The sequence below is a fragment of the Pinus tabuliformis genome, chromosome 5_1, assembly GCF_031772625.1.
Source record: "Pinus tabuliformis cultivar Carrire ecotype Pingquan chromosome 5_1, CPIR1, whole genome shotgun sequence".
NCBI classification, from domain to species: Eukaryota; Viridiplantae; Streptophyta; class Pinopsida; order Pinales; family Pinaceae; genus Pinus; species Pinus tabuliformis.
In genome coordinates this window covers 996,551,895-996,623,983 of record NC_142305.1, presented here as the reverse complement: position 1 = coordinate 996,623,983, position 72,089 = coordinate 996,551,895, and positions in this window count along the sequence as shown.

The window sequence follows — 72,089 nt, the reverse complement described above, 5'->3', positions numbered from 1 at the left end:
GGAGAAAAGGTTGCTACATTGTATTTATGCAATAGTATTTCTAATTCTGTTAATGCTTTAACATCCACAAGAGAAGATAAGACACTCTGGAATCATAATCTCGGGAACATAAGTGAGAAGGGGATGCAAATTCTTCACCCAAGAAATTTCTTGCCAGGTTTGAAGCATGTTAATTTGGATTTCTGTGAAAATTGTGTTTATGGAAAGTAGAAGAGACTCGGATTTCTCAAAGTTAGGAAAGGAAAAAAGAGAGAAAAATTAGAGCATGTGCATACAAATGTATAGGGAACTACTTAGGTACCATCTCTCGGTGCCTCTCGCTATTATGTTACTTTTATTGATTATGCAAATACGAAAACTTGGATTTATTGTATTCGAAATAAATTCGATGTATTTGATACTTTCAAGAAATGGAAAGCTTTGGTTGAGAATGATATAAGAAATGTTATCACCAGAAAATGATCACTTAGCTATTTCTAACCAGGTGGATCGAAATACACCATGTAGATTTATTTTTACCATAGAAAAATCACTTTCACTATGGAAAATAATTTAGTAAATCATTTTTATTAAATTATTTTTTGATTTAAGTCCAAAAACCCCATGAGAATAATTAGATAAATAATTATTTATTTAATTTTCTCCAGGAATAATTATTAAATCATTACATTACCTCGGGGATCCCAGTCTGGTACATCGCTCCCCCCACAAACACTCCATCCAACCAACTCAACTCCAAGATGTTGTTCCTACCCTTGCCTTTGCTTCTGTTCCACAACAACCTCAACAGGAGTCGACTCTAGTTGCGAAAGCATCTGGTGAGGAGGGAAAGGCCGAGAAACAATGAACTAAGGACAAGGCACCCCCAACAACTCCAGCTCCTCCTAAACTGCCAAATCCTACTCCTCATGATTTGTGTGATATTGTTAGTCATGCCACCAATATTTGCATGAACTCCCTCATGTTAAAGATGTGGTCATTCATACCTTCCATGATTCTAAAATTGCTGAGGTCCATGTCACCTTACTTGAGTGAGCCAAGAATAACATATCTTTATGCACAAATCACCCCTGTGATTTGTGTGATAATTATGGGCACTATTCTCATTGCTATCCCCGTCTCAAAGATTTTCATGATACAGTTCAAGTGCTTCACGAATTAGAGTTCGCTCATAGTGATTCCGCCTCTCCTCTACCTGCAGATTTTTGTCCCACTCCTGCACTGGCACAAGATATTTCTCAAACACCCATTTACATCCCCCCCTAATGTTGAGATGAAAGATAGTACTATTCCTATTATCTACCTGTCATGATATATCAGATCAATGCCTTAATACTCCCTTAATGTATCCTATTGTGATCATGTTGAACCTCCTTCAATGAACACCGTAGTCTCAACATTGGTAATATTCCATCTACTTGTCATATATCTCCCAACCTTGATGCATATGTGAACCTTGTCACTCATGAAGATGCTTCAAGTAGCTCTTCTCCATCATGTGGTCCCTCTTCCTCTAGTTCGCCCATCTTCAATTCTGATGAAGATATCATGGAAGATATGGCCACCCCTTATTATCCTTGGGTTGATATGCACCATCATGCGTACTTCCTTCCACAACAACCCCATGACCAATATGTTGTGGATTCCAAACACTTCATTCATGGTGAAGTCACTTGGTTCAATAAACCCTTACTTCGAACCCAGGAGTTCGAAAAACATCCACCACGATGGCCCTTACATTACCACTCAATGTTTGGGTAAGGGGTCATCCATTTTTTAGAGTCCGGGAGAAGCAATTCTTCCCAACCCTCTTAGTGCATCTAGTAGTATTGACTTTAGTACCATTATTATTCCCTATTTAGAAGAACCTCTAGAGTATCATATCACTTCAGATCACTGTGAGGATAATCCACTTAATCATTCCTCCATCTTACATCAACCAACTAGTACCTTTGACATTGTTTTTTTTCAACCACCGTGTTTTCTAGGTGACCATCAAATCATTATGTCAGAAGCCACTCTTTGATATAGCAACACCATGTATGTGAACCCAGAAATTCAGTCTGTTTGATTAATATATGCAATACCAAATGAGTTTTGTAACCCACCATTTCCATTCTCTAATTATATATATCCATTATTTCCATAAGAATCCATCCATAACATAAACAAATGGTGAACCACATCATCAAAATGTGTTTGGAGTCCACTCCTCTAAATACATCTGGTATTCCCATAACATGTTTCATCCATCCATATATGAATTAGGGGCACATATGGCACTACATTTCCTCATCATCCTTTGGAGGATCTCGTGCTAGTTGAGCTGAGATGTTTGAATCCCTTATTTAAGAACTTGGAACACGATGGCCCTCCACAAGCTCATCTAGCTAGGGGAATCATTCCTTCTTGATCAGCCTAGACCCCAATGATCTAGGTATGGTCTATTATCCATTCATTCCTTGGATAGTTTGTCCTACCGGCCTCTCTGGTGAGCCATATCCACATTTCATATCTTAGATGCTTGATACCATATATTCAAACATTCTACTCTATTCCAAATGTTTGACTTGGTGGGAGGGGATAATTCTAGACCTTCTCTAGTAGTTCATTCATGTATCCCTTTCTTACCTTGATTCTTCACCAGGAACCATTCTTCCATGAAGCATTAAGGCGATTTCTAGACAGATAAGGCCACCAAACTGAAAGTTGTAGATCCAGATTCTGATGGTCGATTTCTTTTCTATGATCTCCACAAGATTTAGGGCCTTCTCTTCATCTCCAAATTCTCCACAACTCACTATGAAAATGAATTGGATTTGGAGGAAAAATTCCCTTTTATAATAAAAACCCTAGTTTTTTTGTGGCCCATTGCGACCAAAACATAGCTTGGTTTAACAAACCATCAGCACTATTGGAAAGCTTTCACTTGGTTCTATAATGGATTTATATTTCTTTGGTAATTTGGCACTTCACCAAGAAGTGATTTTTTCCATAAGGTCTCACTTTTCCTCCTATTAAAACCAAATATCTTCCTTTAAGCCACCCATACTCTGGTACCACTTTACCTTTGCATTGGTTGACTCACGCGTTGATTTTTGTCATGAGTAACCATCATTTACTCATGTTTTCATGGTCCCCTCAGGGCCTCTCCCATGTGGCAGCATCATCGAATCACCCTTGTTCAGAGCATTAGAGATGAGTCACCCTTATATTTATGGAGTCTGTTACGTGTTCCCTAATGTCCCTTTATCGTGTTTCATACATCGTTGTGTCACATGCCTCCCATTTTGCTCGTATTTGGCCTACGGTTGTATTGCTCCATCTTTTTCGAACCCTCGTTCGTCATTGACCATCCCCTCTAGAATCGAGTCAGTTGCTGCTATGTCAACCATCGTTATTATGCTCTGAAAATGGAATTCTTCATTCCACTTCTCATCTTATTTCATTCCATTATCATCCTTGGTGTCAGTCCGTCATTCACTCTACTATGATCCCTCCTGCCTTTTTTGAGGATTCTTTATTGCCTTAACTCTAGTGGGCCTTCTTTTGTCGAACTTGGCACATTTACTCTAGAAAAATGATCTTGAGGGTTATGTACCTTGGTTCTAGCTTTAGTCTTTGTCTTGTGCCTCAGATCAAGCAAAGAGACTCATTATTTCCCTCTGACACAGTTGTTTCTCACATGCTCGACATCAACTCCTTTGAGATTCGTACACTTGATGGTTCAGTGATCTAGACGATTGTCCCAGTGATTCTCGGGTGCGTGTGAGATGTTCCAGACCTCATGAGGGGGTGGCCCTTCAAGGAGCCCCCCACATGCCCAAATGACCACAAATGTTGATCCAACCTCAGATACAGTCCCGCAGATATGATGGATTTGATTTCCACTGGTTGTTGTGCCCACAACACACATGTCTCCTTCATACAACCCATTCAGATCTTCATATCCCTTTCAAGTTTAGCAAGGCTTCCTTGGTTGTGACCTCCCTCACCATGTCATCTCAAGGGGCATTATATCTCATGTACTTAGATTTTGTTTTATTCAGGCATGGCCTATGTTTTTTTCTAGGTGCATTATGTATATGGGATCCATTTTATTATTTTATGTCTGATTTATGCCAGAATATCATGTATCATGTATCATGTACTTTGTAGCTCAGTCCCACATTGTTGGGCTCACCATTATTGCTTTTACGTATTTATCTTGGCAGGTATAGGTATTCCTCCCCCACCTCATTTGAGATCATGTACTCCCACATAAAAGGGGACTTATATCATTTTAGTAGGTCTCACCCCCTCCATTATTCATCCATCCTTGCATTGCTTCAGCTCTCTCTCTCTCTCTCTCTCTCTCTCTCTTGGACTCCTCTTTGGTGTTTGGTGGAAGTGTAATCTACAACGTATCTCGGTCATACAATTTTCTACTAACACTCATACATTTGGGGGAATCTGTTATCACCAAAAAATGATCAGCTAGCCATTTCTATCCAGTTGGATCGAAATACACCATGTAGATTTAATTTTACCATCGTAAAATCGCTTTCACTGTGGAAAATAATTTAGCAAACCACTTTTATTAATTTATTTTCTGATTTAAATAAAAAACCCCATGAGAATAATTAGATAAGTCATTGTTTATTTAATTTTCTCTATGATTAATTATTTAAATCATTATTTAAATAATTGTTTCTTGCCATATTTTACTAAATCCCTTAGGAATCATTAAATAAATAAATATTTATTTAATTTTCCTTTTTTCTGTTATTGGAATAATTGTTAAATCACTATTTAATAATTATTTCAATTTCACACCATTCTTAATTCTCACGAAATAATTAATAAATCATTTTGTTTGTTAATTATTTATACATAAATATATTTAACCATTTTAAATGTCTTTTCCCTATCCAATAAATATAATAAAGTATTCCAAGTGGTTAGACCTTGGTTTGGTTAATATTATTTTATTATTCTCCATTTTCGAGACTAACTCAATACTTTGATATAAAGACAAGGGTTTTTCATTCATTCTTCACCATGATCATAATTGTCATCACCATTATCTTTTTTTTTACCTCCCATTTGATTTCTCCGTATTTTTTCTGGGTTTTCACATATTAAGAGAGAAGATTAACCATTATCTTTTTTTTTACCTCCCATTTGATTTCTCCATATTTTTTCTAGGTTTTCACATATTAAGAGAGAATATTATTTTCTGAAGCATCAAAGACATCAAACAACCCATCCCATGGAGGGGGACTTACATACCCCTTTTGAAAATATCCTTCACCAGGTGTTTTTAGTAAAGAATTTTTCAATTAAAGTCTTTCCATTTGGGTTATTGGATTCGATTTTTTTATTGCTGCTTTCTATTCTAGATCGTCTATAGTTTTGTCACGGGTTTTCCATTTTTATTGCAGATCTAAATCACAAGAAGCCATCAACTTGTTGTTAGAGTGACCTATCACCTAGTTACTTAAGTGAAGTATTTTTGGTGCACCTTCCAAAAAATTTCATACTAACAGGAAATAAGTTGAAGTGTCTCAGATCAAACAATGAAGGTGAATATTTTAGCAAAGAGTTTGATAACTATTGTTCAAAGCATGGAGTGCGCAGAGAGCAAATAGTTCCATGAACACCATAGGAAAATGGTGTGTCTAAAAGGATGAACAAGGAAATCATGGAGAATGAAAGGTGCATGACATTGCATGCAGGATTTCCCTTACAATTTTGGGCAGATGTTGTAGATATTGTTGCTTATCTAATAAAAAGAGGGCCTTAAAGTTCCTTGGATGGTGGTATTCTAGAGGAGGCATGGACAGATAAATTGGTAAACTATTGATTTTTAAGGACTTTCGGTTGTGAAGCCTTTGTCCACATCAATAAAGAAAATAGAGAAAATAGTGAGGCAAAGTAAAAGAAATGTACCTTTATTGGATATGGTGTAAATGAATGTGGTCATCACTTATATGATTATGAAAATCACAAAATAATTAGGAGCACAAATGTCATATTCAACGAAAAGGTCTTGTATAAGGATCAGATACATGGAAGGAATCAGGACAAAGAAAACAAAGAATACGCAATGGTTGATGAGATCACTGAAAAAGTAAAGGTGCTTGAAAATCATAATTATCAACAACCACAACAACAACAAAACCAAAACAACAATAGGCACCTCAAACACCTAAAAGTGATGTTATAAGATATACTACGATACGTAGACCCCCTGAAAAATACTCTCCTTCATTATATTATGTATTATTGAATGATTCTGGTGGAATGGAAAGATATGAAGAAGAAATGTAGGTAGAAATTAGGAAGAAGTGGGAGTAAGCCATGGAAAAAGAGATGAACTCCTTGATGCATAAGTACACTTGGGACCTAGTCAAGTTACCTACAGGTAAAATAACATTGTGGAAGAATCGGGTTTACAGGTTGAAAGAAGAAGATGGGGGTAAACAGAGGTATAAGGCTAGACTTGTGGTGAAGGGGTTTGCACAAAGGAAAGGAATGGACTTTGATGAAAGTTTTTCTCCGGTTGTTAAAATGACTTCAACCAAAACTATTTTAAGTCTAGTGGCAGTAGAAGATTTACATCTTGAGTTGTTAAATGTAAATACAACCTTTGTCCATGGGGATTTAGAGGAAGAAATATATATCCAACAGCCACAAGGGTTTGAGGTCAAAGGGAGGGAGAAGTTAGTTTGCAAATTGAAGAATAGCTTGTATGGCTTAAAATAGGCTCCAAGGCAGTGGTATCTAAAATTTGATAGGTTTATGTCTAAACAAGGTTATACTAGATGTCACTCTGACCATTTTGTTTATATTAAAAATAAAAATGATGGTGCTTATATTATATTTTTATTGTGTGTAGATGACATGCCTTTTGCAGGGTCTAACATGCAAGAAATAAATGTTCTCAAAAGAAAATTGGCAAATTCATTTACAATGGAGGATTTCGGTGCTGCAAAACAAATCCTTGTTATGAGAATAACTAGAGACAGGAAAATCGCAACTTAACAGTATCTCAGAATGAGTACATAGAAAAGGTGTTGGAAATATTTAATATTCTTAATGAAAAACTATTTAGTACAACTTTGGCTATCCATTTCAACCTAAGTAAGCAGATGTGTCCCAAGACCCAGGAAGAGATAAATTATCTGTAAAGTTCCATAAGCATCAGTAGTTGGAAGCTCAGTGTATGCAGTGTTCTACATAAGGCCTGATATTGTACATATAGTGGGATTTGTAAGCAGGTACATGAAAAATCCAAGAAAAGAGCATTGGATGGAAGTGAATTGGATTCTCAAGTATTTAAGAGGTATCACAAATCAAGAATTATGCTTTGGTGGTTCAAACATTTCTTTACAGGGATATGTTGATGCAAATATGGCAGGTGATAGAGATAATAGGAGGAGCACCATAGGGTATGTGTTTACTGTAGGTGGAACATCTGTCAGTTTGGTTTCAAAGTTGTAAAATATTGTTGCACTTTCCACAATGGAATCAGATATGTTGTTGCTACAGAGGCTAGTAAAGAAATGATTTGGTTACAAAGGTTCATGGATGAGTTGGGAAAGATGCAATAGATAGGAAGGTTATACAGAGACAACCAGAGTGTCATTCATCTTTCAAGGAACTCAACATCTCATTCCAATACTAAACATATATAGCTCAAGTATCATTTCATACAGTTAGTGTTGGATGATGGATAGTTGAAGCTCCAAAATATAAACACTAACAAGAATCTTGTAGACATGTAAACAAAAGTTGTAACGAGGGAGAAACAGAGATTCTTCTTAGCTTCAATTGGTTTTCAAGTATGATGATGAATATGAGAAAAAACCAGGTCCAGAGTGCAATAATTGTCCAGCAAGTGAAGCAAAAGTGGAGTTGCTATAATCAGTCTCCAAGTAGGATATTGTTGGGTGTGGATCCTGATTATCTTCTTGATTGTTCAAAGGTTTTTGTTTTAGTCACATTGGATCATTTTTCCTAATAGGGCAGAAGTGTTGCATGTTTAATCACCATTAAGGGTGGCTGGGGGGAGTGAAAATGACTTTTATGAATCCCCTCCTGGCAGGGGTTCGGGGGCAACACCCCCGAAGCTAAAAATAAATGAAAATTTTCCTTGTAAAATATTATAATTTTGTAGTCAATATGGATTGTTCATTAGGAAGATGATCTGGTAGTAGAAGTTATGTTAATTTAGGGTTTTTTCCCTAGAAGGAAAACCTCATTTTATATGAGGGAGTTGTATTGCGACTGTGTATTATTATTATAAGTGAGAGAGAGAAAGAGGAAATTAAAGTGTATCTATTGTAGGTTGTATCTCTTCATTTTTATGGATAATATAAAAGGAAGGAATGTTTGTTTCACCATGGAAGTAGCCAAAATTGGGTGAACCATGCATATGTGTGTCTCTCTTGTTTTATTTGTTTCAGTATGTAACACCCTCCTCCCACATCCACCCAAGTAACCATTCCAACCGGGGTAAACATGAGACTGATGAGCCTCACAATTAGGTAATTATATGGACCTTAATACACCTCAAATCAACTCTTCTCATAATTTCATACATATTTTGACTATATTTTGTTTAATGAGATGAGTGAAAGTGAGATATTATGCCTAGTGGACTAATGTGCATTCATTGCAGGTTTTTGAGAGAAAATCATGGAAATTTTGGCTAATTAAGGGCTGAAACTCGAATGGGACAAGGAGGAGAGATTTTAGGAGGTACATCCTCCTCATTTACTCCTCACTCATTTGAATATTCTTCCAGCAATCACACTAGATCGGAGTTCGAAGCAGCCAAGTCATGGAGATCAAAAGGCAGCCGAGCAAGTGAAATTTAAAGAGCTAGTTTATCTCGAGTTTGGAAGCCAAGCCTCCCTAGATTTAAGGAATTCTTTGGAGACCTCAGTTTATAAATAAGGAAGCCTAGAGCCTCATTAGGATTCGAATTTTTGCTGTAAAAAAACTAGTCATTTTCAAGTTCAAGACTTGTGGAAGACATTGTTATGTAATTTTCTGATTTGATAATAATAATGAGCATTTCCTTGATCCAGCATTGAGTTGACTAAGAGGGATGAATCTCTTGGGTTATGGACCAACCCTAGCAGCAAAGGCTCCTCTTCTTGTATTTATATGCTTAGTTGATTTCATAGATTAATGGTTGAATTATCCTTACTATTATTTCATTGCAAGTAGTTGTGGATTTGATTAGTTTGCTTCCATTTGTGTTGTACTTTAGTAGTAGATTAGAAGAGATAAATAAACATCAAAAAGATGTCAGTAGGTGTATATGGCCTCAATCCTCCCTTCAGGGATCATGGTTTGAGGAAGGAACTCATATGCAACCCCAAAAAGACAGAATTCTAATTTCTCATGGAATTTAGGGTCTTCTGTTACTTAGGTTATCATTTTGATAGATTTCAAGAATAGGATTTGATTTCCATTTCTTCTATATTCAGTATTACTTTATATCTCATCAAGGTTTCATATTATTCTGCAATTTTTCCCATGCATGAAATAAGCAGCTAGCTCATGAAATTATGTTTTCCTTAGTTAATTGAAATCCTTCCTGTTTACATGATTTATGGATAAATGTCAATGTTTGATGCAGTGCAGGAGTTTCAATAGTACATAGAGATTTCATGATAAGAAACCTCATCGCACCTTCATCCATCCATGGACATCACTTTCTGTCAATAAAACCCTCACCAATTTCATCATTTCACAAGAATACTTATCAAGGCTTGTTGAGAAATTCCAACCATCTCACAACTCTGGTTTTGAGCTCTGCAAGTGTCCTAGGCACTACCTTGCCTCATTCCATCTACCATCCACCTTCCCTAAGCCTTACATCACCTTCAACATCCCTCCTTTCTCTCTCGGCTGTACCCTGTAAGAATACAAGGGATCCTATAGGAATTAAGGACATCCTGTAGAATGCATTAGGACATCTTGTAGGTTTACCTGTAGTGGCCTGTTTCGAGGACGAATTGTGGAAAAATCCCCTAGGAAGCTAGAAAAGGACCCCTACTTTCCTCCCAAGCCTTTTTACCATTCACCATCATCTCTAAGCCACCTGCCACATCACCAAAATATGTTAACTTTCACACTTTCACACAAAAAAGACAAAAAGAAAACCAGAGATATTTTGTTCATTTACATGCACAGTAGTAGAATGTTTTATGTTTCAATTTTCATGCTTAGGATAGTAATATTGCATACATGTTAACTTAGCATTATTTTGAAGCAAAGCCTCTTAGCAATTAGTTAGAAAAATGGTGTGCTTAAGCATTTGATTTCATTCTTTTTCCTTACTGCAATAGACAAGATTTCTTTTAGCGTAGATTTATCATTTCCTCATTGGTAATCAAGCTTCTTCTAAATCAATAGATGTCTGGTTTGAAAAAAATTAGTGGTCTCTTGCCAGCTTAGCAGTGACAAAGAGTAGACCCATCACATTTACTTGTGTATACATCACTGTCACCTCCAAGTTTGTATGAACCCCGAGTTGATAAAGTAAAGTTGGTAGCCCTAGGAGTTGCAGCATTCTTGGTGCAATACTAGTGCTCATCACTTTTTAGCACCATTTTCGGGGACGTATACGAGTAACATGTGATTTCTTCTTTCTTTCTTCCATTCCTTATCTCTGACATTCTGCTATTAGTTTCATTTCTACAAAAGTAATTTATTTTGCTTTCTTTTCCATTCTATAAGTGATATTTCATGCAAGCAGTTAGTTTTCATTGATTCAGATAATTTCCATTCAGTTTGTGATTTCAATTCTGAAATTATTCTCAAAGCTTAAAAAAACATAAAAAAAAAAAACAAAAACACTTCTTTCATGCCTCGTAGGAAAAGGGATATCTTAGGGAAATTTCTGCCAAATACCCCCACCACTTCAAATAGCCAACCTTCCCTCTTCTTTGGTGGCTAGGAATTGGATGAACCCTTAGGTGAACAACCACAGATATTTTAAGAACCTACATGGAGAGAAGAAGAAGAAGAAGAACCCACTCCAACTGACCCAATGGATGAAGATAGAAATGACAGAGGAAATAGAGAAAGATTTGAGAGTGCCTTTCCCATCAGAGAAACTAATGGGGATACGAAGATGAAGAATATAAGCCCCTATGATCTTCCTCATTTCCATGGCCTAACCTCAGAAGATCCAGACACTTTCTTGTTTGAGTTTGTTGTCATATGTTGAACCTATGATTATTCCAATGACGAGCAAAACTTGAAACTATTCCCATCCACTCTCAAGGATGCATCTTTGCAATGGTTCATGGGTTTACCTAGGGATAACATCACAACTTGGGCTCAGATGCAGCAAGACTTCAACAACAAGTATGGAGACTACTTCAAGTCCAAAGACACTAAAGAAGAAATTTTTTGGATGACCTTAGGGCATGATGAATCCCTAGAGGATTATGAAGAAAGATTCCAACTTAGCTACAAAAGGTCCAGATGCACACTTGATCCTGAGACACTGAAGCTAGTATTTCTTAGAGGGGTAATGGAAGATCTTCTAGATGCCCTAAACCTGTTAGTAGGAGGGGACATCTACCATATACCCTATGAAGATATCAAGATTGTCTTTAGGAACCATTCTAGGGAAACTAGGAAAAAGGGCAGGGGTATTCAACCAATAGTAAGTCCATCCTCTTCCAATACATCCATCAAGGGTGAAATTGGAAATATGTTGGAAGATTTCAATAGTGAAATGCTACAAACCCTTGCCCTATAGATGGACACTATGCACATCAAGAGAAAGCAAGAGGAATCAGAGTGAGCCTTAGCCATTTTCTGCCCTAGATGCACAAGGAGGCACCCTAGGAATGAATTTCCACTGAATCTGATTGAAGTCTACTCAGCCTGTGAATAAAACCACTCCATAGACAAGTGCCATTCTCTACTTGGACTAACAGTTGTGTATCAGTGAATTGAAGGGGTGACTGAACAACTCTGCTACACAAATAAAAGGAGACCTCATGGGCCTTTGCCATACCAACAAGGAATGCAAGCGTCATCTCATGCATATCACAACCCTAATCAGACCACATCCATTCCCTCTTGGGGCCCCCCTACTCATCCTTCCTAGTCTACACCATCTCATTGGTCCTTTGCACCTCAGTACCATTCCCAACTGACCAGCCAGTCATTTCAGCCATATGCTCCACCAAAGCCTCTGTGGAATGCACTACCCCAGGGGTGGAGGCTCCCATACAACAGTTCTCCAGATTTATTTCCTTCACCACCTACTCAACCACATCTTTTACACCCTTCTCCACCTAAACAACCCCTGATGCCTACCTAGCCAAATCCGAACGTGAACAATAGACAGGCACAACATGTATACAATGGAGAGACATCATATCCTGCTTATGCTATTGAGATTCGGGAAATCAACTTGAGATCTAGGAGAGTACTCCCAAAAAACAAACCTCCACCTCCACCTAGGGAGAGTGAGAAGGAAAGAGAGGCAAGCATGGCTAAAGTAAATCCACCACCCTTTCCTGAGAGATTAATCCATCCAGTCTGGCCTACCCCAGAAGACAATGAACTTCTGGGAGAATTGAAAAATCCATGTGTCAAAATTCGAATTCTTCAAGCCATAAAGGATGTACCTATTTACAACAAGTTGATTAAGGAGAAGTGCTTCAAACATCCAGGGAGGCGAAAAGAGACACCCCTACCATTAATGTCATTGGACAATTGTTCGACTTAATGTTGGGGTAGGTAATTCGCCCGAAGTATTTGGAGCCTGGAATCCCTGTAGTAGATGTGCACATCAATGGCACCATTTTCCCACACACTTTGATTGATCTTGGGGTTTCCATTAATGTGATGACTAAGGACACCATTCTCAAGCTCAATCTCCAAGGTTCATTGTGAAAGACCACAACAATCTTGCAATTTGCAGACCATTCCACAATGACCCCTAAGCGGATTATGTAGGATGTGACGGTGTCCATTGACTCTTGCAAGTACCCTGTAGATTTCCTAGTTCTCCAGCCTAAGGCCATGCTTACTAGTTACCCTCTCATCCTTGGGAGGCCCTGGTTAGCTGCTGTCGATGCCTACATTTGCTGTAGGGATGGAAATATGTCTATAAAAATGGTCATATGTCCAATCAATTAGTCTTGTACCCTCCTGCTCAACCATATCTAGAAAATGACTTACCTTTATGGCTGGAAGAGGAGGATGAAGATGAAGTCTACTCAACCCAACTCTATACCTTAGAAACATCTATGGGAGGAGGACAGTCGGATGAAGATGATTTGATTAAACACATACTTCAAAGTCCAACTCCCAACACCTTGTCCTTAGAGGAAGTAGTAAAGGAAACCAATAAAAACCATTAGATTGATCTATGCTTAGCTGATTAAAACCCTACCCATGTCAAAACCATAAAATTCAGCCCTGAGAGAACTTTGAAAATCAACCCATCTCTTTCTGTACACCAACAAGAAAAGTTGTGCAACATGCTAAAGGAACATTTGGATGCCTTTGCTTGGATTTACAAGGAATTGAAGGGATTGCACCCCTCGGTGTGTACTCACCACATTTATATCAAAGAAGGTTGCAAACCAGTCTGACAACCCCAAAGGAGAATTAATTCAGCGCTCAAGGATATAGTCAAAGAAGAACTACAAAAGATGCTAGATTTACCCTATCTCGAATAGTGAGTGGGTCTCTCCTTTAGTGTTGGTTCCAAATAAAAATGGGAAGTGGAGGATTTGTGTCAATTACGGAGAGTTAAACAAAGAAAAAAAGAAGGACCATTTCCCTATACCTTTCATTGACCAAGTGCTAGATGGCCTGGCAGGGAAAACGTTTTTCTCTTTCCTAGATGGGTTCAACGAGTAAAATCAAATCCAGATCAGTGTGAAAGACCAGGATAAAACCACCTTCACTTGTCCTTTGGGTAGTTTTGCCTATAGGGTCCTTCCTTCTCACCTATGCAATGCCTCTGCCACTTTCCAGAGAGCAGTCCTGAGTATCTTTGTCGAGCTTGATGCAGTAGAAATTTATATGGATGATTTTACATCCTATGGGTGTGATTTCTAGGAGGCTCTATCCAACTTAGGTAAGGTGCTGAACAAATGCATTGAAATGAACTTGTCTCTAAGTCCCAAAAAAATGAGATTTCTTCATGACTGCAGGGACTGTTCTAGGTCATTAAATATCCCAGCAAGGATTCCAGGTGGACCCAAACAAAATAGCCATCATCCAAAGGGTCCCACCTCTATAAAAATAGAGAGACATTAGAAGTTTTATAGGTTTAGCAAGATACTATAGGAGTTTTATAAAATACTTTAGCAAGTTAGCTTCTACCTTATTTGGGTCGTTGACCAAAGACTCTGAATCTGAATGGTCAAAAAGTTGTCATGAGTACTTGGACACTTTGAAGGACAAGTTGACCACTGCACCTATTCTCTGAGGTCTGAATTGGGCCCTTCCTTTTCATATACATGTTGATGCCTCACATAAAGCCATAGGAGCAGCTCTAGGCTAGATATATGACAAGTTACCTTATGCCATTTACTTCATTAGTAAGAGATTGGGTTCCTCCTTCCTAGGGCTTGTGAACCTTACTAGGATGGACTCATCTAAAGGGTGAACTTATATGGAAAGCATATGTTATCCCCTTCAAGATTGCAATAAAAAACATATGGGGCACTTCCCAGAAATGGTGGGGGAAAATGTGAAAGTGAAACATCTCTTGTATAGGCAGCATGTCACTCTTGAACATGACACTCATTTGTTTCTCGTGTTAGGTTTAGGATATCCTCACTCAGTCACTTGTCCTTTTGGGTTTTGGTGATCCATTTTTCCTCTCATCTGACTATTCCTCTTTGTCGTCATGACCCTTGGTCCTATGTTGAGTCAAATGTTACCACAATCTGGAGTTGTGTCGTCGATATGTTCAAGAGAAGTCCTATTTGCATTTTACTACATATACATTGTTTGACCTTTTACCACAGTCTTGGATCATACTCATTAATTCCACTTTATTCCTTGTTTCATGTCGATGATTAGGGAATCATTATGGCCCTCCTTCGATGGGTCATTTTATGTTGACTTCAAATCATTATCCAGGAAGATGATTTAGAAACTCCCTTTTAGTACCTTAGAGCTTGCATGCCTTAATGGCAAGTTCTTCACATTCCATGACAAGTTTTCATAATTGGCCTTCGATTAGATGATTCCATGAGTGTTCGACTTTAGCCTCATTTTCACATTCATGGATTGTACTATTGTATCTTGGCAGCCATTGTCATTATTGGTTGTTCCTCTCGTTCCTATTAATGGTTCACATCATTGGTCAGTAATCAGGTGGTTTTCTAGCATGTTTGACTTCGACACATTCATTCACATGTTAGAATTCATACTTTGATCAAGTTGCGATCGAGCACAAGACCCTGATTTTTGTCTGATATGACTCAGGCTACGTGGAGTTGTGTATTATTCATGATTTTATACATGTTTCCTCTATATGGATGGCTATGACCATATTGTTGGACCTTATATCTATGATGATGATGATCCTTCTATATCGGGTGACTGCGTCCATACCATGGATCTTAGACTTCCAGATGTTCCTTTTCATTTGGATGGTTGTGCCCATACCATGGATCTTTTCACATGGTCCTTTCTATCTAGATGAATGCGTCCATAACATGGATTGATGTTTTGATATATATGACATAGGTATTAGATATGTCTATGTATATGCATCCTTAATTTGCAGGTATCCTAATGGTGTTTTTTTCTAGTCCTTACACTATCTTGTAAAGCATATCAACCATCACTCCGTGTTCTACATTCATGCTTTATGGGGCATCTATTAAACATTATTTTTTCACACCTCCTGCACTTCCCTGTGTCATACCCTGAAGTGTGAAAGCCCTGACAACTATGCAACTTACGCATCCTGATATGTAGTCTAGATCCCCCTCGAATAACCCTAAATTATGGGTAAGTGCGCCTATGACACTGCCCTCTTGAGCTGATGGAAGGTTGCACCATATGAGCCTTGTGCTGTTAGCGTGGCTTTTTGCTGGCTACTCGCAATAAACCCTAAAACGTAATTTTTCCCAAAGTGGAGTAGAATCTGTGTGATCTAGAGGCTTCCAGAACAACGAGCTCAATGATGTTCGTTGTGGATGTGGTCGAATTCTCCCAATATTATCCTTTGATCTTATCCTGGTGAGCTTCCTCCTTGATAGGAGGACCTTCCCCTATCTTTGGTGAGATCTTAACTCCCTCTCCCTACCTATAAATTCATCCCCCCTCCATTCCCAAATCGTTGGTCTCTAATTATTTGCACCCTTTTGCTGATATAGTGCCTACATGCTATTCACTTTGGTTTGGAGAAGGAGTTCTTGGAAATCTTGAGCTTGGACTTGGAAATTCACTTAATGAGGGATACTAACATCAAGGCATGGGTTTATTCTTCCTCTTTTGTTTATTAATATATAGAACTATTGGTTCACCTTCCATAAATGCTTGTGAAAATGCTTCATCTATCTTAATGCTCCTTGATCTGTTAAGTGGATTACATTTTATTATGCTTGTTTCACTTTTATTATTTCTCGTGTCTTTGGCCTCTTGTGTAGGTATTAAAATTCTATGAGTAGCAAGGATTGAGCCTGAGGAGCAAGTGATCAAGATATTCAACAAAGGAGTGCATTGTAGCATCACAGTGAGGTAGGTGTCAAGCGGAAAGAGTCAATTTTGTGGACAAAACCGACCTCCCTAGAAGCTAAGGCTTTCTAGTGACAAACAAGACAATTAAACACTATCTTTCCCTAAATATGCATTTAGAATACAAGTAATCAGGTGTTTATAACATACCTTTAGTCCAACGCTTTGTAGCGGTCCAGCCTCGCCAATCCGAATGAGCTCCTCCTTCTCTTCGAAATCTGCATTCACTAACAAGAAAACGATTACATAGCACCTGAATAACTCATAAAATAAAACATATTCATCATACAGACCAAGGAGTATATGAAACAAATCATGTATAACAACCTGTTGAGAAAAATGAGCTTAATTGTATTAAGTGGAAACAAAAGAAACCATTACAACCTGTGCCTTGGTGTTGTGCAGGTCCCTCCCAGGGTCCAGCAAGAATTCTCCTTTACTTTGATCAGCTCACCCACTTCCAAATGAAGCTAAGAAAGGATGGGAATCTCTCCTCTCAAGCTCTATAAGGGAGTCCTAATTCCAGCAGCATCTACCCTTAGGAATGTTAAGCTTTCAACCTCCCCTCCCTCTGGCCCAATGCCTGTATTTATAGTGCTTTGGAGGAAGTTAATCAGGTCCACCATCAATGGGATAAGCCCCTCTTTGAATGGGATAGCTCCCCTCTTGATGGGATAAGTTCCTCTTTCATAGGGATACATGAACCATCTGGAGGCACTCAATACACGTCAAACAAACTTCTAGAATGCTCTAGAATCGACCACAAGTAACTTTTTTGAAGTAAAACTCGCGCCTTTTGACCTTTACAGGGGTACGCACCCACCCCTTTACAGAAAGAGCGTACAAGTACGCAGGGAATGTGAACTTTAGGTGCGTACACGCAGGTAAGGCTAAGAGAAACTGCGTACCCAGAGTTATATAGATTTTTGAAGACTTTCTCTCTTTCTTGGAGTTTGACATGAAGAGCAGAGGTATAAGACTTGCCAAGGAGGATAGTATGAGAGTTGATAGAGCCATACTAACTGCAAAGAGTCATGGTGACAAATTTTAGTGTAACAGATTGCCCCCTAAAGTGCGAAGCCTGTAGTAGATTAGGGTTTCATATCATCTAGGAAGGGTGAAGTACTTTATCATTTCAAGGATTATCTTGTGGAGAGCCCAGTCGGAACCTGCAAATATTCAACACAAAATACATATATAAGATCGTATCATCGCTGAGGTAGGCATTCCCATACTCAGATTGAAAACTTTAACTAACAAATTAGCTACTGCTCTGATATAGGAATGATTTCGCAGTACATCATAGTCATAGACTCTTGTAGACATAGTATGGACGCAGCCATCTGTTTATGATTAGTCTACTGTACAATGAATACAAAACTCCTCGCAGCCTGGATGGTGGAAACTAAATCCAGGGTCTTCATTTCTACTTCCCTGAAATGGTACGATTCTATCCATGCGAATAAATGAGTTGATGTCGAACATGGTAGAAACCACTTGATTACCAGTTGATGATGTAAACTGTTAACAAGTGTGAGAGAGATCACCGGTGATGTCAATGGTTCTCAAAGTACCCAGTACAATCCATGAGATGTGAATGAATGAGTTGATGTTGAACATTTCACGGAATCCTTCGATCGAAAGTCAATGATGTAAACCGTCGTCAAAGGCGAGAAACCTGCCATTGATGCATGCAGATTTCAAGGTACTGACAATTTCTAGGTCATCTTTCTAGATAATGTGCTGATGTCGATAGAAAGCGACCCGTTGCAGGCAAGCCCACAACACAAAATCATAGATCAAGTTGAAGAAATGTAGCTGTAAGGACTGACTCAGGGATGGTCAAGATGGATGACGGGTATTTTGCAGATGAATGGTTTATTTGCAGTGACCTCTTGAACACATAATGACACGACAGATGGCTTGGTGACAATTGACCCAAAGTTAATACCCGGAACCGGTTGAAGATTTTCAATGTGGTTTGATCGACTGTTAGGCAAAGGATTTCCCAACCCAGGTGAATGAAAAGTGTCGTGTTCAAGAGTGGTGATAAGGCTTCTTCTGAGACAAAGGATAACAAATAGGCTCATTTTTCTCTCTTTTTCCCCCACCATTTCTGGCAAGTACCTCTTTATTTTTTACAAGCTTGAGGAGGATAACATATGCTTGATTATAAGCTCATCCTTCGGATGAGTCCAACTTAGTTTAGATTCAAACCCTAAGAAGGAGTGGTCTGTTCCTGTTTGTAATCGAACAGGTCCTTTACTGTGAAATTTTAACGAGTCCAGTATAGGAGAAACTCGGCGTTTTTCAATTTTAGAGAGTCTGGAAAACTTAAGAAGACTCCAGGGTTGAACTTTTTCATAAATTTGTGTCTCCCAAGCCCGAAAAAGTATAAAATAATACTTGAGAGAACCGCTTGATCTTTTACGACCAAGGAGTACTTTCATGATTAGTGTCTTTGACCTGAAAAGTAAAAATCGATCAAGGACACGTCGTTTTATTTCCAGTATCGAATTTGAAACGACAAAAATCCGGCAATCTTTTCCTATTTTTACGGTCAGAAAAGGGCTATAAGGGGATCGTCTTTTAATTCTGTTTTAATGAGTGTAAAAGAAACGCTCGACAATCTTTTCATGTTTTAGGAGTCAGAAAAGGGCTTAAAAGATGACTCTGATGTTTTTGTTTGTGGAAAATGACAATTTTCCCTGAAAATCCTTTTATCCTGCACAAAAACCAACACATTACTCATACCTGTTTAAAGATAGATAAAAATACTTTGAAAAATACCTTTTCATGGTGAAACATAAAAAAATTTAGCATTTATTTACCCAAAAAAACCTATAAAAAGGGCTTTTACCATTTCATTTTTACCATTTTACTGTTGAGGAGAGAAAAAGGGCTTTTGGCAAGAAATTTCCCGTGGACATTGCGGAGAATCCGACCGTTGAAACCGAACGTCGTCTCATCAGGTATTCTACAACATCCTCCTCTTCATTTCCATCCGTTTAGAATTTGCTTTTAGGCCCTAGTTTCACTTTTTGGAGGTTTTGGGGTTTCAAGGTCCACTTTTCGGGGTACGCAGGTGCTCCACAGGTGACCCGCGTACCCCGACATTTTTTCAGTTGGGAAAATGCCAGGCGTATGCACCTTGCCTTAAGGGAACCTGCGTACGCACGCCCTGTTCCTAAAGGCGGGGTGCGTACCCCGAAAAACAAATTTTTAAACCCCAATTTCTTCAAAATGGACCAAATTTTTTTTATTTCATTGACTCTAACATATGTTTTTTGGTGTGTAGATTGCCCACCATGCTTGATTGGCGCGAGAGAGAGCACGAAGATGTTGATTTGGCCGCCATTAATCATCAACTATCCATTGATGCTTTAAAGGCATGCGGCCTCTACAAATACTGGGCCATACCTGGCATGAGGGCCTAGGTGCGCTTTCTAGAGTGGCTGGTAGAGAGATGGAACGTCCAGGACCAGTGCTTTTACATTGGAGGGCACCAGCTTGAGATAGAGCCCTCAGATATTTACTTTCTCACTGGTTTTCCCAAGAGGGGCGAACACTTGACTCTGTCCGGGACTAGGCCGGGTGGCCAGTCCATTGCTAGTCTCCGACTAGAGTGGTGCAACACGCAGAACCAGGTGAAGGGGATAGAGATCAAAACTATATCCCGCCCTGAACTTATGGTCATTTCTTTTACAGTTACCAGACTTTGCGGGGCTGTCGCTTTGCACATTGCCACTGGATCCCAGATGCGGATGGCGATTGATTGCTATCAGGGCACCATTTTCAACTGGTGTGATGCTGTGTTGGCTAACTTAAAAAGCCAATTGACTAAAACCAAAAACAGACAGCTGAAGACCTTTGGTTATGGGGCTTTAGTTGTGAGTTTTGCTTTAGAGAGGGTTCTGATGCTGATCCCACAGCATCTCACTATTGAGGCTGGGCCTCCCCGAGAGCCCAAATTGACGCGAAGGGTTGCGGTTATGGCCCGTCATCCTGACGAGGGCACGGAGGTTGTCCGATTTAGACAAGAGTATTTTCACTAGTTGGAGGACTAGATCTTTTCGATACAGGATTTTCCTTATGCCGTAGTTGATTTTCGTGGAGATCCGGACATGGTTCTTCCACCGGGAGAACAATGGGATGACACAAGTACTTCACTTTTCACAATTTTTTAATTTATCTATTTTTTTTTTGTTTTTATATTGTCTCAAAACTGACAGTAATAATTTTTAAAATGCAGATGTAGGCCCACACCGTCCAACCAATCTCCGGCCTTTCGAGAGGAGACAACCAGTTGCACCGGCACCGGGCCCCACAGGACGCGGCCGCAGAGACCTTAGCTGAGTTGGAACAAGACCTAAAGCGTCTTACGACAGATATACCAAATACTACTATAGACGATATTCCTATCAGGCTTCAGCGCTATGTAGTCACAGTCCCAGGACCTTTTAGGAGGTTCTTGTGTAGGGTGGCTTGTGCAGTGGTGTCGTATAGAGAGCATCACCAGTGATTGGATGGTCGTTTTTGTAGACACATGTGACATTTTGGTTTTTTGTACTTATCATTTTTGCCGATCATAAGGTGTTTTTCAACCTATGATCGAAGACGATGTATTTTTTGACACACTCCTATCTATATATATCATTATTACCAGCTTATCTTGTTAAACATGTGTGATGAAATGTTTTTAAATTTACATGTATGATTATTGCAAATGTTTGTCTAACATTCGAGAAGCAATTGCATCTGCTAATGTATTTAAAGACCTTGGAATATGCTGATATTCAATGTAATCAAATTCACGTTCCAAGAGACGCACTCTCAAAAATAACCTTAATAACACTGGATTTCTAATGGCATACACTCTATTAAGCTATAATACAACGAGTTCAGAATCTAACCTCACTATCAAACTCCGAATCCCAAATGAAATAGATTCAGACAATAATTCAATCACTGCACTATATTCTGCAATGTTGTTTGTTGTTTGACCGAGGCTCACCCCATGCATAGAAACTAACTCGTCAAAGGGCGAATAAATAACCCAAGCTGCAGAAGAGATATTCCGTGTACTACGACAAGCACCATCAGCAAATCCAATGTATGTTTGGAGAGGCATCGACATCTGCAAACATCAAGCGTAAAACCAAGATAAGCAGAATAACGATGAAAAACACACTTTCTAAGCTAGGCACACTGTCTAAACTAACAAACACACTAGCTAGAAAGAAAAACCTAGCCTAACTAAAATCTCCATACCCATCATTTAAGCATAATACCTCTTTAGGTAAAGTCCATTTCTGGGTTTACCCAAAGAGTCCCCGTCAAAATCTACCAGCTCATAGGCCCCTTTTGCTAGCTTTCGCTTGACAATGTAGGGCCCATGCCACATAGGAACGAATTTTCTAGCACCTAATTTATCATTAGCTTCATCATATAATAGCACTAGGTCTCCTTCCGAAAAATTTCGAGGGGCCACATTTCGATCATACTGAGCTTTCATACGTTTTGCGTGAGTCTCGATCGCCAATGCAGCATCACGTCGAGTCTCATCTAATTGAGCTAAGTATAATAAACGCTTCTCCTCTTCGGAAGTAGCTGGAAGCAATTCGACAACCATTTGAAGTGACGGGATTTCGCATTCAATGGGCAGCATAGCTTCCAAACCATAAACTAGTTGGAAAGGAGTGAACCCTGTTGATGTTTTCACTGAGGTTCAGTACGCCCAAAGCGCAGAAAATAACATGTTGTGCCAATTCGACCGATGAATACCAATGATTCGTCGGATCATGATAACTAAAACTTTGTTGATGGACTCAACCAAACCGTTCGCTTGTGGATAATAAGGAGTTGAGCTATCGTGACGCAAACCAAGCTGGCCTGTAAGTTCTGTCATCATAACGTTTCGAAAATGGCGCCCATGGTTAGTGATTATCGCTTGTGGGACAACAAACCTAGAAATAATGTGATTGAATACGAAAATTTCAGCTGTCTTGCCGTCTGCCTCAAATGTAGGCATCGCCTCGGCCCACTTAGTAAAATAATCAACCGCAAGGATGATATACGCATGCCCCTCGGCCGAGTGAGGGTTACATGTAATAAAATCGATACCCCATTTGGCAAAAGGACCAACGGCAATTATAGGGTGGAGAGGAGCAGGTGGAGCGCGCATCTTGCGATCAAACACTTGACAGTTGTGGCATTTCCGGACCGCAATAATACAGTCTTTAAATAAGGACGGCCAGAAGTAGCCAGCGCGCAATATCTTTTGGGTTGTGGCATACCCAGACATATGACCGCCACACGCTCCAGAGTGACAGTCATTCAAAACCCTTTCAGCTTCCTCGTGAGTTAAGCAACGACGAAAACCAAGTCTGCCCCACAGCGATAAAGAGTATCTCCAATAATTTTGTACTGTTGGGACTGGAATCGAATTTTCCGACGTTCCGACTATGAAACTTCGGGCCGAAAGGATTGGGTCTGGAGATAGACGATTATATCTCCATACCACGGATCTAAAGTGCTGATGAGAAACAAAGATTCGTCTGCAATGGGTTCCTCTGCCACAGTTTCTGTGTCAGCACGCGGGAAGTCACACATTAACTCAGCAAAAACTAAAGATTTCTTAGACTTAGATTTTTCAAACTCCAAGTCGAACTCTTGTAGGATAACGATCCATTTAGAGTACTTTCCCCCTAGCAATTGTTTAGTCAAAATATAGATCATAGGGTTGCAATCCGAAATAACTGTAGTTTTACAGAGTAGAATGTAGTGACGAAAACGTTGGACAGCTTGAACGGCTGCCAATGCCAATTTCTCCACATGTGAATATTTGAGCTCAGTTGGATTTAAGGTCCGACTAAGGTAATATATCACATGTTCCATTCTGAATTTGTCTTCTTGTACTAAGACTATTCCAATGGTGGAATGAGCGGCGGCGAGGTACAAAAAGTAATCCTGGTTGTAGTTGGGAGGATGCAGCAACGGTGCATGGGTTAACGCGTGCTTGAGTGCATCAAAAGATTTCTGAGCTATCTCATCCCAAGAGAATTGAGCATTCTGTTTCAACAACCGGGTAAAACCCTTTGTAATCTCGGCGTAGTTAGGAATGAATCGGCGTAAAAAGTTTGCTTTCCCTTGCAAACTTTGGAGTTGGCGAAGACTCAAAGGAGGAGGCAATTTGATGATAGCTTCTACCTTTGAGGGATCGACGTGGATGCCGACTTTTGAAACTACAAATCCCAGCAATCGTCCCACTTCTATACAGAAGACACATTTGTGTGGGTTCAACCATATACGATAATGCCTACACCTCATTAAGATTGCTCGTAAATGGACAAGGTGATTAGCTCGATGTAAGGAGTGAGCGGGAAAATCATCGAGATACGGTTGCACAATGTGTTTGATGTCATGAAACTCATAAGACATCGCCCTTTGAAAAGTGGCTTCGGCATTCTTAAGTCCAAAAGGTAATTTGCAATAAGCAAATGTCCCCCATGGACAAATGAAAGCTGTTTTTGGTTGGTCAGCAAGTAGAATATTGATTTGGTTGTAACCAGAAAAACCGTCCATAAAGGAAAATATTTCACTGCCGGCACAATCATCAATTATTTGATCGATATAGGGTGTTGGGTAGTTTTCCTTGGGACAAGCATGATTAATATCCCTATAGTCGATACATATTCTTATTGTTCCCTGTTTTTTGTTAACCCGAACAATATTCGATACCCAATCCATTAACGGGATCGGATAAATGAAACCTGCTTTCAACAACTTCTCAACTTCTGCTTTAATTGCAGCCGCTTTTCGTGGGTGAATCTGACGCAAACGTTGCCGGACGGGTTTAGCGTCCGGGTAAGTCTTGATCTCATGGACAACAATCGCGGGATCAATTCCTGGCATTTCTTCATAGGACCAGGCAAACACGTCGCAAAATTCTTGAAATAGGGCCTTGTATGTCTGAATTTCATCATCTGAACACGAGGCACCTATATGAATGTGCTCAACAATTCCGGGCGTGACTGAAATGTCAATGGGAATAGTGTGAGAAATGTTTCCCAAATTTAGCTCTGAATCAGGATGTTTCATTGGACTCTGAGCTTCTTTGACATATTCAGCTATAAAGATTGATGAGAAATCATTTTCAAAATGATCATCCTCAGGTAAAAACGAAGATCTATGATGGAGATCTTCCCATGGTAAATTGTCTACACACAGGACTTCACAAATTTGTTCGTCAGATGACACAACTTCGGGAAACGTTATTAAATCTGAGGTTGAGGTGAAAAGTGATTCCTCACGGACCACATTCATTTGGTCAATTTTGGTTGAGCTCGGGTCGGTAAAAGACTGCACGGCTTCATAGGCAATTTCATATGGACTCAAAGGCATTGCATCACCAAATGAGTCTATCTCAGATTCAGAAGGAACGATCCAAGGATCGTCATAAACAATGGTGTTTGAAGTAATCATATGAATAGATGCAAATGAAGACAAGGCATTGATTGGAGGAAAAGGAAAAGTTCCCACTAAACCGGCATCTTTAACTAATCCTACTCCAACATCCTTATAAGGGATAGTCGTTTTACCGACATGCTGGATACTCTCTGAAGAGGCTGGGTCAGATGAAAAGTAAGCCAGCTGGTCTATGGTTACGATCTTGCCATTATATGGAAACTTTATTACTCGGAAGACCGATGAAACGACCGCCGTCATAGCATAAGACCAACTTCGACCCAAGAGAAGGTTGTAGTCTAGAGGGGCATCAACCACCTCCACATCCAGACTAACGGTTTTTCCTTCAACCCCTATAGACAAATCCTGTAGAATGCCAAACGGATGGAACCCACGGCCATCAAAGGCCTTAAGAATGGTCGGGGATTGATTTAGTGAAGGAGAACCAAGCGATCTCCAGCACTGTATCGACATAATACACGTGGAAGCTCCCTCATCAATTACAGTCCGATGAATAGGCTTGTTTTTGACTATCACTGGAATCTGGAAAGCCATTTGATGAGGTAAACGCGGTGTACCATTTTCTAGATCAAATATTATTAGGTTCGGGTCCTGAACATCAACAGCTCCTATAGCCGACAAAAGTAATTTGTGTTGTGCTGGGCATGATTGCAGCACTTCCAAAGCCGACATTGCTGAGGGTGAAACAGCTAAATCCTCAACAATGTTGTAATTCTAGGCCACTCTCGCATGTGGATTAAAAGCAGACCTTCGAAGTACACCCTTCGCGGGCGGTTTGATTACTAAGTCCGGGTTAGGCTTCTCGATCTGTAGTGGATCGGAACCGGGAGCTGAGGTTGATGGATTAGAATGAGAAGATTCTGCTTCTTTGCCATCAACAGGACTTTTACTACCATAATCTTGCGATCGAGTCGCAATCCTTACATGAGACATCATTAATATGGGTTCTTCACTGGCACTCGAGGAAGAACCTATCATCTTACTCTCCTGCTTTGGAAATGGATCTTTCAAAACAGCAGGAGTTGGGGAACCCTTGACGATTTTCACAACCTCGGCCTGATGAGGGAAATCTCTTGTAAAATGATCCTCTTCACAAATAAGACAAGGATATCGAGGTTTGCGCTTTTCGTCATTGGTTTCCGACTTTTAAGTTTTCTCCTTTAGAGTTTTGTCTGCTTTATTCTTCTTCTTACCTTTCTTTTTCCCACCGGATTTTGATTTAGCCGTAGATGACTCTACAGCGTGAATATTGGCAGAAACTTCAGCAGAAGATTCTCCTGTCAGGGAGTCTGGTAAGGTTATAATAGGATAATAATTCTTTGAGGATTTCTTCTTGCTTTTAGTATTCACTGTACCAATCATGCCATCAGCAGCATGTGACCCCGAAGGAGCAACAGCGATTTGATTTGACTTAGGAAGATCTGGGATATTTTCGTGTAACGTACCTGACTGAGTGTAAACTAAGTCAAGGTACTGCGCTTGAGCAATCACTTGCTCCTCAGTAACTACTCCGGCCTTAGCTACGTCTTCAGTAATCTTCAGTAACAATGATTTAACAAACCATTCAGCTAAGATTTGGTCCGAGATAAAAAATTTCACTAACCGCCTTCGACGTCTCCATTCATGAATATGATCAGAAATATAAGTGGACGTTGATTGTTTTAATGAAGTTAGTAACTTCGTGCCATTATCATATCTGACCGGCAACTGAAAATGAGTTAAGAACGAGGTAGCTAACTGGCTAAAATTATAAAAAGAGGCCCGTGGTAACTCAATGTACCACTTGGCCGCGAGACCAATGAGATTACGCTGGAAAAGACGTAAGCGGATCGAATCATCTGAGATGGAATTAGAGGCACACCAGAGGTGGTAAGTCATCACATGATTCGACGGGTCCTCTCCAGACTTACCTTCGAACTTGGGTATGTCACTGGGCAACTTATTTGGCATTGGTGGCCAAAACGGAAGATAATTTATTGGATCGTTCGTTAGGCGCGACAAGTCTGGTAAATCCAAAGTTGCGATAAACGGTAACTGCCGATTAGGATCCCTAAAGCTTTGGGTCACAAGACCAGTCCCAGGAGGAGGATATCCAGGATAACTTGGAATAGGAATCGCATTCGGGATATTGTATCCTCCCGGAAAACCAGGATTAACCAGACCGTACTGGGGTTGTTGAGGTTGTTGATAAGTGTACCCAGGATACGGTTGATACTGGTAAACTGGTTGCTGGACAACAGGCCCGTATTGGTACTGTCCCTGGTACGGTTTATAAGTGAATTATGGTTGACTAGTGACAACCGTACTTAAACCAAGTTGTCCTACAGGCATCTGAACCGTAGTTTGAATTGTGGATCCAGACAATGGTAAAGATGTCTGAGGAGTAGTTGCAGAGACAGTAGAAACCGAAGCTGTCGATACTCCAGAAGTAAGTGTGGTAGACTGAACAGATGTTGCGGTAGTTGCAGCAGTCGTTTGAGATGGAGTACTAGGGGCAATAGGCCCAGACTGAGAAACTACCAAAGGTACAGAAGTTTGAACATTAGACTGGACTGGTTGCCGGGGTGAACCAGAAACTAAGGGTTGCCCAGCTTGAGATGACAACTGTACACTTGGCTGCAATACCTGTTGAACTTGCGATGGATCCCACACTATATTCATTCCGGGGTATTGACCCATGACAAGTTGAGGATATTGAGATCCATAACCAGATTGAGGGTAGGATTGATAATTGAAAGGTACATTTCCCGTACCTTGAACATAAGATTGACCTTGGGGTGGTTGATAACCTTGACTCGAGTACTGACCTTGGGGTAGATACCCTTGAGGTAAGTACTGATACTAGGGTTGACCTTGAGGTATAAATTGATACTGAGGTTTACCTTGGGGTACATATTGAGGCTGGGGTTGACCTTGAGGAATGTATTGCACCACGGGTACATACTGTCCTTGAGGTTGCCCCCCAGACGCAATTTTTGTACCTTGAGGTTGCCCCCCAGGCGTTAAATGAGGCTGCCCCCCAGGCGGTAACTGGCCACCTTGAGGTTTAGAACTAGGAATTGAACCTGACATCATGTAAATGTCTCCTACACCCAACGGTTTATTACCATTGTTTCCAGTTAATAACCCATGTTCAATGGGTTGAGGAGATGCTCCGGCAAACGTACCAGAAAGTGACTGATACCCAGAGGGAACAGAAGGACTGTCGTACAAGAAATATTCAGGAGATTGAGTAAACATAGACGACTGACCAGACATATTTATAGGAGTATAAATACCTCCAGGTGGATAAGGAGTACGAGGTGGAGAAAAACTTGACCCTGAGTTGTCCAAATAATTAGTTAACAAAAGATACCAAGTAGTACTTCTAGGTGGACTGTAAAAAATGGATTCACGCTCCCTTAGATCAATAGTAGGTTGATCTTTAGGGATAGGGACGCCTATTTCTTCTTCTGGAGCAAGTTCTTCAATAGCTATCAAACCAGAAGGAAGATTTTCGATGATGACTCTTTCTACCCTATGTGAATCAGGAGCACTAGAAGTTGGAGTAACAGGTTCAGATATCTCAGGCTCTTCGCCTATATCACTAGTAGATGAAAAACTACCAGCAAGCTTGGAAACTGCAATAGCTTCGGGATTATAATCGGTTTCTAGACCTTGGTAATCTGGATGGACTACCAACGACGACTCTCCTTCTTCAGGTGAACCTACTTTACTGCCACTAGGAGTTACAAGGACTTTCAAACCTTCGTAATGACCCGGGATGTCTTCAGGAGGTCGGCCCCGAAGTCTATGGGACTTCCTCAACAAATCGGCCACGGTTACAATCTCAGGTGACTGGCCCCGAAGTCTACGGGACTGTCTCGGTAATTCAGCCACAGTTAAAAAGCTTTTAACTACTGCACACGCAAACAAAGTAAAATCTCAAAGCAAACCGCCTAAAGTCTCTAAAGAACCAAACAAATTCGAATCACATCCCTAAAGAATCTAGGGCGTCAAACCATACACAAACAGTAGCCTTCCGGACCGAAAACACTAGTTGGCGATGAAGCCCAACATCGTCGAATTCAGTACAGAAGTGGCGGGTGGAACAGTTACCCCGGCAACCTGCTTAATGAATAGACCGACACAAGTTCCTCCACTTTAACCGTCTCGAGTGAAGTGAATCCCCCGGAAAATCCAAGTGAGTCTAGCCGACGTCTGCTCCAGGTATAGTGGGATCTTCCCTCCACCGTCACCTTGGGTAGAACCCTAAAGATAATGGTCACTAAGGTCACCAACAGAAAAAAATACACCTGGGTGAACAATCTACGATCCGATAGCACGCAAGGGCAGAGTATCAAGCTCAATCCCCTTGCCGGCTCCTTGACAATAATCCAAGGTTTACCGACAAGTGACCCCAGGCTCCTTGACAACAATCCGAGGTTTACCGTTTGTAGTACGTGCGTATCTGGCGTCATTCCCAATGAAGGAGGATTGATCCCCTCACTGGTTCGGACACGATCTCGTGCTTCTCCTTTAAGAGGAGCTTTCCCAGAGCATAAATGTAACTATTGGATTTATCCTACCACAAGATGAGCTACTTGTTTGGTTTTGCTGTCTTGGAGAGTTAATTACTCTCCTACTCCAAGACACTAGCCTGATCTATATTGGTGTTTTAGAGCCCTAGTAAATAAAAAGTTACTAAGTTAATTTTACTTTAAGCATTAATTTTTATGGCTTTTCTTTAGGACAAAAGGTAGTGGAGATGAAACTGATGGTGTGTAGACTCGACGCAAATCCACTAAAAAGATGCACCTAGGATGATTTAAACTATTTTTCTTTTTCAATGAATTCCTTAGCTAAGAGAGTTGGAGAATGCAAAATTGATATAAAGACAACTTTCTTGGCAATGAAAATCAAAGAAACAAACTCTTTATCTTTCCCAAAGCATACAACACATGACCACTAATTATTTCACGAAAATTCCTTTCTCTTTTCAAAGACTTCAAATGCTACTAAAACAAACTTTTCTTCAAAAGAGATTTTTTGTATTTTTTCCTATATTAACAAAGCATGTAAAACTACTTTAACAAAAATCAAGTTTAAAAAATCTATGACAATCAAATCAAATTTACCTAAAAGAAAATCTAATGAGGCAAAAGCCTACCAAGTATAATTCCAGGATGTTTTACTTAGTTACAATTCAACTAAGGACTCATTCATGCAGAATCATAAACCAGTCAAAAACAAAAATCAAAATCTTTTGTTCTTTTCTTAAGAATGAAATTCACAAATTTAACCAACAAGCTTTCTCAAAATTCCGCAAAGAGACAACACAAAGGTAGGTTTCTCACACAGGTGGATTTTATGAAAGGTCCGACTCCTAAGAAGACTAAAAAGACTAGGGAGATCCAAGGTTTTACAACTTCTAAAGCAAAGTCACTGCGAGACCAATACAAAAATCAAACCCTAGGGCTAGAACTTCTATGAATTTCACTAAAACCCTTGATACTAATGAAACAAGCTTAGATGAAGACTTCTGACAGGTAACCAGTGGATCTGGGCAGCAAAAAGAAATTAAAAACAAAATCTAAGAGGCAAAAAAGGAAAAATTGAAATTTTCTCAACTTTTGACAGGGTACGCAAGCAGCCTGTTTGCACAGGTGCGTGTACGCTCTGTGTACAAAGCTGCAGTGCGTACAAGTATGCACTGTGCTTAACGCAGAGGCTACGTACTTCTAGCAAAAACCAAGAAAAGTAAAATCTAACTTAACCCTAAGCTATTCCACCCAAATTCACAGTCAATTAGTCAAAAACTAGAAATAAAACGACTTTTCTCAAATCAAAGTATCAATCAAAAGAGAAATCAATCAAATCCATGGATTTCCCAGTGGAGTCGCCATTTTGTCAAGCAGAAAGAGTCAATTTTGCGGACAAAACCGAACTCCCTAGAAGCTAAGGCTTTCTAGTGACAAACAAGACAATTAAACACTATCTTTCCCTAAATATGCATTTAGAATACAAGTAATCAGGTGTTTATAACATACCTTTAGTCCAACGCTTTGTAGCGGTCCAGCCTCGCCGATCCGGATGAGCTCCTCCTTCTCTTCGAAACTTGCATTCACTAACAAGCAAACGATTACATAGCACCTGAATAACTCATAAAATAAAACATATTCATCATACACACCAAGGAGTATATGAAACAAATCATGTATAAAAACCTGTTGAGAAACATGAGCTTAATTGTATTAAGTGGAAACAAAAGAAACCATTACAACCTGTTCCTTGGTGTTGTGCAGGTCCCTCCCAGGGTCCAGCAAGAGTTCTCCTTTACTTTGATCATCTCACCCACTTCCAAATGAAGCTAAGAAAGGATGGGAATCTCTCCTCTCAAGCTCTATAAGGGAGTCCTAATTCCAGCAGCATCTACCCTTAGGAATGTTCAGCTTTCAACCTCCCTTCCCTCTGGCCCAATGCCTGTATTTATAGTGCTTTGGAGGAAGTTAATCACGTCCACCATCAATGGGATAAGCCCCTCTTTGAATGGGATAGCTCCCCTCTTGATGGGATAAGTTCCTCTTTCATAGGGATACATGAACCATCTGGAGGCGCTCAATACACGTCAAACAAACTTCTAGAATGCTCTAGAATCGACCACAAGTAACTCTTTTGAAGTAAAACTCGCGCCTTTTGACCTTTACAGGGGTACGCACCCACCCCTTTACAGACAGAGCGTACAAGTACGCAGGGAATGTGAACTTTAGGTGCGTACACGCAGGTAAGGCTAAGAGAAACTGCGTACCCGGAGTTATATAGATTTTTAAAGACTTTCTCTCTTTCTTGGAGTTTGACATGAAGAGCAGAGGTATAAGACTTGCCAAGGAGGATAGTATGACAGTTGATGGAGCCATACTAACTGCAAATAGTCATGGTGACAAATTTTAGCGTAACAGTAGGTATCCTTCCTCTTCTCTTATTTCGATTGTAATCTAAGAAAGTGTCTTGTAGATTGTTTTGTTTTTTACCAGACCCACTCATTGGGCTAGAGGGATTGTCTCTATTTGTAGAGAGGATTTTCCTACTCAACAATACCCCATAGGAAATCAACTTCCAAAGTGACTAAAGAACCTGAATCGTTGAAATACAATGTTTTCATGCCATTGCTGCCAGAGGAAGTACTTGTTTGAGGGCGACTTGTTGCCTCGAGTACCATTTCTAAAGATGGAGGATTTGGTCGATCATGCGAAGTTTCTACAATTATGACTGAGTAAATTCTTCAAATCGGTCTACTACGAGGAGGCAGGCGTCACAAGGCCTGAACCAATGAAGTGGGTAGTTGGTATTGAGTGTGCGGGGTTTCTCAACATGTTATGTCTACCACATTTTATCCGCAACATCATTAATACCATATGTGTGTGTCAACTTTTGGCGATGGTTCATGATGGGTGCCTTTTCTTGGGAGGGCCCATCCTAATTGACGATATGTTAGTCCACAGAATTACAACACTACCTTATCAAGGCGCAAACCTTGTAGATATTTTTGTGGGTAAATCATAGGAGGAAAGGATCACAGATCAAATGAAGAGCAACTTCGGGTTGGTGAAGAATTCGTGGGGCTACACCATTAGCTCTATCTCAGATGGAGGTATGCGGTTTGCTGCATAGATATTGGTAGCAAAAATAATGTGGAAGTGTCGTATCGATGAAGTGTTGGCAGTAGTGGTATATGGAGCTACGCAGTGCAGCCAGGGGGTCCAATTTAATTGGGAAAAGTAACTCTGTCAGGAATTCTTGGATTATTTGCGCGAAGCATAGGAGGATGGAAAGGTGTTCCACTATGCCTAGTTATTGTTATTGATCGCACTAGTGGCTTGGAGGATGCTTGAGGATTCCTAGTTACCAACACCGAATCGAGAGTTGTGCAAGGCTGCAAAATTTGCCTCATTGTGGGAAACGAAGGACCATGACCATATCATTGAAACCAATATGTTTTGGGTCCTGTTTGAATCAGAGCTGCGTATGATGATGAACCAACAGTCACAGTTTTCACCAAGTCTACATGTGCAGTATTAAAATATGGAAGACTTCAAAGTAGATTTTCACAATCTTTCCATGTGCATGAAGAAAGATGGTGAAGGAACATGGCACACGTTGCATTATTTATTCACTAAATATGATATTATGGGGGGTCATCAGCCAATGGCCAAGCAATTAACTCACCCCATTTGGTGAAGTTGCAGGAACAAGTAAGGTTGCAGAAGTAGAAATGAGGAAAAAATTAGCTGCAATAGAGACCATGAAAGACAAGGAGAAAGACGGACAGAAGGCTTCTAAGAAAGAGAAATAAGCACATAAGGCTTCTAAGAAAGAGAAAGAAGCACAAAAGGCTTCTACGAAAGAGAAGGAAGTGAAGAAGGAAAACGTTGCACAAGAAGCAACATCATAGGTCACCTTCGACCATGAAGAACCTGAGACAGAGCGCACAGATGTTGAAGTAGAAACCACAGATGAAGAAGAAGAGGATGAAGACCCCTAAGTTGGATCGAAGGACTTAGATTCCCCCTCTAGGATTAGGAAGAGATTGAAGCAAAGTTCGATGAGACCTTGCAAGAAGTAGAAGTCTGATAAGTTTGTGAGTACTACACCATTGGTCCTTATGGAGGAGGACGTTGATGAGATAGGAGATGTTGTCCGCTCCGCCACTGAAAACATATGGATATACATCGAGGACCAATACCACCAGGTACTGGAAAAATTGAAATAGGGCCTTAAGGAATTACAATTCTAGACAGGAGTCATCTAGGTGAGCATGGGACAAGCATGTGCGGGTCAATCGATTGTGAGTTAGGTGAGTGGGACATCAAAGGTGGAACTAACTTTAGGCATCCATGCAATGATGCTGCTAGAGGGTTCCTTGCATGTCGAAATAGATGAGGATCAGGCCAAGCTACTTCATATAAGAAACATGAGTATTAACCTTGCAGCACAAACTATCCAGACCTTACATGAGCTGCACTGAGGAATTTCAAACAACCTCCACGTCTGAGAGAAAAGACCTCTGTTGATTTTCTATGAGGTAAAGACTAATAATCAACAGATGTTGGCAGAAAAAGCGCAGGCCTTGCAGGCACACGGCAAGGTGATGTACCACAATCAATAGTTATAGGTAGCCCTTACCAAAGTGTGTTGTGAGCTCCCTAAGCTCCAAATGCCAGCCGAGCCATCCTCAAGAGAGAAAATTCAAAAGTTAGCTATTGCAGTAATGGAATCCAAGGAGGAAATTGAAAAGGTGTGGTTTGTGCTACAACTGAATATTTTAGAGCTTCAACTGAAGATACAACCAACCCCACCTTTGAAGGTCAAAGAGCAGTGCGAAGCTACTATTAAAGCATATATGACAACTCTGGCTGTTGCACTTAAGGGTTGCAACCAATTATTTGTGTAGACAATGGAAATATGGGACTCGCTATAAGAGGACCCACACTTGTATATGGTCGAAGATCACATCGGAGAAAAGTAGTTGTAGTTTGATGAGATCAGGGTGACAACATGGACCTTAGCACCTGTGCAGAGGTTCACTAGATTCTAAGAAGGGAAATTCATACAGACTTGGATTAATGAACTGCGTCAGAAGGCTGCTATCATTTCCACAAGGAAGCAGCCTTGGGCCAACAAAGCAAGCCAACTATCACAAAATGTCCAAAGCAAGTTAAAAGCCCTTCAACAAACACAGAGTACCATGGGCCTTGCATTCGAAGGCCCAACGACGGAGAAATTGGTTGAAGAAGTTCACCAGGCCATCGGGTAGGGACAACAGATCTTCAAGCATTTAAGATTGAATTTGGACGCCTACAAGCAAAGGTTGAGGCAACACCAATAGAGTGAATCGGGACGAGTCATGACTTTGTGTTGGGGGCTTGTTGGGACGGAATCCTCTAGGTCATATTTTGTTAAAATTTTGTTAAGATATTGTAAAGTCTCCACATTTTGAGGAGCGAAGCGCAAGTAGTTCGGGTCAATAGGAGTCAGACAGGCTTTAGGAAGGTCAAAGCTCCTTAGTTTGTTAAATTCATGTTGTTTTGAGACCTGCCCATGGTTCATGGACCATGGTATTGTAATGAAGGAAGAATATAAAAGGAAGTCATAGAAGATTCATAGCTAAGTAGAGAAGTACAAGAGTTGAGTCTAATTTTGTCTATTATGTACTTGGGTGAAGTGGAAGGCTCCTGTAGCTATGTGCATAGAGACCTTGGTAAGCTCGTAGCTGAGTGTGTGGGCCCCTGTAGTTGTGTGCGTAGACTTGGAAAGAGTTGTATCTAAAAATATGAAGCATAATAAATACATATTTTGAAGTGATATTCATGTATATGTGTACTACTATGTATTTTTTAAATTACTTTATTGATGACCTGTTGAATGCATTTAATAAGGAAAAGTACTTAACAGATTCATGAAGACGTAGATCTGTTTAATTATATGATGTTATGGATGTTCATCGCAATTAGCAAAGGATATAAATATGTTAATTGTTATTTATTGTTAGGTCTGGATTTCAAGGGTTACGGTTCGCGAAGGTCAAGATAAAGCCATAGATCTACATAAAACACATCACATAGCATGCTTCTAGCATCCCCCAATACTACCTTGGGTGAGACTGCAGTCTGTGCTACGCGGGTTGTTGCCGAAAGGGGCGATAGTGCAGGGTCCAAGCCCCCTTAATTCAATAAGGGACAAGTTGATTGGGGTCTCAAACTACATCCAGATAGGCACCAATAACACTCAATTACTCATTTATTTCCACTTGACCAAAGCATAAATGAGGTGGCATCATGGGACCCACCCCACTTTCATGTGGCCTAGTTTGGAACTTCTAGAAGACCATTTGAGGTCCCACAAGCTCCATTTTTTTAACCACTTGCACCGTTGAGATCAACACATTGCACACCTCTCATTGGAAGCCTCAATTCAACATGTTAAATTCTCACCTTATGGGCCCTCACAATTCTTGGGCTCATCCTCAAGTCCACCATGTTTTCATTTTTCCTTGTGCTCTATGAAACCCATGAAGAAGGGGGGTTGTTTCCTCCCCTATGACTCCTCCACTACGGATCATACATTTTACAATGCATGGGGATAGTTGTGTAAAGAATATAACACATATCCACCATTCATTGTGTGTATGGTGTGTTATTAATCATCTTTTTCATTTTATTTTGTGAGCTTAATATAGTGATTTTTTTGTTAAAGCTAGAAATGTTAAATCTACAATCTTTAATATTGTATTCCATAGTAGAAGAATTATAAAACATTGTAAGATTTATTGCGACAAACTATTCTAGTGGAATACCCAAAAAAATTTGCTAATCATGTGGACTCATAAATGATAAGCCAAAATGAAAATGATAGAAACTCTTTGCTAAATGGTTTAATAGCTAGGGAAAATTTTAAGGATGAAAATTTACCTTAAAGTTTAGAACTATTGGTGAATCTTACTAGTCCCTAGTATAAAAATTGTAAAATATCTGGCAATATGTTTGTAAAAGTATTCAAATTTCTACTGATTTTATATAATATCTATAAATTTTTGGTATTTTTAAGGTAACAAAAATTTATACTATATAATTTGGGTGAATCATTTTTAGCAAAAATAAAAAAGTTTTTTTTTGGGGAAAAAGCATGGAAAATTAACCCACTTGCTAATAGTATCCCTTAAAATATTCCCTATTAATAACTTCCTAGTTATTTAAATGGTATCTACTTGAAAAAATATTGTGACTTTTCCAAGAGAATGCTTCAACTTAAGTAGAAGAGATAATGTCATCTGAGATTTATTTTTACAACACCATTGAAAAAATAGGTTGGTAGTTTATTGAGGCTTAAATGGCCCACTGGCTAATTCTATAACATCCAACTCCAAATCATTACCTATTTCAACATCTTTACACTTGTCTTAAGCTATTTTCTACATATCAACCTTCTTCACTGTTAGTGAGGCTTGATATTGTTAGAAAACCTTGGAGAAAATGTAGATGTCACCTGCAAGAGAATGTGATTTCTTTACTTTTGGACATGAATAGACTTCTTTGCTCAACACTTTTTTTGTCAAATAAAATTGCAATGTTGAGAATTTGAACTTATCACAAATATATAGGCACACATAAGTGTTTTCTTTGTCATTCCAAACCATCATTTCGATAGCATGGGTTAGTCAAAACCTTTGGTACTCAAATGGAAATTTGTTTCCATAATCATGTAAGCATACTAGTTTGAAAATGCATACACATTGCAGGATATCATCTAAGCACATTTACATGTCCTCCATGGTACATACCAAGTGGAAATAATGTTGTGGCCTTGAGTAGTCTACAACTTTTGACCTTATGGTGGCATCCACTTATATAAAACAAAAATAACCAACAAATACAAAAAGGAAAAAGGGATCTAGAAATATCTACATTCATACATGTAGTTCATAACTCATTGGAAAGAAGGTACTCGAATTGACCTTGATGCCTTGAATGAAAAAATTGGTCGTTGGAAGAGTGTCCATAAATCACCCTTAGAAGATTCACCCATAAGAAACCACCTCATAAGATAATTGGTAAGGTTAATCTAGTCACTTTTTATGAGTCAATTTATAGCGCCATGACAACCACCTCGAGTGTCTTTCCTTTCATACACATTGTGCCCCTTGGTGCGCTTCCCATGTTTTCTAACTCCTTGAAACACATCTATGAAAAACTTTCCTTCATTTAAAAATATGAAAAATTCATGGATGTATTGTGTATTATGGCAATTAATAGGAAACTCTCGTGAACATGGTTAATCAAGAACTTGTTATATTGAGCCCCTTCCCTTGTACTACAAAATGTTGGGAGTTCCAACAAGGTTGTGAGTGAAGAATATTGTAATGGTTTGAATGTGGGTTTTAGGCATATTCTACGTTCCTATCCTCAAGGAGAAGTTGGTCCATGTATACCAATGATCTAGATTTATACAAGAATGAAATGAAATAAAAATTTAAATAGAAACACATAGCTACAATGAAAAATGAACTTCAATTCATTGATAAAAATTACCAAAAATTATTTACATGCAGAATTGAAATAAAGTAGCTCGGGCAATGGTAGCTTATCTCTGAGATGAGATGTGGCTGCTACATGCCTCTGAACCATGTTACAATGAGGCTCACATGAATTTTTGTTATTGAGAAATAAGGAAAAACCCCAAACAGCCAAAAACCTAACCATAGAAGATGAAACACTAAACATTTGTGGGCCCCATTGGGGTTAGTTGGTACACTAACTTCTCGGGATCATAACTTTTGCATACGACCTTTGTTTGATGCATGCAATACATCGTTAGAAATATTTATCCAAGAAATATAAGTTTTGATTGAAAACCCTTATTTTTGGCTATGGTTTTTCCTGTTTCCAAAACATATTTGTTTTGGGCCTCAAAACAATTTCCTAAGTTTAGGACCCAAAATACTGCAAAAAATAGTAATTTGTGCTATAATTAAGGAAACTGAAAGAAACAATACTATGGGTTCGAGTGCAATAGGTGGGTGGCCACAGCTATCCACCTGGATTAGTCCTCCCTCCTTAGGAAGAAATAGTACCCATTGCGTTGAGTGCCTCCATGAGATGGGGAAATTTCTACCAAACTTGGTCCATGCTCAGCCACTTGCCCTATTGTAAGAGTTGGTCAAATTCGAAAACAAAATATAGTTGGATCCTTTATTTGATATGTGTGTGAATTGTGAAATGTTCAATGGAGTCTAGGTTGAGATCTATTTGTGTCAACTTCTCAACATTGTCTAATTGTTGTGTGTGGAGCCTGGTTATCTTCCTGATTGTTAAAAGGTTTTTGTTTTAGTCACATTGGATCCTTCCTCCTAATGGGGCAGCAATTCCACCCGTTTAATTGTTGTCAGGGGGGTCCAAGTGGGGTGACGACGAATTTTTTGATCCCCCCCAGCAAGGGTTCGAGGGAAACTCCCCCAAATCTAAAAGTAGATGAAAAATTTCTTTGTAAAATATTGTAATTTTGTAGTTAATCTAGGTCCTTCATTAGGTGGATGATCTAAAGGTAGAAGTTAAGTTTATTTAGGGTTTTTTCCCTAGAAGGAAACCCTCTATTTGTATGAGGGAATTATATTGCAGTTGTGTATTATTATTCTAAGCGAGAGAGAGAGGGGATATTGTGTGAGAGGGAAGATGAAATTAAAATTGATTTGCTATAGGTTGTATCTCTTCATTTTGCTGGATAATATAAAAGGAAGGACTAGTTGTTTCTCCATGGACATAGCCCAAATTGGGTGAACCACATATATATGTGTCTCTCTTGTTTTATGTGTTTTTGTATTTGTGTTTCTATAATATTTTGTGTATTTCATTGCTTCGTTAATTAATTTCTAACAACTAGTATCAAAGCTGAAGGCCTATTTGGCTAATAAACTCACACAATAGAACGGTTCCTAGTTCGAGTGGGTGTAATGGAGAAGATGGTAGGTTTAGGGTCGGTACATTTAATGACCAAAACTCCTAGCTATGGAAGGTGCAAATGGAATATTATTTGTATCATAAATATTTGTACCTACCATTGTGCGAGAAAATAAAGAAGCTGATGAGTATGATGGAAAGAATGGGAGATTCTCGACATAAATGCTCTAGGAACAATACGGTTGTGTCTAGTAGCATCAGTGGCATTCAACATTTCAAAGGAAACAACATAATAAGGTTTAATGACAGAATTGGAAAAGCTATATGAAAAACCCTTAGCCTCGAATAAGGTATTTATTATGAAGCATATATTTAGTATGAAGATGTCAGAAGGTGGATTTGTTGTTGATCATTTAAATGAATTTAACATGGTCACCAATCAGTTAATTTTTGTAGGGGTAAATTTTGATGATGAAGTTATGGCTCTATTTTTTGTGCTCATTTGCAGAAAGTTGGAATGGCTTATTTATGGCTATTGTTGGGTGTTGGCTTATGGGGGCCTGACCCAGGTTCAGAGTTAGTTAGCCAAACAAATCCCTACACTACTGGCCCTTTCGGCATCAGCCTACGGAGCACAGACTAAAGTCTCACCCGAAGTAGTATGGGGGGATGCTGGAATCAATTTTCCACACCCTTGAGATGGATGTGATGTCGGTTTATTCCAACTAGACCTACCTTTGCACAAGTCATTTCACACCATGCTCTAACCTTCAACACCTTTGTGATCCATTACAATCGACCTTCGCACAACCCTAATCAAGGGCTGAGATGCTTTCACGCTACTAGGGCAACAAACTGCGATATTTCCGAAACTAGGTTAAGTAACTTACATATCTTATTGACATATATTAATTATCTCCGTGTAAACAAATTTTCTTACTTGCGTCCACTTAACGAATAAAATCATACACATTTGCGCATCATATAAGCATTAGAAGTGAAATTCATACCTAATATAACAGATGCATAAACAGGAAATAAAGATGCAGAAATGATAGAAACTTCTCTTTATTAACACTTCTGAATGATTACGGACTCAAATCGCCATGCGCACTTAGCTGAAGAGGTCTGTGCACTAGCTGTGGACTACTAGGCCTCTGCACACACAGATGGAGAGCCTCTACCTACGTTATGACTCAAAACTTACACTTACACTTCAAAACTATCTTGCATACATCTGCATTACCTTATCTTTTATTAGATTCCTTTGACTACTTAGAGCTTTGCTCTATTTATACAATTCCATGGTCCACGGACCATGGGTAGATCTTCTATAGCCGACATTACATTATCAAAATAAGGGCAGAAAACCCTATGACTTTTTAACAACTACACGCTCTACGCCCGCAAAATGCGGAGTATTTACATTGTAATTACAAAGTTGGACCAAAGTCTAAGCTCTTAGCCCCAAAACTGCCCTTGGGGGATCCCGTGCCCAATAGGCCAACAACAAAAACATCGTGACTCATCCTTGACTCACTCTATAGGTGCAAAGATCTTAGCGCGAAGACCTCCCAAGTCTGATTGGATTGCTACAAGTTTGGCAACGCACTGAGTGGCTGCCTACTGGACTTCCTCTACACGCTGTTCGGTGATCATTGTTATTGAACTGCTACCCTGTATCCTCTCCTGAGTTGCTTACAGTTGTGTGAGCTTTGCTTCAATGGACACTGTAATTGTATAAGTGTCATAGATCCATGGCTGTAGGTGTTCTTTCAAAATTGGCTCTTTATGCCGAGCAGCATCCACCTGCTCCTTGAGCACCTTTGCCTGTTGCATTCTTGCAAGCCTCTATGTAAGGGCAACCATCTGCGTGATCCCTTTTATCTCATCATATCTCTGTTGTAGCTCGCATGCCTCTATCTCTAGGTGCCCTATTTTCAATTCCTCCTGAAGGGTGGTTAGGACCTCGAACGATTATGTGAACAACTTCATGCAGTCTGTCACCGCACTATCAACCACTGCCATTGTTGTTGTGACCGCAGTGGTACACTGTTCTCTGACCTCTAGCGAAGTTGAAGGTTGGGCCTTCAACTGCAACTCTGTGATCTACAGGTTCAGCTCCAACTGAACCCTAGCCATCTCTTCTCTTGCGTTGCGCACCCTTGATGCTAACTTATGAACACGTGCCTCCACTGGTTCCTCTACTTGGATGGACAACTCTAGGACCATCTGGTAGGCTTCCTCCAAAACCTGCACTATCTATTTGTTCTACTCCACTACCTCATTGGGATGTAGGTTCAACTACTCAATGTTGATGCAATGCTTGCTCATTACCTGTAGAGCGTGAATCTCCCTGGCTCAAAGATCTGCGGTGACTCCATCTTGCAAAAGGTAGAGCTTCTCCCGAGAGAGTGCGGACATGTTTAACCCGACCCTTTCAAAATGCTAACCATAGACCTGTTGGCCTCATTCTCTACGATGAGTGCTCCATCTGGTAGCACTATTGTGTTGGTCATCTTGGCGTGCAACATTTCCTTGGTAGATGAAGTGCCGATTGCGAGGTTGGTGGACATTGTTCCAACCTATGAAGTGTGCACCTGCAACTCCTGTATTTGTGTCTGGAGAGCCCACAATACCAACTGGTGTCATTCCTAAAACTACTGGAGGGCCTCCACGGTGACATCCCTCACCGTCTCGCTGGTATCATGCAAGTTCCCTTCAATAAGGGTGATAGGGATGAAAGATGTCTTCGAGGCCTTTATTTTCTTTTGTGTCCCTACCTGCTCCCATGGTCACGGATGCTTGAGGTGGGTGGATGTTGTTTGTGCGTTTGCGCCACCTTGTTCTGTGTCTATCTCCTATTCAGGCGAAGGTGACTTCTATCCTTTGCTCTCTTTTTCTGTTATTTTCTGATGCTATTCTGATAACTTCACAGCATCGCCCACTGCCTGGCCTTAGCCATTTCTTCTTCTTTCCTGGGCTTTTCCGCCAATTTGCCATCCATATTTTTTTCGCTTCCTTCTACTATTGTGTGGCAGAATTCTCTACTTCCACTGTGGAGTCAGTCGGAGCATGCCACTCTGGAAGCCAAGACTCAAGGACCGCGAAAATTACATCATTGGTCGCCAAGTATGGTAACTCATGCCACGTCTTCATAGGGTCCTTTCGCACCCTGATGAAGACATGGTGGAAGTCAGCTTTGAACTCCACAAAGCTCTACAAACTGTTGTAGACTGTGGGCGATAACCATGGCTTGCGATTGATCCCCATCCAGATGTTCATCTCCATAAGCACCCAGAATATCTTTCTCTCCCTTATCCTCTGTGTGTCCTTGGTCACCCACTGCAAAGCATACTTTGCTAACTCTGGAAGGTCCTACACAATCAATGGGAACTGGCTATCTTCAGGTAGCTCCCATGCCACTAGTACTATCGACAATAGGAGCCATGCATAATGAAATGTTTTTCCCTGCTCTTATGCTTCATGATAGTTCGCAAGGAACTCACCGCATAGATAGTTTACCCAGTTGAACTAGACCCCTTCTATGCATTGCGCTACTAGTGCAACCACTAGCGCAGGCACCTCATTCACGTGGCACTTTCGCATCACCTTTCCTGCCAATATCTGTATCACAACCTTGACTGCACAGTTGTTGATTCTGGATATGGCATAACCTCACTTCTTCTTCTCCAACTTAAACTTCTTTTCCATTGCCTCCATGAGGTCCAAATTGCTACCTTTTCCCTATGAAATATTTGTTGGGTCCTCCCTTGCGCAAGGTAACCGTGGAATCCGGTGAACTAGATGGTCTGTGATGGGGATGGGCTCCTCCAGCCACAAGCACCCATCATGCACTAAGTAGAGAAGCTTCCTGATGACAAAAATGGTCACTGGGGCATGGTGGTAATGTAGCACCCAGAGCAGGTTTAGCAACCCTACTTTCTCAACACCTCTGAGCCATTTGCGCGGCTCCAACTCTATCATTCTAGCCGGTGCATCTATCTTTTGGTGCATTAACTTCGCAGTTGATAAATGCGATAACTTCACGTGGTCTGTGAGGTCCCAATATTCAAATTTCAATACGAGAACCCGTCCCAAGTGCGCACCCTCAAAAATAATATCATTTGGGAGTAGTGGGGTTTATAGAGAGCTCTTTCTCTCATCTATATCCTTTGGAACCTTAGATTTACCATTTCACGAAGGAACATATTCCAACAGCCTGGTGATAGGGTCTGCGCCCGAGGTTTCGACTTCCATCTCTACATCCTCCTCCTCCACCAAGATTTCTTCAAACTCTTCCTCCTCATCGACCTCAAAATTAATGGCCTTCCCATTTTACTGCAATGTGAGCTTGGTCCTCAGTGGATTTCTGGGCGAGACGCGCACTAGGACCATGGCCTGATTATCCTTATTAGGTCTTGGTGTGTGCATTGATTTAGGGACCTCAATGATTATTTCGCCGCTCTTTGGGGCTTCCACTTCCGTAATTTCCTGCGCGGCTGCCTCGGTTGTCACTACTCCTATGTCCATGGCTTCTTTGGGTCCTGACATAGTGCTATTCCACAATTCTCTCAGTGTCTCTGGTAATTTATCAAACAACAAATTCACTTCCAAAATATCGAATAAGTCTCGGTTCATCAATAAGAGCATGCAACAACTCAGTTCTCAAATTTCCAAGTGTTGTTTGCTAGACAACCACTTGTAATTTATAGCACCTTTCGAGTTTGAATTCGACTGCTCCCCGCACATTCGGTCCATTAATGCTATATTGGTGGTAGATTTTCAAGAATATAGCCCATAAAGTTCACCTTAAATGCCTGTTGCCTGCTCCATTTGGCTTCAAACCAAGCATCACATTGTGAATAGTGGCTATAACGGTCACTTTCCTGCAGACCTACGCAACTATCTTCGCGCTGTCGCAGACCCTGTGATACTTCACTACTGCACGCAGTCTTGACATCTCATAGTTCCTGGGCAGAGTAGTTTATAGTCTTGCACCTCCTTTCAGCTGCCTGGAGTGCTAAGACTATGCTTTGGTCGGCTAGTCAGGTGGTCGAGCCACCTGTGTATGGCTTCAAACAACTACCATTCACTTTTCCAAGGAAGGGATCACCATTCAATTTTACCAACTATACCGTGCCACCATCTGTAACCTCCTTAATAATATACAACCCTAACCAGTGCATTCTAAATTTCCCTGGGAATTTATCAAACTTACTATCATACAACAAAACCATATCGTTTACCTTGAATGTCTGCAACTTGATGTATCTATCTGCCATGCATTTTCACACTGCTTTTGGACCTACTGGTGAAATCCAACCAAAAATAATTCTTCTTCAAGCTCATCCAACTGTGTGAGCCTCTCCTATAGGGCTCTGTGATCCATCATACCTATGAGTGCTGCTATGCGTAGACTAGGCACAGTTTATTCCATAGGCATTATGGCTTCCACTCCATAGACTAGCCTAAATGGTGTCTGTCCCGTCAGTTTCTTACATTTTGTCCGATAAGCCCATAACACTGCAGGTATACATAGGTCCCAATCACTTCGCTGCACATTGCATACCTTGGTTAGCGCGGTTCCCAGTACTTTGTTGAACGCTTCTATTGTCACGTTAGCCTATGGGTGATATGGTGTGTTCTTCAAGCGATACACCTAAAACTCTTCCGTCAGCGCGCAAATCATCTTGTTTAGGAAGTGTGTACCACGATCACTCATCAAGATCTTCAAAAACCCAAATTGCGTAAGTACATGTTCAAATAGAAACTTCACAGTGGTCGTGCCTATGCAATCCTTCACTCGCTGCGCTTCTACTCAATGAGTCAGATACTCCATCGCAATGATAATATACCTCACGCATACTTTTCCTTGAGGTTTAATAGGTCCTACAAAATCTATTGCCCACTTTTTGAAAGGTTGCAATGTCATTTGTGGATTCAAAGGCATTTCATCCCTCCATGATGGCCTTCTTATCCGCTGACATACATCACATTCCTTGCAATATGCTTTTGAATCCTAATGAAGTGTTGGCCACCACAACCTGGTGTGTAGAATCTTCTATGCAATTGCTCTTCCTGCATAATGCCCTCCCAAAATTAAGATCCATCTGCAAATTCACCTCCCCAACACATGCTTATTGACCAGGTATTTTAGCGTGGAGTACATGTGCCTCTGTACAGGTTGGGGCTTTTCTCCATAGGATTATGTCCACTTGGTTAGATGTGCACGAGGGTCATCCTGTCCATCATACTTGTCTATTAGTCACACCTTAGGATTCCCAAATCATACTCACATCATTCTCCTACATTCGCGCCAATCATCAAAGCTTCCTTTGTGCATACCCCACCATCTCGCGGGCATAGCACGCAGTACCCAGTCCAAGACCTAGAAGCATTGCTTTTCTAGTACCTCCCTTTCGAATGCATCCAAGAAGGTATCTACATGATTTAGACCATCATAAGTAAGCATATCTCTTACTTTTGTCGACATGTAGTGTAGCAACCTAGTCATCATATTGCAATTCAGCGTAGTTACTTCGTGTAACCAATTCGGCCAATGTTCTATTTCCTCATCAGAATTTGAAGTGCGGGAGCTCTCACGATCCCATGTAATCCATCCATCTACGGTGTGATTTACCTAGTCTTGGTCTCGTTCTATTATCTTATAGATACAGTCCAGATGATCATCACTCTCATAGTCGCGGACTGGCTCCGTATAAAATGATCCTTGACCAGGGTCTAGGAGTATAATTACACACAGTGACTTCTTTTCAAAGATTATTTTACGCTTCTTCAGATTAATTACCCTGTTCATATCAGTGGCCCAGTCAATTCCTAGGAGTGCAGGGTAGGGATTTCTGTCATCAACAATCTCTATTACTTCAAAATTTGCCAGTGCGCTCGCTTTTTCAATATCCATAGTTATTCCCTGCAATCACCCCATGGGTATTATTTTCCGCTAATTCGCCATTCTTAGCTGAATTGGAGACCATTGCAGTGCCAGTCTCCCCATTTGCTTCCATGTTTGTTTTGGCAGAACATTTGCATCTGATCCCAAATCCAAGATGACTTGATCCATTTCATATTCTCTGATCTATGCAGTGAGTCTCATTTCTCATCCCGTTCTTGTCTTATATTTTCCAATCTTGCAGACTACGCATGGTTCACTGGGCACGGTCCCAGCACATCTGTTGGCGAGTTCTGGTAACCCATTTACAACCTTATTTTCACGTAGTAGCTTCATACAGGTTTCCAAGAAAGTTGTGAGCATGGAGGGATCCATTTCCAACTCAGGATGATCTTTTCTCCCTGACATGGAGGCCTCAACGAAGCTCTTCTTAGCTTCCATGAAGGTTTCCCAAGCGTGCTCCAAATCAAACTCAGCTTTTTTCGTCGGGTCTTTGCCAACCTAGGTACTATCTTCTGACTGTTTCCCCTTGTCATCTCCCATCGTGATTCCACTTCAGAGCACAATATTTATGTTCGGATCTTCCTCGCACAGCTCATACCTCATCATCTGCGGGTTCTAAGTTGGGGGAGGTGATATCGCTCCTTTGTTGCGTATCCTAGCTATCAGCATAGGACAATCTTCTGTCTCATTATCAAACAGTGTGAAATACTTGCACGATGGGCGTGTTGGATTTGTACAATCGTGGGCATAGTATCCTGGCACTCTGCAATTCTAGAAAATCAATTGTCCGTGACCTCTACCAGGTCCTCCTCCACCTCGGCCTCATCCGTGCCCCTAAAATCCTGTCCGCGCCATTCATGCATTCTGATCAGGACGTAGCATTTTGGCCTGAACCCTGTAGGTGGGAGTTCTATCCATCATCAATTGATAGCTTCTGCAAGTATGCTCATCATGTCCCACTGACCTACAAAAGTTGCAGAACAATTGTTGCGAAGTTTGCGTATACTTTTGTAACAAGTGACATTTATATGTGGCATGTTTTCCTATTATTTGATAAATAGTGCACCACAAAGCAGGCGCCGCACTAGGTCCTACTTGAACTTCTGGCCTTAAAGGCATTAGTCCTCCTCCTACAAGGTAATTCATAAAAATTGGGCAGTGGTCTTTGTCATGACCTTGACTCTTGCATTTTACGCACCACACTTCTTCGCGCACTTCACAGTTAGTTAGCCAAAAAAATCCCTACACTACTAGCCCTTTCACCATCAGCCCACAGAGCGTGGACTAAAGTCTCACCCAAAGTAGTATGAGGGGATGTTGGAACCAAGTTTCCGCACCCTTGATATGGATGTGATGTCAGTTTATTCCAACTAGACCTACCTTCGCGCAGGTCGCTTCGCGCCCTGTTTTGTTCCAAACTCTGCATCTCAAGCCACAAATTCTTTAGTTGCACGTGGATTTTCTGAACTCCTCGGTTAGGATCATGCATCGAGGTCTCATGTAGCCTCGTAGCGATATCTAAGGCCTCTGCCTGAGTTGCTATCTTCTGTTGCAATAGCGCACTCCTTAGATATGGTAGTAGCGAAGCTACAAACCACTCGCAATACCGTCCATCTATAAGATTCATATTAGCTTCACGAATCATACATTTCATCCTCAGATCTAGTTCCCAAGGAGTCTCACTTGGCAGCTTCGTGATCTCTTTAAATCCCATTATCGACTATGCTTCAGATTTAGGCCTGCTAAATTCTCTATTTAGTGTTGTTTGGATATCCATGACTCTCGCATTTGGGTTAACTTTGGAGTAATTAATATACCAGGTCAACGCGCGATCTTGCAGGGTGCTAACCAGTGTTGCTTTCTTTATATGGTCATCTGTAACACCTTGCACTTCCCATACAACCCTTACAATGAACCAGAATTGGTATCTTCATTTCCCAAACCTTTGAACATAGGAAACTTCACTGTGTTTTCCATACTGAATCACAGTGTGGTGGAGTTGGTATGGGAAAAGATGGAGGTGATGGTGGTGAAGCTAGTGGTGGTGTGGGTGGAGGTTGTATTCGTGGAATTCTTTGTCTTATCAAGTGAATAACACTTCATGTAGAGACCTTTGCGAGCTCTTCCTCATCCCTTTGCAGAGGTGAAATAAAGGGGCTATTCTCTAGACCCTTATTTCCTTCATTCATGTAAACCTTTTCGCTTCGCGTAGCCTCGAACATCAAGGTAACTACATAACTCTCTTTTCACACAATAGCATTTTAATCTAAGTATTCAAATACTTTACGTACTTACCTTGTAGTCCTTTGAGAAAGCATCACTCTGCCTCGCTATAGTTGACTGAGGTGTCGACCGTGAACTCAGTAAAAGCTCCTCCTATAATATGATCAAGCCAATGATCAATGGCAGGGGAGATCTTATCCCCCGATGCTTCCAATCTCCACACTAGCTATGGGGTCGACACAATAGGACCGTCAAGCTTCCACCTTGCTTGGCTATCTGCTAGCTTTGCAATCCACTCGTATAGCCCAATAGGGAAGGACGCGAAAAAGATTTAGTGGATCTATGTATACATGTAGCTATCTAGCCACTCTTGTTTTAACAGTCGTGGGTTTCTATTCTCTTGCACCGTGAACTCGTGAATTCTTCTGTCCAACCAGCCTTCGATTTCTTTCTTAGTTGGATTCTAGTGATATGACATCACACATCTCTATGTACATTCTGGTCCTTGAAACATAACCATTTGTTGGCTTATGGGGGCCTAACCCATGTTCAGAGTTAGTTAGCCAAACAAATCCCCACACTACTGGCCTTTTCAACATCAACCCACGAAGCGCAGACTGAATTCTCACCCGAAATAGTATGGGGGGATGCTGGAACCAAGTTTCCCCACCCTTGAGATGGATGTGATGTCTGTTTATTCCAACTAGACTTGCCTTCACATAGGTCACTTCGCACCCTATTCTAACCTTCAACATCTTCACGATCCATTACAATCAACCTTGACACAACCTAATCAGGGGTTGGGATGCTTTCATGCTACTAGGGCAGCGAACTACACTATTTCCCAAACTAGGCTAAGTAACTTAGTTATCTTATTGTCAAATCTTAAATATCTTCGTGTAAACAAATGTTCTTACTTGCGTCCACTTAACCAATATAATTATACACATTCGCGCATCATATAAGCATTAGAAGTGAAATCCATACCCAATATAACAGATGCATAAATTGGAAATAAAGACGCATAAATGATAGAAACTTCTCTTTATTAATACTTTTATATGATTACAGACTCGACTCGCCTTACGCACTCAGTTGTAGGGGTCCGCACACTTAATTACGGACTACTAGGCCACTACGCACTCAGCTGCAGATCCTTTACCTACATTATGACTCAAAACGTAGACTTACACTTTAGAACCATCTCGCATACATCTGCATTATCTTATCTTTTTATTAGATGCCTTTGACTACTTATAACTTCAATCTATTTATACAATTCCATGGTCCGCAGACCATGGGTAGATCTTCTACAACCGACATTACATTATCAAAATAAGGGCGGACAACCCTATGACTTTTTAACAACTGCGTGCTCTGCACCCACAAAATGTGCAGTCTTTACATTGTAATTACAAAGTTGGACCAAACTCTAGACTCTTAGCCCCAAAACTTCCCTTGGGGGATCCCGTACCCAACATTGGGAACGGGATCCCCCAAGTACAGTTTTGGGGCTAAAAGCCCATCTTTTGGGTCAATTTTGTAATAAAGTTGTAAAGTCTCCACATTTTGTGGTCACTGAGTGCGAAGATGTCATGAGCCATAAAGGGTTGTCCACCCTTAGTTTGTAAAGTGTAGAGTCGGCTATAAAGATCCACCCATGGTCCGTAGACCATGGGATTGTATCGAAAGGAGCTAAGTAAGTAAACTCCAGGGAAAAATTTAAGAACCCCCGCAAATTTACATGTATAATAAATGGGCGAATCTCCATGGTATATAGGAAAAATGGAAGGCGATTTTATCAATAATATGATATGTATATATATTTTTTTGGCGAATCTCTCACCAGGCATGGCGAATATTTTACTCAATTATAAAATCTTGTGTTTATTGAATACACAAATGAAATCATTGCATTTCTTTAAAATATCTTTTGAAATCAAAATTACCAAAATTACATATCGATAACCTAATGGGTGTAGGATAAAATTCACCCGTGCGATTCACAGAAATCATGAGAAAAAACCTAATACTATATATAAAACCAAGAAAAATTCAAATTCATCACTTCTAGGGACCTCGTAACCACCCTTCCAATACACAAGTATGTTCCTGTTTGCAATTAGAAAAATTGCCCAAATTACAATCTGGTTACTCCAGCATATGTTGGAAAGTTATAGAAGGATGACTAGTGTAATCAATCCATTAGAAGTATACAAATATACTTGTCCAATGTCTATGCTTTAACCATTCACCTTAAGATGTTTTTACAATATAATTTCCTAAGTCTATTTAATATCTTCATTATCATAAAAACCAACCTATATCCATCTTAACTCCACATCTACCACTCTTAGGGGGATGAAATCTATTTATCCCTTTGAGCACATGGTAGACCCAGAATTAAGATGGATCTAGGATGATAAAATTTCCCCTTTAAACAGTCTATGCTCACATGAATACCATGGTATTACCATGGGTCAATAGCATGGGTTATCATAAACCTGGAGCTTAAAAATTATTATTAGTAATTTATAAAAATTAATAAAATTAATAGTTGATTTTTATTTTATTTTTATTTTAACCAAGATAAAATGTTTAACATACATTAAATTACAACATCCATTTTTACTCTTGATCGGATCAAATATTTTTTCACTCTATGCTAGTTTTCATATCACAATATTTGATACCTCTCGGGGTTAGTAGATCCAGAGTAAAGATGGATCTACGCTGGTTTAATTCCCCATTTAAATAGGCTACATTCCAGGGATCCAGAGTAAAGATGGATCTATGCTAGTTTAATTCCCCATTTAAATAGGCTACATTCCAGGTGAATACCATAGGTCAATACTGTGTGCCATTTTTATTTTTATTAATACTAATATTAGGGTTAATAATGTTTTTTTGCATGGTATTAATAACAATCTAGTCCATGCTATTTGTCCCATAGTATTTTGCCCATAGGTTTCACCTAAATATAACGCATTTTTTGAGTGTTCGTAAATATAAGGTGACTTATGGAGTAAATATAAAAAAATTGTTTTATTTGTTTACCATACCTCTCGTTTATTTATATTTTTATTAATTTACCATACCTCTTTTACAAATATGGTATTTGGCCCATAGGATTCACTTAAATAAAACCTCTTTTTTGAGCCTTCATAAATAGAACGAAGGTTATGGACTAAATATAAAAAGAGGTTTTATTTATTTACCATACCCCCACTTTACTTATATTTTTATTTGTTTACACCTTTGCATGTATATAAGGTGACTTATGGAGTAAATATAAAAAATGTTTTATTTATTTACCATACCTCTCATTTATTTATATTTTTATTAATTTACCATACCTCTTTTATAAATATGGTATTTGGGCCTTTGGCCCATAGGATTCACTTAAATAAAACCTATTCTTCAAAATGGGCGAATGGATTCACTTAAATAAAACCTATTCTTGAAAATGGGCGAATGGAAAGTTGTAACTCCTAATTTCAAGGGCTAAATTTACCTTTTCTACCCTCTCCCTTAAAATAAGGTGGGCTATTTGAGGTGATTTGTAAAAATGTACTATGATACAAAATATTCGCCCACTAAAAATTTAAAACCCCTTAATTTCGCCAAAGGGCGAACATTCGCCCCTAAAATTTTCTATGGTAAGCTCTAGATAGTTTTTTGGTAGTCATAAGTCTATAGCGAAGAATGGATTGAAGAGTCATGGTAGAGAAGTCTAAGTGTTCGGGTCTTAGCGTAGGTAGAGGCTCTACAGCTGAGTGCATAGAGGCCTAGGGTGGAAGTCCACAGCTGAGTGCATGGACCCCTGCAGCTATGTGCGCAGGGCAGATAGAGTCTGTGATAATCTGAACATATCAATGAAGAGAAGTATTCTACAAATTTTGTGTATTTATTTCCTGTTAATGCATCTGGTTATAATGTGTTTTGGGTTTCATTTATAATGTTATGTGATGCACAAATATATGTGATTATATTGGGTAATGGAACGCAAGTAAGAATATCAGTTTACGCGGCACTAACTATAATTGTTTAGTAAGATAAGTAAAACTCTTAAGATAACTTGGGATTCTATACAATAAGTTGTCATAGCAGCGTGAAAGTACCTGGTTCACGGGTTAAGGCTGCATGAAGGTCAATCATACCCCTTTCTGTGGTACTAAAGGGTGGAATAAAGGGCTAGACTGACAGAGCCCTAAAGCTTAGTGACCTACGTGAAAGTAGGAATAGAGAGTATAAACCGACATCACAACCATCTCAGGGTGCAAAAACGTGGTTCCAACATCCCCCATACTGCTTCGGGTGAGACTTTGGTCCGCGCTCCACAGGCTGATTCTGAAAGGGTCAATAGTGTAGGGATTTGTTTGGATAATTAATGCTAAACTTGGGTCAGACCCCACATAGCCAACAAATGATTTGGTTGCTGGGACCAAAATCCGCATAAGAGATGTGTGATGTTGTATCACTAGAATCCAACTAAGAAAGAGGTCAAAGACCAGTTGGATAGGAAGATCCATGAATTCGTGGCGTAGGATAATAGAAATCCATGGCTAATAAAGGAATAGTGGTTGGATTGGTACCTATATACAGAAATCCACGAGATCGTTTTATGTTCCTTTTCAGTTGAGTTATACGAGTGGATCGCAAAGCTAGCAGATAGCCAAGGAAGGTGGAGACTTGACGGTCCTATTGTCTAGACCCCAGGGTTGGTACAGAGACTAGAATCCTCTAAGGATAAGATCGCTTGTGTTTTTGATCATTGGCTCGATCGCATCATAGGATGATTTGTGACTGAATTCACGGTTGATACCTCAGTTAGTTACAGCGAAGCAGAGCGACACTTTTTCAAATGTCTACGAGGTTAGTAATTGAAGTCTTTGAATACATGGATTAAGAAATTATTGTGCCAAAAATGGGTTACACAGATACCTTGATGTTCGGAGCTACGTGAAGTGGAAAGACTTACATAAACGAAGGAAGAAAGGGTCCTGAGTATAGCCCACTGATTTCACCTCCATTGGGTGATGAAGAGGGAGTAGCGTAGGCTTCTACGCGAAGTGTAATTTAGTTAATAAGACAGGGATTCCCGCGACTGCCACCTCCACCCACACCACCTCCAACTTCACCACCATCACCTGTGACCTCACCCATACCACCGCCACCTCCACCGTAGTTCAACATGGCAAATTCATTGAAGTTACCTTTGTTTAAAGGCTTGGGAAATGAGGGCCCGGACCAGTTTTGGTTCATCATGAAAGCTATATGGGAAGCTTAGGGTGTCACAGATAATCACATGAAGAAGGCAACATTGGTTAGTGCTTTGCAGGATCGCATGCTAACCTAGTAGATCAAGTACTCTAATGATAACCCAAACGCTAGAGTGGTAGACATCCATACTGCATTGAATAAAGAATTTAGTAGGCCTAAATTCGAGGGACAACTGATTGTGGGGTTCAAGGAAATCGCGATAAAACCAAGTGAGACACCTTGGGAATTGGATGAGAGGTTAAAGTGCAAAATCCATGAAGCCAATATGAACTTAACAGATAAACAACACCACGAATGGTTTGTGGCTTCACTCCTACCACACCTAAGGGTTGCACTGTCACAACAGAAGATTATGACTCAGGTAGAGGCCTTGGAGATTGCAATGATACTGCATGGAACACTAATGCAAGATCCAAATCTGGGGGTTCAGTAGATCCATGTGCAGTTGTAAAATATTTGCCTTGAAATCCAAAGTTTGAAGCAGGATAGAACAGTTTGACCGGAGGTGCATGAAAAGATATGGTTCCTGAAATGTAAAGGTCAGGGGCATGACAAAGACCACTGCCTAGTCTTTGTGAACTATATTTGTTGGGCGCGGGATCCCCCAAGGAAAGTTTTGGGGCTTAAAGCTAAGATTTTGACTAAATTCAATGTAAAGGCTCTGCCTTTTTTGGGTGCAGAGCGTGAACTTGTAAATGAGTCATAGGGTTGCCTTCCCTCAATTTTGTAAATATAGTGTCATCTTTAGAGATCTACCCATCATTGATGAACAATGGGATTTTATAAATAGAGCAAGGCTCTTAGTTTTAAATAACAGAAGGATAGTCATGAGTGAGGGATGAAGAATTGAGTCTTATCTAAGTGTCGATTCAAGTCTTTGGTTCGTATAGTATGAGAAGGCTCTGCAGCTATGTGCGTAGAGGCCGGATACTCTATACCTGAGTGCGCGGACCCCTGCAGCTAACTGCACAGGTTGAGTTGAGTTTGTAACCTTTGGATAGGTAATAAAGAGAAGTTTTACATCATTTCTGTGTATCTTTTTCCTGTTTTGGGCATTGAATGTATCAGATATAAATTGAATTTCTATTTTTTATATGATGCGCAAACTTATAAGAATGTATTGATAAAGTGAATATAAGAGAAAGTATCTATTTACACGAATATAACTACCTGTTATAAGAATATAAGTAATTTACATGGAGTAACTTGGGGAAGTAGCGCATATCGCTGCTAGGGCAGTGCAAAATCACCTCAGCCCCTGGTCAGGGCTGCATGAAGGTGATTATAACAGATCATGAAGGCCTCGTAGGTTAGGATAGTGCATGAAGTAACCTACACGGAAGTGTTCACATCTAGACTAAACTGACCCCTCAAACATCTCAAGGGTGCGGAAACTTGGTTCCAACATCCCCCCATACTGCTTCGGGTGAGACCTTAGTTCGGGCTCTGCGGGTTGTTGCCGAAAGGCCAGTAGTGTAGGGATTTTTTTGGCTAATTAACTCTGAACTTGGGTCAGGCCCCCTCAAGCCAACAAATGGTTCCGTTGCTGAGACTAGAATCTGCAAAGAAATGTCTAATGTCGTATCATTGGAATCCAACTAAGAAGGAAATTGAGGGTTGTTTGGATAGAAGAATTCATGAGTTCGTGGTGCAGGAGAAAAGAATCCACGACTGAAAAAAGAAGAGTGGTTAGACTACTACCTGTACATAGAGATCCACGAAATATTTTTCGCATCTTTCCCTACTAAGCTGTATGAGTGGATTGTGAAGCTAGAAAATAGCCAAGGAAGGTGGAAACTTGACAATCCTATTGTGTGGGCCCCAAAGTTGGTGCGTAGATTGTAAGCATCAGAGGATAAGATCACGTGCATTGTTGATCACTGGCTCATTCGAATTATAGGAGGATTCATTACTGAGTTCGAGTAGATACTTCAATCAGCTATAGCGACGCAGAATGACACTTTCTCAAAGGATGCGAGGTAAGTACATAAAGTCTCCGAATACTTGGATTAAAATGCTATTGTGTGAAAAGAGGGTTATGCAATTACCTTGATGTCTAGAGCTACGCGAAGTGGAAAAACCTACTGAAACAAAGGAAGTAAGGGACCAAAGAATAGTCCTTTGATTTCACCTTCGTAAGGGGAGGAGGAAGAGCTCACAAAGGTCTCTCCACAAAGTGTGATCCATTTGATAAGGCAAAGGATTCTGTGCATACCACCCCCACCCACACCACCACCATTTTCACCGCCTTCACCTCCATCTTCGCCCGTACCACCTCCACCACCACCGCGAGTCAATATGGCAAGCACGATAAAGTTTCCTATGTTCAAGGGAGTAGGAAATGAAGATCCGAACCAGTTTTGGTTCATGATAAGAGCCATATGGGAAGCACAGGGAGTTATAGATGATAATATAAAGAAAGAGACGTTGGTCAACACTCTGCAGGATCGCGTGCTGACCTAGTATATTAAGCATTCTAATGACAATATGACTGCGGGAATAGCGGATATCCAAATTGTGCTAAACAAAGAATTTAGCAGGACGAAGTCAGAAGCGTGGTCGATCATTGGATTCAAAGAGATCACAATGCTACCAAGTGAGACTCCTTTGGAGTTGGATCAGAGACTGAAGTGTATGATTCACGATGCTAATATTACTTTGACGGATGGACAACACCGCGAATGGTTTGTAGCATCACTAACGCCGCATTTGAGGAACACGTTGTTGCAACCGAGGTTAATGAATCGGGCAGAGGCCTTGGAGATCATGATGAGGCTACATGAAACCACAATGTAGGATCCTAACTAGGGAGTTCATAAGATCCACTCGCAGTTGAAAAACTTGTCCCTTAAGATGCAGAGTCTAAAACAGGACAGGACAGCCCGACCAGAAGTGCGCAAAGAGGTGTGGTGCGTAAAATGCAAGGGTTAGGGTCATGATAAGGACCATTTCCCTATGATCGTTAATTACCTTGTGGGAGGAGGACCAATTCGATTAAGGTAAGAAGTGCAAGCAGGACCTAGCACGACACTTGCTTTGTGGTGTGCGATTTGTCAAATAGGAGGAAAGCATGCTATAGAGAACTGCCATTTGTTACAGATGTACACGTAGAATTTGCAACAGTTCTTCTGTAATTTTTGTAAATCGGTTGGACATGATGAGTGCACATGTAGAAGCTATGAGCTGATGATGGATAGAACTCCCAACTATAGAGTTCAGGATGAAGCATGGCCCTTAGACCCGAACGCAGGAGTGGCGCCAACTCGATTTCAGGGGCACGGACGAGGCCGAGGTGGAGGAGGACCTAGATGAGGTCATAGACAACTGATATGCTACAATTGCAGAGAGCCAGGACATTATGCCCATGATTGTACGAATCCAACATGCCCATCATGTCTGTATTGTACCTTTTTCTATCATGATATGGAAGATTTTACTATGTTGATAGCTAGGATACGCGACAAGGGAGCACTACCACCTCCCCCAACTCAGAACCTATAGATGACGAGGTCTGAGCTACACAAGGAAGATCCAAATGTGAACATTGTGCTCCGAAGTGGAATCGTGATGGGAGATGATAAGGCAAACAACCCAAAGATAGTACTTGGGTTCGCAAGGTTCTGACGAAAGAAGTAGAGTTTGATTTGGAGCGCGCTAAGGAAACCTTCATGGAAGCTAAGAAGAGCTTCACTGATGCCTCCACTTCAGAAAGAAAAGATAGACCAGAGCTAGAAATGGACCCATCTATGTTTACGATGTTCCTAGAAACATGCATGAGCTACTGCGTGACAGTAAGGCTATAAAAGGATTGTAGGAACTCATTAACAAATGTGTTGGGACCATGCCAGGAGAACCGTGCGTTGTCTAGAAGATTAGAAAACACAAGACTAGGACAGGGAGAGAAATGAGGCTAACCATGTAGATTGGAGAATATGAGATGGACCAAGTAATTCTAGACTTAGGATTGGATGTGAACGTTCTGCCAAAGAAGATAGAGGAGCACATGGGGAGGCCTACGCTGCAATGGTCTCCTATCCATATGCGAATGTCAAACCAGCAAAAGATAATACCTATTGGGAGATTGCAGGTAATCACCATGGATATTGAGGGAGTGAGCGCGCTAGCAAACTTTGAAGTGATAAAGATTGTTGATGACAACAATCCCTACCCCACGCTCTTAGGAATTTATTGGGCCACTGACATGAACGGGGTGATTAATCTGAAGAAGCGCAAGATGGTTTTTGATAAGAAGTCTCTGTGCATAGTTATACCCTTAGACCCTTCTAAGGGATCACACTACACAGAGCCGGTGCGTGACTATAAAAGCGATGAATATTTGGACTATATTTATAAAATAACTACGCGAGAGCAAGATTGGGTAAATCCCACCATGGATAGACGGATCTCATGGGAGCGTGAAAGCTCCTGTACGTCAGATTTTGATGAGGAGATAGAGCGATGGCAAACCAATTACACAAGGTAACCACAGTGAACTGCAATATGATGACAAGATCATTGCGTTGCGTATTGACAGAAGTGAGGGATCTACCTACTTATGATGGGTTAAGTGAGGTAGATACTTTCTTAGATAAGCTTGAAAGGGAGGTGTCGGAAAAGAAACGTTTCCCGGCCTTCAATTGGGTACTGTGCGCTACACTCGTGAGGTGGTGGGCTACGCACAAAGGGAGCTTTGAGGACTGGCACGAATGCAAAAGAATGATGTGTATGCACTTTGGGAAGCCTAGAGTGCAATTGACAAATAAATGCAATGGGCAGGATAAACCGCATGCACATCTAGCGAGGTGGATGCCAACATATGGAAAACAACCTACATGGATGCACATGAACTTCACGTTGGGAGATACGGTCAATAAGCCTATGTTGGGGGGGAATGCATGAATGGTTCCTCAAGTTGGAATGAAAAATGGTGGAGAAAACAAGTATGTAGAAGGTTAACCACATGGAAGCATTTAACGAGGTGTGTGAAGTGTTGAAAAAGGTATGTAATGCGCAGCGAATTGATTGGGACCTGCACGTACCAATAGTTTTATGGGCTTATAGGGTTATGTGCAAGAAACTAATGGAACAAATTCCTTCTCGGCTAGCATATGGAACAAACGTTGTAATGCCAATGGAGTATATCATGCCTAGTCCACGCATAGCAACGCCCATGGATATGACGGATCGTAGAGCCTTGGAAGAAGGGATCGCGCAGTTGGAAAAACTTGAAGAAGAATACTTGGGACTTGGAAGTTGAGATTTAGCAGGGTGATCTTAGGCCCTAATCACTCATGAATGAAAGAGTTCGGCTGAGGGAGAAAAGTGCCATGGAAGAAGAAGAGGTCAAGAATCTTGAGGAATAAATAAAGAAGGACTTTCATGATAAGGAAACTATGGTGATAAAACAGGATGTGCACGATTCCGTTGACAAATTTAGGAGATACCACTAAGAGTTAATCAACGTGATGCCTTGGATCAATCCATATATTACTAAAGGGATCACCGATGGTGGCATGATGGAGATGGTAAAGTGTGTGATGCAAATAGTAAAGTTAAAAGGCAGACTTTCCCCAAGAAAAGTGATTGATGGTCATTTGAAGTCGTATACAGGTGGCCTGACCACCTAAATAGCCATGGGAAGCACAACCTTAGCGATCTAGGTAGCTGAAAGGAGGCATGGAACTATAAAAAGATGCAGGGAATGCAGGAGTAGATACAAGAAAGCAGTTCAGATACAACAATCTCTAAACAACACATGCAAGAGGTACAATAGGTAGCTGATTAGTGCGTTGCCGATCTTGCAGCAGTTTGGACAGAGTTGGGAGGTCTCCACATGAAGATCTCCGCACTGACAGAGTGACTCGAGGGTGAGTCATGATGTTTTTGTTGGGGGCCTGTTGGGAATGGGATCCCCTAAAGAAATTTTTGGTGCTTAAAGCCCAAATTTTGACTAAATCTAATGTAAAGGCTCCGCATTTTATGGGTGTGGAGCACGAACTTGTAAATGAGTCATAGGGTTGTCCACCCTCATTTTTGTAAATATAGTGTTGGATTTAGAGATCTACCCATGGTCCACAGACCAAGGGATTATATAAATAGAGTGAGGCTCTAAGTTGTAAATAACAAAAGGATAGTCATGAATGAAGGATGAAGAATTGAGTCTCATCTAAGTGTCGAGTTGAGTCTTTGGGTCGTAGGGTAGGATAAGGCTCTGCATCTGAGTGCGCAGAGGCCTACTAGTCCACAGCTGAGTGAGTGAACCCCTGCAGCGGAGTGCATAGGGAAAGTCAAGTTTGTAACCTTTGGAGAAGTAACAAAGAGAAATTTTACATCATTTTTGCGTATCTTTTTCCTATTTTGAGCATTGAATGTATTAGATATAAACTAAATTTCTATTGTTTATATGATGCATGAGCTTATATGAATGTGTTAATAAAGTGAATATAAGATAAAGTGTTTGTTTACGTGAGGATAACTAAGTGTTATAATAAGATAAGTAAGATATACGACATAAATTGGGGAAGTAGTGCAGATCACTGCTAGGGCAGCGCGAAATCACCTCATCCCCTAGTTAGGGTTGTGCGAAGGCAATTATAATAGATTGTGAAGGCCTCATGGGTCAGGATATTGTGCGAAGTGACCTACACGAAGGTGTTCACAGTTGGACTAAACCAACCCCTCAGACATCTCAAGGGTGCGGAAACTTGGTTCCAGCATCCCCCCATACTGCTTCGGGTGAGATGTCAATCTACGCTTCATGGGTTGTTGCCAAAAGGGCCAGTAGTGTAGGGATTTCTTTGGCTAATTAACTCTAAACATGGGTCAGGCACCCTTAAGCCAACAATATTGTAGGAGGAGGACCGATCCCTTTGAGGCCGGAAGCCCAAGCAGGACCGAGCGCGGGGCCTACGTTGTGGTGCGCTATATGTTCGGTGGCACGAAAACATGTGATGGATAATTGTCATTTGCTACAAAAGTTTGTACAAACACTGAAACAACTGTGATGAAACTTTTGCAGGTCAGTAGGGCATGATAAGTGCTACTACAGAGGTTATGAATTGATGATGGATAGAACACCCGCCTATAGGGTTTAAGCAGAAATGTGCCCCCGTGACCAGAATGTTGGGATGGCGCGAACAAGATTTGAGGGGCGCAAACGAGACCAAGCAAAGGAAGACTTGGTAGAGGTCTGGGACAACTAATCTACTACAACTGCAGAGGATCGGGACACTATGCCCGTGAATGCACTAACCCAATGCAACCATCGTGCAAATGTTATACTCAGTTTGATCATGAGACAGAAGACGGTCCTACATTGATAGCAAGGGTACGTGAAAAAGGGGTGCTACCACCTCAACTAACTCAGAACCTGCAGATGATGATGTCAGAGCCTCACGAAGAGGATCCAAATTTGAATAAAGTGCTCTGAAGTGGAATTGCAATGGGTGATGATAAGGGGAAGCATCTCGAAGACAGTGCATGGGTTCACAAAGCTCCATTCGAGGAGGCTGAATTTGATTTGAAGCGCACATATGAAACATTCATATAGACAAAGAAGAGATTTGCTGAGGCCTGCACCTCTCGGAGCAAGGATAAGCTTGATCAAGAAATGGACCCTTCTATGCTTATGACCTTTCTAGAAACTTGCATGAAGCTGTTGCGTGATAATAAGGTTGTGAAGGGGTTACAGGAGCTTATAAATAGATGCGTTGGAAACACGTCGGGTGAACCGCGTGTGGTATGGAAGATTGGTAACCATAAAGGAGGGATAGGATGAGAGATGAGACTGACTGCGCAGATAGTAGAATATGAAATGGATCAGGTCATTTTGGATCTAGGGTCAGACGCAAACGTTCTACCTGTTAGAGTCCTATAGTGATAGGATTCATAATTTTGAATTGGATGAGGTTAAATCTTGTAATATTGTATATACCTTTACTTTCTGCAAAAGTTTTCCATATTAAAATTAAAAAATGTAAAGAGGGTATGTCCTAAAAGAAATATCAAAGGATAAGAAAAAGAAGAAAAGATCAAAAAAATGAAAAAACATGAACACAAAACAAAAAATAGATCATGAAAGTGTGCAAGTCCAAGTGCCACTACTTTTTACTATTAATGCCTTAAATAATGGTTGTGTGCATCTTGTCCTATATGCCACAACCCATGATAGTCAAACTATTTAATCTTGACTATTTCGTGCTTTGGATTTTATGTTTATAGTTAAAGAATAAAAATATGACGAAACAGTTTAATCTTGGTAGATCATTAGCTAGGTAGAGAAATAAAAGGAGCTCATCAGTTTAATCTGAGCCCTTGGAAGATATAAGGTTAGAAATAGATGGTTTATTTTATAAAAGAAAAGGAAAGAAAAGGGTTTGCTAGCTTAAGTGCACCCACCAAAGTGAAGAAAAAATGTTAGGGTAGGTAAAAGGGTAAGTAAACAAAGGTTGCAGAAATACAAGTCATTTGGAGCATAAGCACTACTATCATACTTAATTATGTGTTTCAAGTGTGCAGGAGTAGTTATCAATGAAAAAAGTGTGGTCATAAGATGATTTTCCTAACTCCCCCTTAATTGCATTTCACCCCCATTATACACTCACTAACTTCCATTTTACCCCTTCATGGCTTATGAAAACACATTCCCCCTCATTTTTACTCCTACCCCTTAGTTTAACACATTTCCCTAGTCAATTACTCCTAAAATCCATTACCCTAAGTGTGAAACCCCTTTCCCCCTTTTAAAATCATGTTTTCACTTCTATAATTACCCAAAACCCCTCTAAATACTTTATCCTAACTCTAAAAACCCCCCACCTCACTAATTCTGCCACTTAATCATTTGACGACTAAAATCGAGTTTAACCCGCCACTCTGGTGAGGTAAACTAACCCCGCTACCTCTAAAACTCCGTAGTTTAATTAATCCGCACTTAAACATGGGTTAATTACTCTAAACTTTAATTAAAACCCATGGGTCCCACTAACCTCCGCCCCATTTCCTGACCACGCAACTTTCCCACCCAATGGTCGTCCAATCATCCACCCCAGATCCAATGGCCATCGCACATATTGTGCTCACGTGATGTCTGACCTTTAACGGCCTGAGAGAATGCGATATGGGCAATTTTGCTCGGGGGCCATTTTCCTACGTGTCCGCCTCTGGCATAGATCATGTTCCCCTAGCAAAATACCGCCCGACCCCCATAAGCGGTGTGATGGCCTCCAAAACCACCTCCTCGCCAAAGTGAAAACCAACATTATTCATAAAACATTTTTTCCCCGCCATTTTTCCAACCATTCGTGGTTAAAAGCCTTCCGACCCCCATTTTCACCCTTTTTTGCTCAAATCGTACTGTTGAACCTCTGAAGCACCTGCGCCTTCTGAACTCCTATGACTAGCTATCAACTATCAGAGCCCTTCGATGCCACCACTGTACACCATACTAGCTGCCGCAGCCCTCTGTAAACCCCAAATGAAATCCAGTTGCAGCCCCGACTGTAAATTCTAGGTATTTGAACAAGAACCAAGAATTACCCTCTCTTTAAAGAAAGAACATTAAATTCTTAAAATAACTAAACGAATTTGATTAATTTAAATTTAATTCAGAGTCTCCCATTCCCAAAGTACCAAAACCCCAACCTGCAAACTGCTAATACCCTACTCTTGTTACAGAATTGTCAAAGGCTTCACTTATAATAACCATATAAGCCTAGTTTCCATAATCTATTACTAAGATGGCTACCCCAACCTCTCTAGATGTTGGACCAATGACAACCCCTCATTTAGACATTAACCATTTGGCCCTAGCAGATAGGGATTTTCAAATGAAAGACACAATCACCCAAGGCAACCTTATGAGAATCCATTGTTGGGCCAAGGATAGGTTCCTAACCCATGCTAATAACATAAACCTTTGGGAATCAAGTTTCCCAAGTATACATTCCCAGAAGTCCATCCATTCCCAGACATAGTACATTTTTTCCATGCTTGTTATGTTCCAAGCCATAGGGCTATTGAGGCACCAAACCATGAAATATTGTTCACCATCACTACTGAATCCATCAACCAGATGCTACAAATCCAGTCTACTCCTAATATGACTCCTTTTTCCATTGAAAACTTGTTGGACCTGTACATCACATTGGACCCAGCCAAGATCAAACAAATATTTCAGAATTTCATCATTGAGGAGCGCCATACTCCTAAAGACATTCCACCCTATGTTTTTGCTATTTTTTTAGAGATTGGCAGGAGAATAATCACCATGATCTCAAGCATCCTAGGATTCACATCAGATGAGTTTGTGGATGACATAATCATGGCCTTCTTTTCCATTTTCAATCCAAGCCAGCCTCCTGGCATTATGTATGAATATTCCCAATTCATTGCAGACAAAATGCATGAAAATTCACTAGATTTCCCACTGAAAGAATCTTCAAATACTCTTTGGTGATTTTTTACATGTTTCTATATTACCAGACAGATAAGTTCCCAGTGAAGATTCAGAAAATAGATACCAGGGGAAAGGAAAGATCAATTATCTACTGGACACCCTTGGTCCATAGGTATAACACAACATTCACATACAAAGACTTCATAGATTGTTTTTTTCACCTTGTCATAAACATGCTGACTTCTAGCACTCAACCTAGAATCAGTACTGAGATCAAGAGAGTATTACAGCTGGCAAAGAATAGAAAAGTAGGAGACTGGTACCTCTACCAAAATCATACTGAAATTAGGATCTATGGCTATGAGTTACCCCCCTACAAATTTCCTAATTATCTCCCAATGATAATACTTTCCCTGGAATATTTCAGGAAAATCATAAGTGCAGATGAAGTCAACTTCTTAGTTGCTAGGAAGAGGACATAGTTTAAGATGAAAAACCAAATGGTACCTTTCTTCTACAACACCAGAGAGGTTGTACCTGACACCGATAAGATGATTCAAGCCATGAAATTCCAGCATAGTTTCATTTGGCATTATGACCCTCATGGGGTTGTGAACAAACTCAGACAAAAGGTCAAGCTATGACCTTACATCCACTACCCAAGGCCTGACATTGAACAAAATGATAATTAGTTAGAATGGGTAGAGAACACATTGATAGATATGGACAACACAGTGGTGGATGTGGAGAACACCATGATTGACTTGGAGAAACAATTTGACCAAAGCTCTTTCTTGCAGGTCCCAGAGTTGGAAGAGCCAATGAATATCCCTCCCATCATTCAGACTCCTATCAATGAGGAGAAGAATCCCAAAAGAAATAGGGAGGAAGCATCAAGCTCTGCCATGGAGACCACTGATCAGCAGTTCCAACTAAGCAAAAGGCCCAAATTGAATCCTGTGTCTGAACAGGAGGAAAACATTGCATTAGAAGACATCATTGACATTGACGCAATATGGTAGAGCAGTAAATAGACAACATAGACAGTTTCATCAGCAGAAACAAAATAGCCATCTACTTCCAACACATAGATCATACAGAGGTAGAAGAGTGTGGAGGTGTCTTCCTTTGTCAGGTCAGCTGACAAGGAAATAGATATCAAAGAAAGATTCAAGGAAACAAAAATGAGGAATGAAAAGCTAAAGGCATACACTTATTCCAAGTACTTGAAGATGACACCACTGAATCAAAATAGATTGATGTGAGCTTTTGGCATTAAAGAAGGAAAGATGCAAGTGTTTTTCCTACATCATACTCTACAGTAGCCTAAAACCACAACAGACTATAAGAAGACCAACTTTGAGGTCTTAGCCAAGGATGTGCATCCCATAGATCAAATAGAATTTCACAATAAGGCTGGAGAGATGATCTACTCCACCCTCACAGCAAAAGCAATGGTAGCATTCAAGCTCAAGGACTCATTAGACAATGTGACAGCCCAGTACAAATTGGAAAAATAATCTTTCAGCGCCAAAGACAAAAGGATCAAATCCTTAGAAGACCTGATCATTGAGCTGGGCCATGACCCAAAGAAAATCAAGGCTTCTGAACAGTTAATTAAGAAGAAAAAGGAAGACATTGCAGCCCTTAAGAAGCAGCTCAAGTTGCCTTATTCACAACACCCACAAACAAAGGAAATCCTGGAAAGCCAAACAAATAATGAAGAGATGATGGACTTGGTGCTGCAACTCAATGATAGTTGAAGGAAATGGAAAAGGAACTAGGTAACTTGATCCAGCTCAAACAAGCTAGCATTGATAGTTCTCCTCCAACTATCATTCCAATAGTGATTACAGTTGTACCCTCCACTCTAGTAGCAGCATTAGCTCCCACTGGTCTAATGGCCACTGCATTGCCAGCAGCAACAATGACTACATCAGCAACAACATCAATAGCAACAGGTACCACAGGTGATGAAGCAAACATGTTGGTCAAGGCAATGGAATAAATGTCCATTCAAACCAATGAAATGAACAATTTAAAAGAGAAACTTACCAGCCTAGAGATAGATTACAGGTTAGCCCAGATCATGCATAAGGAAGAACAATAAAAGGCTACCAAAATGAATGAGAGAGTGAAAAGCCTGGAGAAAGAGTTAACACCGAGTGATCCTTTCGAAAAGTCCAAAAAATTATTACGGGCCAATATCATTAACTCTATCAATGATATTTGGCCATCTATCCAGGTCATTTTTGAACAGATAGACTTAATCAAACAGGCTACAGAAGCCATCCAAAACGTCAAAGAAGACCTTGGAGAAATTCCAGAGGAAGCAGTAAGAATTATTCAATTCCTCAACTCTAAGAACAAATATGAGCTACAAGAACTTGACATACCTGACAAGACAGGTACCATTTTGGAAGTCAAGGGGGTCCTAGACAAATTTAATGTTAAATTTAGAAGATAAGTGTCAAACCATGCAACTAGTCGTTGATAGGTTTATGACTAAGTTTGAACTTTTGAGAGAAAAGGGACTACCTAGTCACCTAGTCATAAATGATAAATTGATGACATAGGAGGAATATAACAAGAAAATTAGAGAAGTAGCTAGAGAACAGGAAAATACCTCATCAATGAGTGGTATACCAATTGGAAAAGTATTATACTAGACTTTTGAAAATATGTTTTACCTCCAGCATGAGGTGAAACACTTATTTATTAATAAGCCTACTTTTGCCAAATATACAGAGACTGATGAGATATATAGGGAAATCCTCGACATCCAGTTACTAGATGAAGAAACATGGAAAAAACTTTATGATTTATTGTAGTAAAAGCACGATATAAATATAAGTGTAAAGTAAAAAGTAAATAAGAATGGTAAAAGGATGAAGACTGGTCAGCACAGTCAAAGTGTATCACGTGAAAGCGTATCAGGTGAAAGGTTAAAGTAAAACAAAGCATCCAGTGTAAAAGCCAAATATCCTTCCATCATAAAGGGATAAAAATCAAAGCATAACATCCACCAGAACCAAAATAACAGGGACAACATGAAATAGTTCAATAGTTGTCACTATCATCTTGCAAGAAGATATTTTCCTTTTCCTAGATTAATTCTCAAATTAGTTTGAGATATTTTGTAATAAAATTTTTGTATAAATACTTCACCATTCGAAGTATTAGGTGTGGATTATTTTACATTTGTAGAGTCATTTTGATCTTAAACTTGAGGGTGAATGTAGCCATTTTCAAGTCAACAAACTAGAGTAAGTAATAAAAGCTTTTCGCTACAGGATTCATGAGATGAGCCATTTGCAGTGAAGTACTTTCTTTGTGTGATTTAGTTATCTTTCTTATTTGTTTTATTAATCTTAAATGTGTTATAAAATCTAAATGAATTAACTGGAAATATCACTCAAAATTTGTTTGATTACACTCTGTTTTGCATAGTTAGCCATTTACATGTTTTCTTCTGATACCCAGATCTGAGAATCCTTAATTGCTCTCCCATCCTGGTTGATTTCTTCCATTCCTTCCAAAGTCCAGTCTAGGGAACCCTTAATTGGTTCTTTGGTCCGATTTGAAGCCATTCACCTTTTATCCTCTGAGATCTACAGTAACTCATCTATCTTGCCCTGAAGACAATGTTTTAGAACTTAATCCAGTCTTGTTTGTCAAACATCTAACTCCATAGCGCAATGGAATAAGCCAAACCTCTGTCCATCTAAGTAAGGTGATTCCACCACCAAATTTTCAAAACAAAACCCAAGTGCAAGAAACAACTAGCCTAAAATCATCTTAACTAAAACAAAGTTAAATTATAAAGAGAGAGCCCTCTCTGAGCATCGGGAAGGCTAGGTCTTGATCTCTAAAAGTGGTTTGTGGTTACCTTTGGTTTTTCTTTATTATTAATTCAAAATAATTATTAGAGTGATAACACTACCAAAGTAGACTTGGGAGCAGATGGGAAGACCCACGTTGTAGTGGTCTCTGATTCAGTTAAGGATGGAAAATCAGCAGAGGATCATCCCCATGGGATGGCTGCAAGGAGTGACTGTAGATGTTGAAGGCGCGATCACATTGGTTGACTTTGAGGTAATAGAAATTTTGGATGAAAACAACCCCTACCCTGCGCTCCTTAGCATTGATTGGGCTACTGACATGAATGGAACGATCAACCTAAAGAAGCAAAAGATGATATTTGAAAAGAAATCACTCCGCGTAATAGTACCCCTAGATCCTACTAAAGGATCGTGTTATACTGAACCATTCCGCGATTATGAGAGCGATGACGATTTGGAGTTCGTATATAAGACAATAGCATGAGACCAAGATTGGGTGAATCCAACAGTGGATGGACGAATTAGATGGGATCACGAGAGTTCCTGCACCTCAAACTCTGATGAAGAATTAGACCGCTAACAGAATCGGCTACATGAAGTAACCACACTAATCTGTAACATGATGACCTGGTCGTTGCATTGTGTGTCATCAGAGGTAAGAAATCTGCCCACTTATGATGGCTTGAATGATGTAGATGTATTTTTGGATGCCTTTGAGAGGGAAGTACCAGAGAAGCAACACTTCCAAGCTATGGACTGGGCACTACATGCTTTGCCTGCAATATGGTGGGGTACGGACAAGGGTAGCTTTGATGATTGGTGCGAGTGTAGAAGAATGATGAGAACACGTGTTGGGAGTGGGATCCCCCAAGGGTAGTTTTGGGGCTGAAAGCCCATGTTTTAGTCAAGCTTTTGTAATATTATTGTAAAGACTCCACATTTTATGGTTGTAGAGCATGAAGGTATTATATGTCACAAAGGGTAGTCCGCCCCTAGTTTTGTAAAGTAAAGTCAGCTGTAAGAGATCTACCCATGGTCTGCGGACCATGGGATTGTATAAAAAGAGTTAATATCTAAGTAGTTAGTAGCATAATAAGATAAAGAGAGTCATAGATTTAGAGCTAGAAGTCTAAGTCTTGGGTTGTAGCGTAGGTAGAGGCTCTACAGCTGAGTGTGCAAAGGCCTAGGGTAGAAGTCCACAGCTGAGTGCGCGGACCCCTGCAGCTATGTGCACAGGGTGGATAGAGTCTGTAACACTAGAAGATATTAATAAAAGGAAGTTATTCTGCAATTTCTGTGTATTTGTTCTATTAATGGGTTTGAATATCTTGTGTATGAATTTCCTTTATTATGCTTATATGGTGCGCGAATGACTGTAGTTACATTGAATAATTGAACGCAATCACACATATCTACTTACACGGCGATAACTTTAAGTAATTGACAAGATAAGCAAATCACTTATGATAACAGAGGAATCTGCACTGCACACTGCTATAGCAGCACAAAAGTACTTGAGACATAGGGTAGAGCTGCGCGAAGGTTGACCGTATACTTTCGCGAAGGTATTGAAGGTCGAAATAGAGGGTTTGTTTCACAATCCCTAGAGCGAGATCACCTACATGAAAGCAGGGGATATAAGAGATCAAAGGACATCACAACCATCTCAAAGGTGTGGAAAATTGGTTCCAACATCACCCCATACTTCTTCAGGTGAGACTTTGGTCCACGCTCCGCGGGTTGTTGCCAAAAGGGCCAATAGTGTAGGGATTTTTTTTGCTAATTAATGTTGAACCTGGGTCAGGCCCCCTCAAGCCAACAACATGCTTTGGGAAGCGGAAGGTATGAATAACAAACAAATATGATGAGAAGGATGATCTGCGCACACTCTTAGCCAAATGGGTTATGGCTTATGGAGCGAAGCCACAATCTGAATGGGTGCACTTGTTCTGTCATACCCTGGATGTCATCCCAATGAACTGGTACTAGGAAACATAGCACCACCATGGTATAAGAGAATGGGATATTTTGCACAAAGCATTCACAATGACATTCATCTTTGAAGGCAAGTTTGACTGTATTGATGAAGCGCTACAAGAAGTGAAAGCAAAAATATTTAGGATACCGTAGGATCCTTTGGATATAATTCAACCCGATTGGACTACTGAGCTGAGCCATGCACTGGAATGCTATAAGGTGACTGCTGAAGAAGAATATGAGGATCCAAGAAAGATTAACAATCCTGAAACAGAGGGTCACCACAAGGTTGAGGGATCGCAAATTGAGAATCTTGATATAACCACGCCACTGAAAACGAAATAAGTAAATATTGGTACGGGGTGGAGCTCAAATTTGTGAAGATTAGAGATTATTGGGATGACGCCACGGTGGATAAGGTGGTTGAATTGCTCCGTGAATACTATAATTTGTTCCCTGCCAAGTTTACGCAGCTAAAGCGGATAATAGGAGACCTAGGCATTATGAAGATCATGTTAAAGCCCGAAGCGAAGCCGGTTAAGAAAAGACCTTACCGTCTCAATCCGAAGTATAAGGAGAAGGCCTACTTAGAGCTAGACAAGATGCTCGCGGTAGGTATCATTGAGCCCGTGGAAGAATCTAATTGGGTAAGCCCAATGGTGGTACAGGAAAAGAAATAGAAGGATGAAATAAGGATATGCATAGATCTCAGGAAGTTGAATAATGCTTGTGCGCATGATCCTTTCTCGACTCTGTTCACTGATGAGGTATTGGATAATGTAGGTAGCTCTGTTCACTGATGAGGTATTGGATAATGTAGGTAGCCAAGAAGCATACTCCTTCACTTATGGGTTCTCTAGGTACCATCAGATCACAATCATGCAAGAGGATAGAAGCAAGACAACCTTCGCGACTGAGTGGGGGTGTTTTTAGTACACTATAATGCCTTTCAGATCGAAGAATGCACTTGTGATTTTTTTGGCACATAGTCATTGCTGCATTCAAACAATTCATCATAAGTTTTTGGAAGTGTACTTTGATGACTAGACTGTGTTTGGGATGGTAAAATGCCACGTGGAAAGTTAGCATTTGATGCTAGATACTTGTCGAAGGTACCAGATTGTTCTCAATTTGAAGAAATGCATGTTTTGTGTTCCTTTTGGGACCCTGCTGGGTCATGTGGTTTGTAGACAGGGACTGATGGTAGATCCCGCAAAGATCACAGTGATACTTAACTTGGAGGCACCGATGAGTGTGAAACATCTACGCGCAACCTTAGGATATACTAGGTATTACAGGAAGTTTATCAAGGGCAATGCCCAAATCATCGCGCCTATGGAGAAGTTGTTGAAAAAGGATGTCACATTCTATGGGATGAGGACTGTAAGAAAATCTTGGATGTATTGAAAGAGAAAATGGTCACTGCACCAATTTTAGTCTTCCTAGATTGGAAGAAGGAGTTTCATGTACATGTAGATGCATCACGTATAGTGTTGGGAGCAATAACAACACAGGCTAGTGGAGGAGAATCGGACCATCCCATAACATTCACAAGCAGGAGGTTATCCAAGGGTGAGAAGGACTATTCTACCACTGAGCGTGAAGGGTTAACCATGGTATATGCGCTCCAGAAGTTTAGACACTATTTATTGGGTGGACATTTTAAGATGTATACAGATCATTACATGTTGAAATACCTGGTCAATAAGCCTGTGTTTGGGGGGAGAATTTGTAGGTGGTTGTTATTGTTCCAAGAGTATGATTTTGAGGTTATTGTGAAGCCTGGATGACTGAACACATGA